We start from the raw sequence: 59688 nt of genomic DNA on the forward strand, positions 1-59688 counted from the left end.
TTTCGATGTGATCAGACCAGTTTAATTTGGAGTTAAGAATGACACCAAAATATTTAACTGGATTAGACACGGTGATTTCGGAACCATTAACCAGCAGAGGGTGCACCCCGCGGGTGTTACGTTTTTTAGTAGATAAAACAATATAAGTTTTTAGAGGATAAACTGAAACTTCTACATGAGAACACCATCGTTCAACAGAGCGCAGAGCTTGTTTCATTATATCAAATAATGTACAAACCTCTTTCCAGCAGAAGATACTAATCTGCGAATCCATAGGTTGGTATTCCACGGTCATTGAGTTTTCTCAACAAGCCGTCTGCAACTAGGTTCCACAAAAGAGGTGATAGTACACCTCCCTGTGGGCAACCACGTGTGCTAACTTTTGTTATTGAAGCCTGTCTTAAAGACGAATGAAGATTCCTGTTAATTAGCATTGCGCTAATCCAGTTAGTTATAACACTAGGCACTCCTTGTGCCGCATCCATTATTGATGTAAACGAGACATTATCAAATGCTCCTTCTATGTCTAGAGATGCTCCTAGGCATGATTCTTTCTGTGAAAAACTATTTTCAATATTATGTACTACGTTGTGCAGAAGAGTTAATGTTGATTTTCCTGTTTGGTATGCATGTTGTGTCGCATTAAGCGGATGTTGGACAAGGCATTCTTGCCTGATATGATGATGATTAAACGTTCAAGTGCTTTTAATAGAAATGAACTTAGACTAATAGGACGAAAGCTTTTGGCTTCGTCGTATGATGATCGTCCCCCTTTAGGGATGAATTTCACGGCTATCTGCCGCCAAAGTTTAGGAATATATCCATGAGCGAAACTGCTTATCATTATTTTTCTTAATATGTGTTTGAAATGATCGAAACCTTTTTGAAGCAAAACTGGAAATAAACCGTCACTTCCAGAAAAGAACTCAGGCTCTATCGATGAATCTTGATCAACACATCCTGGAAAGTTAGTATTGAATAGACAACCTAATGTTTCTTCGTCGTTTGATGTATAATCACCACTAGGGGTTTTAAGGTATGAAACCTGATAATCTTTTGATTTGGCTAAGACTTTATTTAACCTACTTGCTTCGTGCAAGCTTGAAATGTTTGTGCAGTAGCTCTGCCAACTTGAGCGTTCGGCAGCACTTGTTGCTTTCCGGTAAGCTCTGCGAGCCAACTTGAAAGCAAGATGGCGGCTTTCTGACAGCTTTCTGACGGCTTTTTTGACTGACAAATTTATGAAACCCACACAATATGGGTATTGGATGAAAGGGCTCAACGAGTAGAAATCTAATTTCGCCATGCAACGCCATTTTGAAATCCATCCTCTGCTTCTGTTGTACTTCTCGATCTATCGTTACCCTATCCGTTTTACTTTTAACACGATTTCCCTTATTTGTTGGCTAAATTTTAATTCAATTCTTGAGAGTGACATCTTCGCGCGCTTCCACATCCAAATCAAAACAAATAAACGAATTCACTCAAACCCCCATCAATGGCAAGAACAAAAATTAACCTTTGTTGGCATCAAGATAGCAATGTTATTGTATCTTTTTGAATTTGTATTGATGATATTGAAAAGCATTGAATTTTGAGGTTTGTTATAAATTTTGCCACCAAACCAAACAGCCATCACAGTTTTTAAAATTAATAAGTTTAGTTTTTCATGGTGGTTTATTTACTTTTGTATTTGTTTTTTGTAGTTAACTATTTGTTTAACTATTAACCATGAGTAATTCAAAACCCAATTAATGGTTTATTACGAACATTATAATCTCTCCACTGCAATGAAGCCGGATTAATTTCAAAATATAGAGTATCCCACAATAAATTGGTACCCAACTCACAAAAGGCACGATAGGGTTGTATATTTTTGTAAATCAAAATCAATCACCAGCCAATTGATTGTCCAACATTGATCTATAATACAGTAAATTAAAATAAACAATTTCACATTTTAGGCAAAGACCAAAGTGAAAATATTATAGATTGATTTTCCAATACCATTTGGTGGTTCAATCAAGACAGTTTTCATTTAGCTTGTTTATTATCATATGTATAATTTTCTTGATGAAGCACAATGGTTTCACGATGCCCCGACAGATGGCTTAAGATTCTGGGCGATTTGTAGTAACTACCTCTGATTCGTCCGGGTATCTGGAGTCTTCGGTCTTCGGAAGCCGCAATCTTGGATTTCAAGATGGCGTCGGATGACGAAATTCGACTTCTACTCGCTGAGCCTTTCACCTAATACCCATATTGTTGGTGGTTCATTCGATTTCAGTCATTTACAGCATTTTTAAGTTGACCGGAAGACGCCATCTTGGATTTCAAGATGGCGTCGGATGACGAAATTCGACTTCTGCACGCTGAGCCCTTTCACATGATACCCATATTGTGGGTGGTTCAATTGATTTTCAGAAATTTATTAAGTTGAGCGAAAGCCGCCATCTTGGATTTCAAGATGGCGTCGGATGACAAAATTCGGCTTCTACTCGCTGAGCCCTTTCACCTGATACCCATATTGTGGGTGGTTCATTCGATTTTCAGTCATTTACAGCATTTTTAAGTTGACCGGAAGACGCCATCTTGGATTTCAAGATGGCGTCGGATGACGAAATTCAACTTTTTCAACAATTCGATTTTCAACTCCTGCAAATGTGGCATGTGACGTTACATACAAACAATGTTTTTTTATGAAAGTTGTTGAGCACTCCTCACTTTTTAAGAGGGACAATCCATACTTTCATTATCAACTTTCACTAGCAAAAGGAATCATCTTTGATTAAAAATTATACCTACAACAAAAACATTAATAATTTTTACAAATTTCATTTATTTTAAGAATGTGGAGCAAAGCACACCGGGTCAGCTAGTGTGAAATGAAAATGTCACAAGCGTATTCATTAGACTGCCCCAAATGACCCGACTTTTGGAAAAGTTATACGCTGCAGGCTAAAATTGATCCTGGGCCTAGTACAAGATCTCATGCAAATTTGGGCCAGATCGGACCACGGGAAGGGGTCGCTCAACGAGCCTGAAGTTTTTTTTTACATCGAAAAACACATGGACCAACGCTTTATGAAGCCAATAAAATGATATTTTTTCGAAAAAAGGTCCTTTTACATTTTTCTCACGTTTTTATTATATTAGCTGTAGCCTTCTTTTGATAGAGAATGAAGGTGAATCTTTCATGTTCCTAAGCCCCTGTGGTTATGCAATTATTTTTTTAAATTGTCAAGAATTTTTCCGCCCTTACTTCTTTCCGAACTATCAAGTGAATATCATCCAAACTCAAATATAAGAAAAACATTAAAAGAGTGTCCTGGTCGGACAATTAGTCGCCTCATTAAAACAGTGATGAATGTCACCCTTAAAAAAGTTAGCCAATTTTTGAAGATTAATAACTTTTTTATCTTAACTTTAATTGAAATGCAACCTTCTGATGAAATATTTGTTATAGTTTAGGCTTCAAGAAAACTCGTTTTTGAAAGAAATCGGTCGAAGGAGACAAAAGTTATTGACGAAAAACTGGTTTTTCATGTTCCTCTCGAACAAAATGTCTCAAAATCCCATACAAACTTCAGGCTCGTTGAGCGACTCCTTCCTGTGATCCGATCTGGCCCAAATTTGGCATGAGATCTTGTACTAGGCCCAGGATCAATTTCAGCCTGCAGCGTATAACATTTCACAGGTTTTAAATTTCCCATACAAATTTGGGGCAGTCTAGTATTCATGCATAACAGAGGAAAACCGAATATATAGAAAGTTTTCCAATATTTACAATAATATATTTCAAAATTTACACGACGTCATCGAATTTCGTACATTGGTTTCGATCTAAACTTACATTCTGGAAAAAAAATAATCGTGGTAGAAATCGATGTTCCGTTTTCGTGCATAGTTTTCGATCTAAAATTACACGAATTCTTCTTGCTTTAATGAGTTATGTATTCATGGGTTTCAATTCTATCGAACTACGGGAGGATATCAGCAAAGGGATCTCGGAAAAAAAACAACCGTTATTATTGCCGGACTCTACCGAGATGGCTTTTCGCCAATCATCTATCCGTAGATACTGGAGTCATTTTCCGGAGAGCCTTAACCTGTCCAATAATTTATGTTTATCACCGAAAACGGACACATGTGTGGGCGTTTTTGTGTCCATCAATAAAAATAAAAGGAATTATTTATGATCTATTTCCAGTGAAAAAGGTCGCTCTCTCTCCCTCTTAGCTTCAAATTTCCTTTCACTTTCTTCGAGCTGCACACTTTCTCCACACCGTACACGTTTTATACCTACCGACTTTTTCTTTTCCAAAACTTCTATCGAAAGGATCGAATCAACTTTGTTCGGGTTTGAGCTGCCTTAATAGAATGCACCCTTCTTCTTTTCGGTTGATTTTTCTGTGCAAAAACTTCGGAACGAAGAGAAAAAAAACTTTTTCCAACGTGTGATGATATGATTTTCTATAGCTGTTGATTGTAATAGGATCAAAATTACCACATGTTCGATCGACCCCTTGTTTTGATAGTCGTTTTTTGTTCTTTCTTCTTCGTCAAATCTAGCCTTGTTTTGGAAAAGTGAACCATTTGAAGTAACTTTGGATTTGAAAGTATGAATCAATGTTTTGCAAAAAAGTAGATATGTAATTTTTATCCTGAGATAAACTCTAGGCCAGATATCCAATATCCAGAATTGTGAATACAATTTTCCCGATTTCAGAATCATTAAAAACCACAATCAGTGAGAAAACGACAACAGAAGGGTAACGTTTGCAAATTTAACTTCTTTGATTTTCACATAATTATTAATGATGAAGGGACACATTCGACAGGAAGTTCAATGGAAACATTCTTGATTACTATAAGATTTGGGAGTAAGGGGAATTCAATGGTTCAATCCCACGATATCGCATTAGAGGAGGGAACATGATGCGTAAAGGCTTTACTGTCTGATTGGTCCGAAAAAAAATTGCATGCTTTGATTTGTATTTAAAGAAAAAATATAGAAATAGCGTTAGCTTTAAGAATAAGATAAAAGTGCTGGTAAAAATTTATAAGGAAGCTAAATCTCATGGTCTTTTTAAATTTTTTTTTTTTTTAATAAAAAGGATATCCAAAAAATAGAAGTAGGTTCTAGGTTATTGACTCTTCAGAATTCAAATGATAAACCGTAATAAGTTCGTCATGTATGGAGGCGAATCCATCAGTTGCCAAAGGAGTAAAGGTCAGCAAGGCAACGAACATAAATCAGGAACGGTTTGCAGACATCGAGAAGCGAGTTCAATAGTCTGTCCACCAACTAGATCGATCATAGAGTAGCAAAACGTGAATTGTTCGATGAGTTTTTAAATTTAGAGAAAAAATATTTTCTACAAGTAATGGCGACTATATACTGAATGCCAAGTCGAATTCAATCGGATGAATCATTTGTGTGCAATGCAGCTTCCATCAACTAAGTCTAAGATGGCAGTCCCATCGCGGGATAGGAATCTTAGGCTTAAATTTGTTACGGAAACCGAGAGAAATTATGATCGAACTGGTCAAGTACGTATAAATTGTTGCAGGTTCCGGATTTAGTCTCTCCCAGAGTTCTGTTGACATCGATGTCCGTGTTCGACAAATGCCAATTTTTTAAATCCATGTTCAATCATGTACAGAAAATTGGACTTGAGAAGTGGCGCTGCATTTCTTGAAATAAACTCGGGAATCAAAATTTATCTTTGTTTGTTGCAATTCAACAAGGTTTAAGGATAAACTCGAATATTAGAAATAAACTCAGTCGTTTTTTTGGCTTACATATTTCTATTTAGTTGACAACCATTCAACTTCTCATGTTTTCTTTAAAAAAAATTTCTTTTGCTAATAAACGCTATAAAATATTTTTTTCAAGATTTCGATGTTATCAGCGCCGACTTCACTTCATCTTCCACAACATCTTCCAAGTGTCAAATCAGGTAACACAGGAAAGGTTGCCGATTGCCGGATTTTGGTTGACTTGACATGACATTTCATTATCGCTGATTGGTGAGGTTGCCGACCATCAGCGCAAAAACATCGGCTTTCAACTGCATTGACAATATGAAATATGCCTTTTTCGTCTCAGGGCTTTGAATTCCCTTTATCGAAAAAAAGAACGGTCTTTGCAAGTAAATGAACAATAAATTTAACATTTATTTTGGAGGACTTAAGCTTAAGAATCACTCCCCGATCAGAAAAGAAATACAAAATTACATCAAGATGAGATATTTTGATATACCGTAAACTGGGTGAACTTTGATCACTTTTTTCTTTCATTTTTTGAATATTCTGGAAGGGATTGCTTTTTCGTAATAGGGGAGGAGCGGGCTATATGCGCCTGTTAAGCAGAACACTGATTTAATCAAATATCACATCGAATATGTGTACAAAAACCATATACACATGAGCAGACATCTGTTTTCTACACATTGGAGTAATTTTTATGTTAAAATTTTCTTCTGTTTCCAAGAAAATGATTTTATCATAAGTGTTGTCTAAAATGCCGAACCTCAAACCGTGCGGGCTAAATGCGCCTATTTATGTTTTGAGCAAAATTTCTGTTTTTTGGGCAATATTTCCGTATAATTTCATTGAAACTGCTAGAAAGTAATAATTTCCGTACGACAAAGCTGAAGTTTTATAAAAATCTATGAGTATTATAATTTTATGAAATAAAACAAAAGTTAGGGTTGCCATACTATGGAGGCAGTTCATCCATGAGAAAAATTGATCAAATCTGTTTTTAGATCTTCAATTCTCTCTTAAGATGTTATTCAGAGCTTAGATTTGAAGGTTCAATGATAAAAATCATTTATTTATTCTATTTAACCTGTTATTTTAGGATGGAGGCATTTTACAAACATGATGGGGGCATACAAAAACACCCTATTATTCCAGTATATAATCATTATTAAACCTCCACAAAAGCTGAAATATGTTTAGTTTCTAAAGTTCATTTGAGTAAGAAACAAAAACCATCCTAGTTTTTGGTTTAGACTTCTTTACGTATAATTTTTAAAAGACGAAATATTACATCAAAATGTATCAAAACCTTGTATGATTTTTTAATTTTTTTTTTGAGTTTGTAAATTCATAAAATTCTTTCTTGCCTTATGTTCTAAGCGTATACCGTCAACTGGGGCAACATGCAACAATTTTCAACTTCAAAGGCTTCTAAAATCTTAATGCTTACAGATAATCATACCTCTTGTACATCAAAAGTTTTAAGGTTGATGGGACACCAAAATGACGTAGTCAGAAAAAATATTGGTTTAAACAGTTATTTTTAAATTTACATAGACATGCGATTTTCACCCTACTAAGAAAAAGGGGTAAGTTGCAACAAACTCTGTAATTAATGAAAAATCAAATGAAAACGTTTGAAAATTCATAGTTTTTGATACATTTGTGATGTCATGACGCATAAAGCACCAATTGCAGTAGTTTTTGGTTTTGTTCGAATTGAATTTTACATTTTTTCTGTCAAAAATGTTTTTAAGAAAAGAGTGCTAATCTGCTGCATACATTAAGGGGTAAAAATACTACAAAATATTCTATTATCTAAAATCATGTAAATAAATCTTAGGATGGATGAAATTTTAATGTTAACAAACGCATAATGTAAAACAATCATAGCCCAGCATATGGAAACGCGATTTATGAGATTTAGTTCTGATTTGCATTTTGTTGCATTTTGCCCCAGACGGCTTACTGAATTAAAAACTATTTATTTAAAAAAAAATGGAGATTGTCCGAAAAATATTTATACACCAACGGTGTTTGTATAGGATAATGAAAGCACTTTGTAGTTTGTAGGTGATATCATTAAGCCAATCCGTCATACGAGGTAAAGTTTTTTAAGGCATCGAAAAATGTAAAAATTCGTACATCTATTGCTAGATTTTTTTAATTTTTTATGAGAATCAAAAACTTTAAAAAAACTCTTTTACGATGTTTAAAATTATGTCATCATCAATTTGTAATCAATCCAAAATAACTTTATTACAGTTTCTTGAAATAAAAAATGAGTGAGTGTTGTGGTATACAAATGTTGCATCTAACCCTGCTTTTGCATGATGCCCCGTTTGACGGTACCCTCAAAATGCATTGGTCAGATAAGCTGTCTAGTTAGCCATTTCATCAAACAGCCGTAGGGTCATTTAACCCGATAGGCCCATTTAGGAAACCTTTCCCCTACCTCAAAAATTTAAAACACTTACTGCGGTGAGAAGTATAAAACATGATCATTGATTGCAGTAAATTCAAACGACAGTGGTGGTTATAATTAAATGTCTGTTACAAAACCAGATTCCGATTTTCAGGGTAACTATTAACACTATGGTTTTTGCGTACCTCAACATTTTCAAAATTATTGTTATGGTGTTATTTAGCAAAGAAGGCATAAACAAAAATAACAGTATTTTTTGTGATGACTAAACTGTTTTTTTCAACGTACATTTATAATCAAAAGATTCAGGGCTGGTAGCGAGTCACTTTTTAGTGACTTGGCCACTTTTTTTGGGTCAGTCACTTAAAAGTCACTTTTTTCATTATTTGGTCACTAAAGTCACTATTTTCCGAAAAATGGTCACTTTTATCACCGAAAATAAACCAATGAAAGAGTAATTTGAATTGTGCGCGTTAATATTGACGGTAGTAACGGTAAATTACTTGATCAGTCAGTCAGAAATTTTTTTCGCCTCCGGCGGAAATTCGGCATTAATCACCCTTGGCTTGAGACATTTCGATCTACGACATTATTTGACGTTCATGAATTGAAACTAACTTTGATTGTAGATTTTAATTTTTAGTTCTATCAACCTTTTGTATTGGAACTCAAAACTTGGTATACAAATACCCTATCTCGTCTTTAGAATAGGTTTTTATTAAGAAGTGTAACTAAGATTGAGATTGAAACGAACCATTTTTTTTTATTAAAAAAATCTTTTATGTCATAACAAATGTTATGTTGATATGAAATATAAAAAAAAAATGTCATACTCAATTTTATTTCGTGTTTTTTGCTCTTCTAAATACTTATAAAAGGGTTTAAAAAATTTACACAAGGCCACAAAATTTACATTTTTCTTAGGGGCAATGAATTTAAACGGTAATTTCAACTAATTTGGGATCCCCGAATCTAAATATGTATGCAATATTTCTATCAGCTTGTGTTGACTTTTTTTTTTTTTTTTACAATTCGTTTATTTGAAACGGCTCAAACCTTTTAGTTTCACGGAGCCGAGGAACCTTTTTTTTTTAAACACGAGTGCTTAAGTCTAATTCACAAAGTATTTTTTTTCACACTGTTTTTTCATTTTAAATGGTCCAGATCAGCAATGACAAAATGTTAAGTTTTTGTATTTTCAGTTCATTATTTAAAACTACGATAGACAAAAAAGAAGATAAACAAGGGAAAAGATAGTTAAAGACGGAGATCGATAGATTTAAGATAAAGGTATAATTCGAACATGTAGTCCAGGTCTACGGCAGCCAACACATCCCTCACTGGAACATTAGGTGGTTTACCTCGGGCCCGAAGGGAATCAATCAAATTCGCTCTGGCGATAAGATGGTCCTCACACGACCAAACAATATGCTCGATGTCATGGTAACCTTGGCCACATCTACATAAATTGCTGCTAGCGAGATTCACACGAAAGAGTAACGCGTCTAAGGAACAATGATTGGACATGAGACGGGAAAATGTTTTAATAAAATCTCGACTCAGGTCCAATCTATTGAACCAGGGTTTGAGGCTTACCTTTGGGATAATCGAGTGAAGCCACCGACCCAACTCATCTTTGTCCCATTTGCGCTGCCAGTTGACAAGAGAGTTCCTTCGGACCAAAAAGTAAAATTCGTTGAAGGCGATTTGCCGCTGATAAATGTCGCCTTCAGCCGCGCCCACCTTTGCAAGTGAGTCTGCCCTCTCATTACCCACTATTGAGCAATGTGATGGCACCCAAACAAAGGTGATACAAAAACAGCGTCTAGATAAAGCACTCAACATAACTCGTATCTTCTCAAGGAAGAACGGTGAGTGCTTCCCAGGTCTTATTGAACTAATAGCCTCAACAGAGCTGAGACTATCCGTAACAATATAGTAGTGTTCAATGGGTCGTGCGGATATACTTTCCAGTGCCCAATGTATAGCTGCCAATTCGGCAATATACACGGAACATGGAGATTGCAGACTGTAAGATGCACTTGTAATTTGGTTGAACACTCCGAACCCGGTACATTCGTCTATCAGGGAACCATCAGTAAAGTACATTTTATCAGTATCGACGTGTCTATATTTTGCATCAAACATCTTCGGAACAATAAGAGAACGATGTTGTTCCGGAATCCCACGGATTCCATGCTGCATGGACAAATCAAACTGGACAGAGGAAGTGGCATAATCAGGGTGAAAAACACGAATGGGAGAGAACGATGAAGGGTTAACCTGCATAGACATGAATTCATGATATATAGTCATATATTTTGTTTGAAGATTTTGCTCTAGTAGCTTTTCAAAATTAGCAATCACCAATGGGTTCATGACTTCACACCTGATGAGGAACCGGAGAGATAATGAATAAAACCTATCTCTCAGAGGAAGTACGCCTGCCAAAACCTCGAGACTCATAGTATGCGTTGAGGACATACAACCCAATGCTATTCGAAGACACCGATATTGAATACGCTCGAGTTTAATGATATGTGTTTTAGCAGCTGATTGGAAACAAAAACTGCCGTATTCCATCACTGAAAGAATAGTTGTTCGATATAACTTGATCAGATCTTCCGGATGGGCTCCCCACCAGGTGCCGGTAATTGAACGGAGAAAATTCATTCTTTGCTGGCATTTTCCTTTCAAATACTCAATATGAGCTCTCCAGGTGCATTTGGAATCAAACCAAACCCCAAGATACTTGAAACATCTCGATTGAGTGATCGTTCTGCCTAGGAGTTGGAGTTTTGGTTGAGCTGGTCTATGTTTCTTAGTGAAAATCACTAACTCTGTTTTCTCTGGGGAGAACTCGATCCCAAGTCTCAATGCCCAGGATGACAATCTGTCTAAAGTATCTTGTAAAGGTCTGTGCAGATGAGACTCAGAAGATCCTGTGACAGACACCACGCCATCATCTGCAAGTTGTCTTAAAGTGCATCCTTCAGAAAGGCAATTGTCGATGTCACTTACATAAAAGTTATACAAAAGAGGACTCAAGCATGAACCCTGAGGTAGGCCCATGTATGAAGTCCTTCTAATTGCAATATCTCCGTGAGCAAAGTTCAGATGTTTCTCACAAAGCAAGCTGTATAAGATGTTGTTCAATAGAGAAGGCAGATCTCGGGAATGCAATTTGTCTGACAACACCTCAATTGAAACTGCATCAAAAGCTCCCTTTATGTCAAGAAACACTGAAGCCATTTGCTCACGTTTTGCATATGCCATTTGTATCTCTGAAGACAGCAAACCAAGACAATCGTTTGTCCCTTTGCCCCTGCGAAACCCAAACTGAGTATCTGAAAGGAGGCCATTTGTTTCCACCCACTTATCTAAACGAAACAAGATCATTTTCTCCATCAACTTTCGTATACAAGACAACATCGATATAGGGCGATAGGAATTGAAATCGGATGCTGGTTTTCCCGGCTTTTGGATAGCAATAACTCTAACCTGTCTCCAGTCTTCGGGAACAATGTTTTGCTCCAAGAATTGATTAAATAAATTTAACAAGCGAAACTTTGCAGCATCCGGGAGATTTTTCAACAAGTTAAATTTGATTTGATCAACTCCCGGAGCTGAGTTGTTGCAAGAGAGGAGAGCAAGTGAGAATTCAACCATCGAAAAGTTTGAGTCCATTTCACTTCTACCTGCTGGCACATTGCGAATAATTTTTTGCACAGGTGCTGAATCAGGACAGACTTTTCTTGCAAAACTGAAGATCCAACTATGGCTATATTCCTCGCTTTCATTAGTTGAAGTACGATTCCGCATGCGTCGTGCCACATTCCACAAAGTACTTAAGGACGTTTCGCGTGACAAACCTCCCACGAAATTGCGCCAATACGCCTGTTTTTTTCCTTTTATCAACTTTTTGAATTGATTTTCAAGGGAACAATACAATTGGAAGTTGTCGAGTGTACCATGCTTTCGGAAGGCTTTAAATGCTTTAGATTTTTCGGCATGCAATTTGGAACACTGGCTGTCCCACCATGCATTGGGGGGTGTTCGACGAACCGATGGGTCTGGGATGGGTTTCGTTTGAGATTGAACCGCACTTTCATGAATCAAGCGAGCAAGAAAGTTATATTCCTCCATGGGTGGTAAGCCATTTACTAAACCTAGGGCTGTAGTAATTGCATCCGCATATTTCTTCCAGTCGATGTGTCTTGTGAGGTCATATGTTATATTTATGGTATTCGAAAAGTTGACCCCATTGGTGATTGTAATTTCGATAGGCAAATGATCACTACCATTGGGATCGAAGATTACCTTCCACTGGCAATCCAATGATAGTGAATTTGAACAGAGTGAGAGGTCAATTGCACTTTGTCTTGCAGGAGGTTTGGGTACCCGTGATTTTTCACCCGTGTTCAAAACTGTTAAATTGAAACTGTCGCAAATGTCATAGATAAGAGTAGAACGACTATCGTCAATTTGTTCTCCCCAGACAGTTCCATGCGAATTGAAATCACCCAGGATCAACCTTGGCTCAGGTAAAACTGAACACAGGTCCTCTAGATGACTCCGATCCACTGCAACCCTAAATTACTGCAATTGATGTTTTATGCGTTATGACATCACAAATAAATCAAAAACTATAAATTTTCAAACATTTCCATTTGATTTTTTTTTATTAAAAGTATATTTTGTTGCAACCTACTTCTTTTTTAGTAGGTAGTCGCATGATTTTGAAAATTTAAAACTAACTGGTGATACCTGTGGAGATTATTTCTGTTCGGTATGGCTGACCGAGAAGGCACCCACTTACCTGTACCGTCGCTGCCGAAGAACTGGGCGCTGTTTCGCGCGCACGCTTTCTGCTGACGGATGAGAGAGGGAAGACGAGTTCGGGTCGACTCGCGAAAACTGTCATACGCGAAAGAACCGTTTAACGGCAACCTGACAGCTGATGATTCTGAACGAGGGGTACGACACTAACAATCATCTGCTACACATCTCTGATGATTCTGAACGAGGAGTACGACACTAACAATCATCTGCTACACATCTCCCCCTTACACTAATAAAAGAAACAAAAGACTTTCCATAGTAGCCCCCAGTCTTCGGAGATTCGGATTTTTACAATTTATAACAGATGTTATGTGTTTTCAGATGCAATTAATTAACCACGTTACATTCAGAGCTATTTAGTGATCACTCCCTTCCTCTGACTGTTCATCCCAAAGGCGAAATTTTAGGTCTGCGAACGTCGCGCGTTCATCATCATATTGTTCAGCTAAATTGACAAACTCTTGGTCCCAAAAACGATCTTCATCCTCATCCCAAAGCAAATTTCTCGGTCTCTGCTCCACGACTAAAACGTATTCGCTTAGATAACCCGGCGTTTTTCTTTCTCTCGTAGCACGTGAGTTTCCCGGATCATTTGTTTCGAGTTCTTCCGAGCTTCTTGTTAGCTCCTCCGTAGAAGCGTCTTTCCGATAAGGTTGACGCCAATGTCCCACTCTTTTGACCTGTGAAACGTGTCGCGATAGATTATTACCATGGTCGTCTGTCAGTATGAGCTTGCCCTTCTCTTCACTAACAACCGTATATCGAGTCGTTGAAAATCTTGCGTCCCCTTCCTTTCTGGCCTGTGGCTGCGTTATGACAACATCGCCTTCTTTAATTCGGCATTCTCTCGCAGAGCGTTTGCTATCCTCTAGGCATTTTCCCCTCAGTTTCGCAGCCGTATCGCGTTTATCAATCGCGTCGTCGTCATGGTTGACCTTGGCGTATTGCAACAAGGGAAGACCTCTGCGTATTTTACGCCCTGACATCAACTCTTCGGGAGGGACGGCGGTGATTGAGTGTGCAGCTGAATTGTGAGCCTCAACTGCCAACTGGAGCTCCTCCACATAAGATGACTGGTTTCAAACCGCGACAATCATCGCTTTGTTGATAAGCTTCATACAGCTTTCAACCAGTCCGTTCTGCTGAGGAAAAAGCGGAGTAGAGAATATGTTCCGAATACCTCTTTGGGAGCAATATCTTTTGAACTCTTCACTACTAAACGGAGGACCGTTATCCGATTTGATCGACCGAGGGAAACCTTCTCTTTTAAATATTTCATCTAGCACCCATTTTACAGAATCACAATTCGTCGATTTTACTGGTTTAGCTATTACATAACGGGACCTGTAATCTACAATCACCAAAATATAGATACCCCCAAAGATTGCATACGGACCGTTAAAGTCGATCGCATTGGTTTCCCAAACGGCTTTCGGGATTAAGAATCTGGTCATCGGGGTAATTCTTTCTGGTAATCCTATAAGAAAAAAATAAAACTGTTTCATTCATATCAATTAGAAATGGTTCAATACTACCGTTTATGCAACACACTTGGCAAGATTTGACCCAGCGTTCTGCGTCGGTGGTCATCCCCAGCCACCATACTCGCTCCCTCAAAATGCTTTTCAGCTTTGCGACGTGAGGATGCCCTTGATGAGCTACTTCTAACGTTTTCGCTTGTAGCGACTTCGGGACTACCGCACGACCATCTTTTTTAAGGAAGCAATTTCCGAATTCTAGATTTTCTGCTACCGATTTAAAACGTCTCAGTTCTTTCGACCAAGAGTTGCTCTCTAGCGCCTCGATTACTTTAATAAGTATTCCATCTTTCTCAGTTTCTCTAGAGATTTCTTCTTCTGTCAAAAACTCAATAGCGTTCGCTTCTATGTTGGCGATCTCCCAAGGGCTATGATCATCATCGAATGGTTCATCTTGCCCTTGATATAAACGAGAGGCTGGATCGGCGATGTTTTTGTTACCCTGCACAAATTCTATGTCGTAATTGTATGGGCTCAAACGTAAAGCCCAACCGTCGGCCCTGGTTAGTGCTCTTTTCGAGTTCTCCCGATGTCGATTCAAGATGAATGCTACCCCAGCGGCATCCGTTTTCAACGTGAAATGTCGACCGAGTAAATAAAAGGAGAAATACTCCACAGCCCAAACTGCTCCTAAAGCCTCCCTTTGATTCTGAGCGTACTTCCTTTCTGTGGGGGTAAGTCCTTTTGAAGCAAAACTAATTATCCTCGGGGAACATGAATCACCTTCCTGCACCAAAACTGCTCCCAGGGATACTGGCGAATCGTCCGTGTAAAGGATGGTTTTGTCATGTTCAGAAAAGTATCCTAGCGTAAGGGTGCATTCGGTTATACTAGTTTTAATTTTCTCGAAGGCTTCCGATTGTTTTGGACCCCAAGACCAAGTCCTGGACCCTACTAAGGCCCAAAGCGGTTCCGACAGTTCTGCGTAATTCCTTATAAATGCGCTTACGAAGGAAGCTAAGCCCAAAAAACTTCGTAATTCAGAAACAGTCTCGGGTTGTCGAAACTGTTTAATATGTTTGACTTTTGCTTCGTCTATGTTAAAACCGTAAGCGTCGAGTTTGTGTCCCAAGAAGACTATGGACTCAGATTGCAGGTTCGTGTCCTGTCACGGTCGCCATTTTGTGGAGATTATTTCTGTTCGGTATGGCTGACCGAGAAGACACCCACTTACCTGTACCGTCGCTGCCGAAGAACTGGGCGCTGTTTCGCGCGAACGCTTTCTGCTGACGGATGAGAGAGGGAAGACGAGTTCGGGTTGACTCGCGAAAACTGTCATACGCGAAAGAACCGTTTAACGGCAACCTGACAGCTGATCAGCCTCGCCACATCTACGGATTTCTCCGTAGTACGGGATTACAGCATTTCCTACGGATTTTCTACGGATTATCGAAAAAATTCAAGGGATTCTGCGGAAAAATGAAAAATTTTACCTGACGCTCAAAAAATAAAAAAAAAGGTCATCAAGTTTTATTTTGCAAAATCACGTGTTTTCTTCAAATCTACGGACTTGAGCGGTTTTCAATCTGGCAACGCTGCAGCTGATGATTCTGAACGAGGGGTACGACACTAACAATCATCTGCTACACATCTCTGATGATTCTGAACGAGGAGTACGACACTAACAATCATCTGCTACACAATACCAATAACTTTTCTGACTATAGTTAAGTTGATGTCTCATCAACCTTAAAACTACAACGCTTCCCACCTGACTCGACAGAATCCACGGCTGCTGTTCACAATATTACAAATCTTAAAATTTGAAAACCACAAAGCAAACCCGCTCTGAAACTTGCCAATAACACTTCGCATTTGAAACGAAATTCAAAAGTAAACAAAGAAAGATACCTGCAATAAAGAAGAAGAAAATAACAGCTGAAATGTATCGAAGATAAAATGTATGCATTGGATGATTTCTCTTGAGAAATATTTTAAATCGGTGGTGAATTTTTAAAAGGGCGAATGCTTGTAGCTTATGGAGCTGTCATACTTTGAACACGTTTTTCCTCGAAACAATGATGTTGGCGCATTCGCCGTTTTCAAAATTCGATACCGAAATGCCTTAAAAATGACTATAACGGTTAATATTTGTTAATTACAAGAGTAAATAATCACCTAGAGATTACTGGATGGTCAAATAAAAATAATTTTTGTATTTTATTCATTTCTGACTGTACCTTCCTATTTTTGGAGGTTGATGTTTTTATTTCCAAAATGATGTGATGCAAACACTAAAATGAGATCAAGTATCCCTATTCTCCCCTATATAAGGACTCGAATGCATTTTAGAGGGTTAAGTTAACAGTCAATCAGCAAATTTACACTTCATTTGCGATCGAAAATTATTAAATTTCGATAGAAATTGAAAACAAATCGACGTTTGGCGACCAAATTTATCATAATAGTTTTTTACCTTTTCTTATAAAACTGTATTGCGCTTGAATTTATACTACAAAATATTGCACAAATTACAATTCTACTTTCCATTTTTATTCTGTTATATTCACACAAAAATTATTATGGGATTAAGGAATCTTAATTTATCATTGGGGTTATTCGAAAGATTTCTTCTCAAACCGAACATAAACCGAGATCAACCAGGTGATCAGCAGCATGCGGTTTCTTGAGTTTTATATCTGGAATAGCTTGGAGTACATCCTTCGTCCCATTTGTGTATAATTAATTTATGCCAGCAAACAGCCTTCCGGTCAGTGCCTCCAGGGATCATTTTCCATGCCCATGTCCGTATTTACCGTACCTCCGAGAGCCAAAGGGGAATTTTCTTCCAACTACACCGCCTAACTGACCACTACCGGCAATCTACCGTCATCAAGTCCGTCCGATTGATTGACGTTTAGCACAAACATTAACTTTATTGCTTCCAAATATCCGGCGGCTGATTATGGCTGGCTGGCTTGTACGGGTTTGATGAAAATCTTCCTCTCTTCTCCTAATCTCTGGCGCACTTCAACAATGAAAAACCCATCAACTCGAGGAACCGAGGAGGAAAACATAAGCCGGTAAAGTACCAACAAGGCGCGCGATAGCAATCACCATTTTTTCCCAACCTTTTGTAGAACCCTGCCAATGAAAATTGAATTCATTGAGAAGGATTTTTTTCTTCCTTGCTCTCTTGCTCAGCTGATTGGGATCTAACGAGTGGAAAGTTGATGAGATTTTGTGTTGTTCCATAAAAATCGACGAATCAGCGGAAACGGATTTTCCTCATTCCAGAATCGAGTCCCCAAACCGTGCAATCAAGGCTTCAATTTCTTTCTTAGCTGGATGTTGGATCGAGTTCTAGAAAAGGAACTGTGTACAGCAAACAAACAGTGGCTAATCAGGTATGCGCATAATTATTCCCACATAATGTTATCTATCACAATTATCTCACTTTATTTGCTGTATTGTTTGGCCTGAGGACAAACCGAGAATGGTTAACTATGCCATCTCCTGCATCTAGTCTTGTAGAGGGTAGGAAGAAATAGACCGATGGTCAACTTTTATTGGAGAGCTGGAGATAATTTGGTTGTGTGGAACCGTAAATGGGGATAAATAAGCAGTTGAAATATTTCCGTTCACGAAGTTGTTGGATTTGAATGGGTTTCTGGAATGAGACCAACTGTATTTTTAGCCAAGTAGATGTAAGGTAAATTCAAATGCATTTTATATGAGAAAACTGAAGAGCATAACATGAAATGTACCTACGAGTGAAGAGTGAACAACAAACAACAAACGTCAACTGCACATACAACACTTTTCAACTTCAATGGCTTCAAAAAAACGCAATCAAGTTAATTATTGGTTTCTTCAATTATTTTGAATTTTCTAAAACATGCGATTTTCACCCTACTCAGAAAATGGGGTAACTTGTAACAAACTTGGCTATTATTGAAAAATCTTATGGAAACGTATGCAAATATACAGCTTTTGACTTATTTGTGGTGCCATATTTCAGCATATGGAAACGATATTTACAAGACACCGCCACCGCCAGAATTCCTGCTCATCTCAATTTCCGATCAATTTAAAATCATACCAATAACAGGTACTGCTAGTCTTCATCGAGCTCCATCGGAAAGTACAAAATTATTCTCATTACCGGTCCAAGAAATTAACTTTACGTGACCTTGATGAAATTCTATTTTTTTTTTATTTTGTGATCTTAGAAATTCCAAGGCGGTCACACGGTACCAAGTACTTTATTCTTGACCAAAATCATCAAGAACACCTTAATTAATCCCAGATACTCGAAAATGGGCATCAATTCGGATTAATTGCAAGATAGTGCTGCCATCTATGACTTGAAACTAGAGAAATAGTATTTGACTAATCAAAAACATTAGTATTTTTGGCTTCAAGTTTTCTTTTTTATTCAAATTCAGTCTAAAATCTATGTTTTCCCGAGCAGACTTTGATGCCTGAATCGATAGCAAACTGAGACCAAAATATGCTGTGAACAGCAAACAGTGAGCATAATTTGCTGTGGATTTTTCCGCGACAGCAAAATTAGGCATAAATAAGGTATCAAAACTTTTGATTTGAGAGCAACCTGCTAGCAAAATTTGGTATGAAATTTAGTTGATAGCAAAACTAGGCATAATTCAGGCGTCCATTTTTTTTTTTTATAAAAACCAAATCACAAGACCAAAATTATAACATTTTTGCTGTACAGTTAACTCAACTGCAAAGTTAAGCATCATTGCATTGGGGTGAATAAAAAAAAAACTAGTCTGAAAACAAAATTTTGAGATTAACGGTTTAAGAAATAATATAAAATAATATGCTTAAATAAATTAATAGCAAAACCTCATATAAAATTTAAGAGGTCTTCGATTTAAATTCTTGCTTTTATTTGATTTGATATTCAAATAAAACTGTTCATACATTTCTGAGTTCTTTAAAATTCGTTCTGAAGCGTGAATTGAAAATCACTTTAAGATGATTCCTAGGAATTTTTAAAAATTGACTTTGTTGAGGATATTAGCGAAAAATGTATACCAAAATGAGGTTTGCCGAGCCAAATGATAGCGTCATTTGTTGCACAGTTTAAACGATATAAAAAAATATTCACATAGAGTAACGAATACAGTCAAGTTAAACGAATTAAAAACACCCAGGACAACATAACAAGTTGAAAGTCTTCTATCAGGTACCAGCCAAATATATTGTATGATCATAGTTTTCATAGTATCGGATGATCAACAATTATATCAATATACCTACGAAAATAAACAATTAAGAAATAGGCTTCAGTTCCAATTTTAATAATAACTAAATATTTTTTGCTCAGTAAATGCTTATTTTGCTTTTTATTTTAAACTGTTTATTAAAACGTTTTTGAGATTAAATAGAACTAATTAAAGAATCTATTATTCATTTTTTTCCCGAACGTAGGTGTTTAAAATAAGTAATCTAGTTTTGAAAAAAAATAATCATTTAATTAATTTTAGAATTATTAGATTATTTATGTTATATTAAATCTAAATCAGATGTAGTTTTTAAAAGCACGTTGTAATGCGTTTGCCCAGCCAATAACTTTAAATTATACTGTTCAAACATAAATTACCTACATAAACAAATACAAAATTCTCTCGGACGATAAAAACTATATCAATATTTTATATCAATACAATATCGTTCAAATACTGCCAATCTCACATTTTTCTTGAAGGAGACTTCAGTATATACAGCTCGATAATGTTCGTTTCGCTGACACTCGGTACCCCACTTTGGCATCATTAAAGAGACTATAGTAAATAAAGAGGCGGCATTTGATCCCTTTCAAAACAATCAGCTTGCAATCCTGCTGTAAGGCTGTCTTTAAGACTGATTGGTTCTGTTCGGTTGGAATGACACTGACTAAAAATCGAAAATTCCAATCGTGACATTTCGTCTCTTTGTTTACTGCAGGCTCGTTAGGCATTACATTTTTTCTTCTAATATCGTTTGATTGTTCACATTCACGCTATAAAAATTATTCCTGAATTTGTGATCGCTCGCATAAGCAAACAAATTTAGCTGTCGGGATCTCAACATATTTTAATGTTTGCATATCGGATTATAAATGTTTAATATCATACCGACCTCGTTACAGAAAAAAGTATCTGAAAGTGGACTAAACTACACCCGTTAATCGTATCGTCATATTCTAAAGAAATGTCTCTTATATTCACAACGAACATAAAAGTGTATGCATAATTTATGTGTTTTTAAAATAATTCGGGACATGAAATTATTTTCCACATTTTTGTAAAACAATCAATTATATAAATGCATCTGGCATCCCTGTTCTCGATCACAAAACATCAACAATCAAAACACAACAAAAACCAGCACTGATAGTAAAAAGTGGAGGAAGGAGCAAGTTAGCTGTTCGTGTTTAAAGCGTTTACGGTTTACCTGTTTGCATGTTTAATTTATTTCGTGTTTAATGATTGGTGGAACTATTATCCGATACGGCTTCAGGTAAGCTGTAGTCAAATTTATTTAAAACTAGTAACAGCTATGATCGGTTATTTTTTAGGAATTTCCGCAAGCTTCTCAAGCCTTACGCAAGGGAAAACGCGGGTTATTGCTATCTCCAGCCTTGGATTTTCATTGAATGTGAAAAGCTATTACCCGGAGGAAAAGAAAACCGAAATTCCTTTCAGATGGTCAACGTCCAAAATTATTTCGTTTCCGGAGGTCACCGCGGGTAACCGGATAAAACAAACACGAAGGCCTTTAGGAATCCGAAAACAGCTCACTACAAGCGAAAGGAAACACACATCTGTTAATTTGGCCATACCAATGACTGCAAGTGAGTTCCTGGTCAACAGACTTGTAAGTATTACCTCAAATATTCTCAGTTTAACTTCCACTTGATACTTATTTAAATTTGTTATTCGCTACAAGTGTTTTCGATTGTATTTATATTGAATTGTGGTCAAAACTGTTTTCATTCGCTCAATAATCAGTGTAGTTGTTTAAATATATTATCTCATATTTAAAGGTACATAATATCTAAGCCCCTATCTTTTTTTGGTACACTTACGTTTATTCTACTTCATTCAAAGAAGCATTTTATTGAATATCAAGCTTGAGTTGTTTATTCATAATAACTTAATTTTTTGACTGAAATTTAAAGTAAGCTTTTCATGCTAGATGAATTTATATTTTGTGTTATTTCATGCTGCTTAAGTAGCATTACGAAACAATATGTAGCAGAAAAGTTCATGTTATGAAAAATGAAATTGATAATGTTTTAAACCCTAAAATGAAAAACAAGTTTAAATTTCTTTCACTAATAAAATCCCGCAGTTTTTTTTATAAATACTCAATTCGATCAACTCTTCCCTCCCATAAGTACTTTTGCATTGTAATGTTTGAACAGTTTATTTAAAAACACCGATGGTGTTAGCGAGTTTTAAATGATTTTGATTTGAAATTCGTTTATTCGGAAAGGTGTCGTGCGCTATTCCGATTAAGCACCCTTGAGTTTGTAATGAAATAATTAAAAAAAACATGAAAAGTCTTATGAAAAGTACATGAAGGCTCCGTTATGGTGTATATAAAAATCGCCTTCACTTATGCAACTACTGATGAAGGCGAAATACATTCAACACAATGTCATATACCCCTTGTTAAAACGCCCTCATGTATGCAACTGCTGTTGCACTTTTGCTGAGGTTAATCATTCGAAGTTCGCATATCAATACTTTTTAATGGTTTGGAATTTTTTTATAGTTTCTGGCAAACTTTTAATCTTGAAATCATTATATTAATATTAAAACATATAAAAAATCCACATAAGATCAAACGTATATAAAATGAAATTTAAATTTTATGCTTGCTTAGAATAACATCATTATTAACTTTATCGGTTGTACATAGAATATATTCGTCAATCAATTTATTATGAACTACAGCTAATACTTGCAACACTTCATAAAGACCGAGTTTGTAAATAGAGGCATAGTTATAACAGCTTTTGATTTGGTTCGTGTCATAAAACGTTCACTGAAATTTAAATCGGTTCATTAAATGTCACGCTATAGATTAATTTATGGTTCAAAATCAATAATACTTTTTTTTTATTGTAAAAAGTTAAAAACAAACCCATTTGTTATTTGGTGAATATTAAGAAAACTAACAAACAAAAATCTGAAATATAGAAGATAGAAACATATTTTAAACTATGAGGGGTTTCAACTAATGTATTTCTTAAAATAATTTATTTTAGAGGCATTTTTTGGGGATTTTCAACCAGCTGGTTTATTCATCCCAAGATTTAGACGCATATTCTCCTGAATCACCCTATGTAAGAGTTTTAACGTAATTCCAATATAGAAAAATTTCTTGTGGGGAAGTTTTGATTCAGACAAATTGTATTTTATAGTTCCAATTATTTTGCGATATGAATGTCCTTGTGGACATGTTTTCATTAAAAAAAATCTCTCCGAAATATGTTAGTGTTTTCTTTAATTCTTCGGTCACAATTTGTTATTCTAAGTATGTATTGCTAACACATTGCGTAACTAAAGGCGGCTCTGGTTTCTCGAGGAAACTTTTGTTGCATAAAAACAACCAATTTTGCTATCACGCTTTGATAGTCAAATTTGATTTTATTTTGGTTGACTTAAGTTAATACACATAAGAAAATGAAAAGAAAAATATCCACGGAGAGCAAAGTAATGCAAAAATTTGGTTAAATTGACTACATAATTATACCTCGTTTTGCTCTCGATTTTTTAATTTTAGAAAGCATAACTATACCAAATTTTGCCATCATTCAAAATTTTGTGATGCCTTGAATAAGCATCATTTTGCTATCCAGGCTGTCAAAAAACGAGGTGAAATTTGGGTCTCAGTTTTAGCAAAATAAGGTATCACTTTGCTAACCAAGTATGAACTTTTTTGCTCTCATTTTTGCTGTGTACCACCTTATGTCAAGCAAAATGAGAGCAAGTTCGGCTCTCAGGGTGTGATAGCAAAATTTGATTTAATTTTGCCATAAAAGTCTGCTCGGGTTGTCATTTTTCATCATACTAATGAATGTGAATGAAGAAATTAAGCAGTTTGTTAAATATTGTAGCTCAAATATCAAATTCCCTAACGCAAGAGGAGCATCTCTTTAAACCTTTTAAAACCTTTGAAAAACTTTGAAATTAAAAAAAACTCCTTAAAATGCAGTTATCTATTCGAATAATTCGTAGATGCATTATTATTCACCCTTACACAGTAAATTTCTAGAAATAATCTTGATTTTGTTGAAAAACACAAGTGGTACCATTCTTATTTCGCACCCTTTTTTATATTTTTGGTCCTCAAAGCCAATTGAAACGTCCAAAAAAAGTAAACTTTTGCTAAATTTATCCGTTAAACAATTCAAGGAAAATTGTAGAAGAACATTTTGATGATTTTCAATTATTCATATTTTAACAACCAAAACACATAGCGATACTATTCTTATTTCGCTCACTGTATGACCGAAAACAATAACGTACATAATGGTTAATCATATGAAAAATGCTAGACTACCTAAAAATAGATTAATAAAACTTAACTTTTTTTAAATCAATTTTTTTTTTTCAAAACACAAATCTAAATCCTGTAGTTTTTTTTGCTGAAGATAAGAAAAAAAATGTTGGAATTTAAACATCGCTTTTTTCTTCGAATTTCCACTGTTTCCAATCCCGGTTCTACACTTTCCATCATGAAAGCCTATATTAGAAGAAATGCAATGATGGGGCAGAAGTCCAGGTGCTAAGTTGATCAAATTGGAAGTTTTCTTCTGCAATCGTCCTGAAAAAATATTTTATCTGGTGCAAAATCTTTACTACGACTGAACACTGTTTTCAATATTTCTTGATTCACCCCAAAATGAGTGCAAATGAAAATATTTTTAAAATTTTTCACCGTTTGTAACAGATTTGTAAATTTGCCTCCGTTTTGAACACTTTAATAAACTTTCCGAAGTTTGTTATCACTGTTTTTAATTTTTCAAGGTCACACAAATGCATCAAATTATAATTTTCCAATAAAATAATGATATTTCAATTGCTCTAACAAATTTTGTTTTTTTTTACGATAAGGTTATGTTATGTATGTAAGTATGTTATGTTACGTTATGTAATGTTATGTAAGTTATTTATGGATCACTCAGAAAATAAAGTCATTAAGATAAATAGCACTGGAGAAGCTTTATTCCGAGATCTGTTGAACAACATGTATTTGACCTTAACTATTTTAAATTAGTTTTTTATAACATTAATTTTCGTGGAACTCAGCCTGACAAGATTCATACATACATTAACACAAATGTACAAGATCCTTAAAAAAGTTTTCATGGTTTATCAAAAAAAAAAACAAAAAACTTTTCATAATCTAAACGAGCTTCAGGCTCCAAATGTTTTTATTTTTTTTTTGAAGTGGTCTTTAGATTTTTTTTAAAGATTGAATTAAAAAGACATGCCTAGAAAAAATAATGATAAAATCACACTAAAAATTTTCAATTCAAAAATTTATTTAAGAAATACCTTTTCTGACGCGTAAAATTGAAATATGCAATTGCAAAGCAATTGCTATTGCAATATTGCAATTTTTAAAAGAGTCTGTTTTTCAAGATTCAGGGTTGACTAAAAACTAATTTTTTAGACTTCGTCATATATTCTGGTGATATTTTTTGGCACACTCAGACGAGAAAAGTAGAGAAGTATAAAAAAATTTCCGATGCCTTACCTACTATGATAATTTTTTTACTTAAGTACAATCAACTGCAACACTTTTCAAGTTTAATGGCTTCTAAAAACTTAAAGTCCACGGATAATCATACCGCTTGTGGATCAAAAGTTTTAAGGTTGATGGAATATCAAATTGACGTAGTAAGATAATTATTGATTTCACCAGTTATTTTTAATTATACAAAAACATGCGATTTTCACTTTACTAAAAAAAGAGGAAAGTTGCAACAAACTTTGTTTTTCAATGCAAAATCCAATGAAAACGTTTGAAAGTTTATAGTTTTTGTTACCTATATTTGTGATGTCATAACGCATAAAGCACGAATTGCAGTAATTGTAGTGCTGCATACATTTAGGGGTAAAAAAATTACAAAAATTCTACTAGGTAGCTGAAAGCATAAAAATTAATGTTTGGATGAATGAAATTTGGAAATCAATGAACGCGTGATGCAAAACAATCATATTCAAGCATATGGAAACGAGATGTAAAAGGTGAATCTTTTTTTTGCATATTTATGCATTTTAGCCCAGACTGGTAACTAAATTATAAATATATTTATTTTAAAAATTTGGTGATTATCTGAAAAATATTTTTTCATCATTATTGTTGGTATAGTATAATAAAAGCAGTATAAAGTTAGCATAGAATTGATCTAATGCGTCATTTTGGGTAAAGTTTTTTACTTACTTACTTACTTAATGATCCCGCGCCGATCCTCCGGTGCATAGGGCCGTGGTAAAAGACCTCCACTGTTGACGATCCGGAGCCAGCGTCTTCACCTGGTCCCAGTCAAGATTCTCGTCGACAGTTCGGATTTCAGCGGCTTCGCCGCCACGAATTTCTGGGTCTGCCTCTTCTTCGATGACCTTCTGGATTCCAATCTAGCGCCTCTCTGCAAATCTCGTTTTCATCTCTTCGCAGCGTGTGCCCAATCCATCTCCACTTACGTTCCCGAATCTCGATTTCTAGCGCCTTTTGATGACACCGGCGATGTAGTTCCTCATTCGAGATCCAGTTGCCAGGCCACCAAGCGCGGATGATATTCCGCAGGCAGCGATTTACAAATACTTGCAGTTTTCGCGTCGTTACCGCATATGTGCACCAAGTTTCGCACCCGTACAGCAATACGGATTTGACGTTTGAGTTGAAAATTCGGATTTTTGTTCGTAGAGAGATCTGGCGTGACCGCCAGATGTTTCGGAGACTCGCAAACGCAAATCGGGCCTTTCTGATCCGTGTTTCGATGTCTTTTCTGGTACCACCATCAGGCGTAATCTGGCTACCAAGATACTGGAAGCACTCCACTTTCTCAACTTGTTGCCCAGCTACCATGAAACTGGAGGGATTTCCTGTGTTGATCTCCATCGACTTGGTCTTTCCGACATTGACTTTGAGACCTGCTGCCTTGGAACTTTCGGTGAGGTCGTCGAGTTTGCTCTGCATATCTGGTTGTGTTTGGGCGAGCAAAACAATATCGTCAGCCAGGTCAAGGTCGTTCAGTTGCTCCATTGTTGAAGGATTCCACGGCAATCCTCGGTTCGGTGCACAGTCAATCGATCCAATCAGAATCTCATCCATTACGATTAGAAAAAGTAGCGGTGATAGAATACATCCTTGTCTCACTCCAGCAGTTACCGGGATTGGTTCGGACAAGACACCGTCGTGCAAGACCTTGCACGAAAATGCCTCATACGTGCTTCGATGAGATGGACTAGTTTCTCTGGGACCCCTCGTCGCCTTAGAGCCGCCCAGATGTTTTCATGGTTAAGTCGGTCGAATGCTTTTTCGAAATCAACGAACACCAGCAGAAGAGAGTCCTGGAATTCGTTGATTTGTTCCAGTATGATTCGTAGCGTTGTGATGTGGTCCACACATGATCGTCGAGATCGGAATCCAGCTTGTTGCCGTCGGAGTGTAGCGTCTATTTTCTCCTGGATCCTGTTCAGAATCACTTTGCAGAGTACTTTGAGGGTTGTACAGATCAACGTTATGCCTCGCCAGTTACCGCACTCTGTCAGGTCTCCTTTCTTCGGGACCTTTACGAGGATACCCTGCATCCAGTCGGCCGGGAATGTTGCAGTATCCCAGATGTCAGCGAAAAGACGGTGCAACATTTGTGCTGATAGGGCAGGGTCGGCTTTCAGCATTTCAGCAGGGATGCAATCGATCCCAGGTGCTTTGTTGGATTTCATGTTTTTGATTGCCGCTTCTATTTCAGCCAGCGAAGGCGCTTCCGAGTTTTTTACGGCATCGAAAAATGTAAAAAATTGTACATCTATTGCTAGATTTTTCAATTTCGACGAAAATCAAAACTTTTACAAACTATTTCAAAATGTGAGAAACTATCTTCATACGAACATGAAGATTTTACTCAACCGACGTTTCGGTGCTTGTTGGCAGCATCCTCAGGGAAATTGGGATTTAAATATAAATTTGTAAGAATTTGATATTATAATTTATAGTGTCTAGTGTGAAATAAGTGGCGAGGTCGACAATAGGCTTACCTAAAAAAACACACCAAAGAACAGATGCATTATTGTAAGTAGAACCTCGCCACTTATTTCACACTAGACACTATTAATTATAACATCAAATTCTTACAAATTTATATTCAAATCCCAGTTTCCCTGAGGATGGTTCCAACAAGCACCGAAACGTCGGTTGAGTAAAATCTTCATGTTCGGATTAGATAGACTGATTGGCTATTTATTAAACAAACAAAATACAGTCGTTTTTACAAAGTTTCAAGAACAATATGTCATCATCATTTTGTTATCATTAAATGATAACTTTATTACATTTGAAATCGAATGAGTGTTGTGGTCTACACATGTTGCATCTAATTCTACCGTTGTAAGATGCCCCGTTTGACAGTATATTCCTGATAAGTTCCAATTGAATTCCAAAATCTAAAAAAAAATATCGGTTTCGGAGTATCTTAAGTCAACTGATTTTAAGTTTAAATGTTTGCCGTAATATTGTATGATACAAATTAATATTATAGTATACATTTAGGGTAAAAAATATGAATAAAAAAAAATAACTACCAAAAATAAACACAATTCGATTTGTTTAAAACACCCATCCAGTATTTTTGTTATCTTTTTGATCCAAACTTCATCGATTGGATGGGTTCCTGATCATGTTTCTGCAGGTTTCGCTTTGGAAGAACTAAGTGAATATACCCTTTTTGGAACACAAACAATATAGTCAAATAATGCTGAAAAGTTTAACTTTCACGTAAAGTCATCATTTTATTCCAAGTGCTTCAGAAAAAAAAATCAGGAATAAACATTTAATTTCAGGTATTTGAAATTTAAAATTTAATGATTTTGAAATATGATGAATATTAACCAAATATCACTCACTGACGTACAGCTGTTTAGTGTAGAAAACAATTTTTGGATACACAAACTTTTAACACCCTTAACACCTGACCCTCTGAAAATTTTGCTTCTTGATCAATGTTGGTCCGGTGACCAGAGTAACTTCAGATTACGTATATTGATCACCGGGGTAAATTTGATCAACATGAAATTTTTCCACATAATCATCAATAACTAAGCCTAAAGTTAAAATATCTCAAAACTCAAAACGATCAAAAATGGATTTTTTAATTTAAAAAATAAGATTGTTATCTTTTTCCAATATTGAACATAATCTGACTTGTTTTTCAAACAAAAAGAAGGGAGATGACTTTCAGCAACGTACCTGACAAAATGATCCTCCAAATCTCTAGAGCGGAGCAGAACATTGTAATAAATTGTTAAAACGAAGATTATTAAGTGCGACACAGATAAAGCGCACCTATTTAGAGCTGGCAGTCCTGGATAAAGGATTTTATTGCCGCCCCTACCTTCTCATCCACCCATCGGAATAAATCTAACAACAACTAACTAAACAGTATCACTCCCACGCGCATAATTCAAACAGACTGGCGTAACTTAGCCGGTGTCTCGGGCGCCTAATCTGATGCTGATATTTTTATTTATTCACCAAACTTGGCCGTAATTAATCATCTGAAAATGTATAACAATTATTAGGTGGCTTGGCGTTATTCTGCCGGAAGAGGGATGAAGATGACATCGTAAGAAAAATAAGAAGAAGGAAGAGTGACAGAAATTTGTACTTTTTCATGCCCTTTTTGGTTGTCGTCGGGGGAAATGAAAAAGAATCTCAATATTTCCGGTCCGGAGTCCCGAAAATGGTGAGGGGAAGACAAGACAGCTTCCTCGAGAGAACGATGAGGATGCTGCAACATTTAATCGCGCGACGAAAATAGCTTGTCGGCAGGTTGTTGACGTGGAAATGTTTGTTCTTCGTTTCAAACTTTCGGTATCATAGCTGTGGTGGAGAAGATATTTGCTACTGAGGGCAGTGAGCGCTCTAATGAAGTCGTCTGTTGTTTGAGAAAATCAAATTAACTACGAATTCAATGCATATCAATTTTGGTTTTTGTTGGGGTAGATTTAGTTGCTTAATAAAAAGATAGCCATCTCCGGGAGCGTGTTTGAGTTTCCATTTTGTTCTGGTTACGTTGGAGGAGGGTTCAACTCACAATGTTTTGTTCTGTGAATGAAAGTTTAAAAGACAATTTATTATCCAACAAAATGAACTGCTACGTACGTATAAAAGCTTCGCTTTAAACAGATTATGGATCTAAATCTATGAGAAATATAATTCAGGATTTAGAATACCGAGTTCAGAATATAGTTCAGAGTATAATTTAACAATTTTTTTTAGTTTTTTTTTTTGACCACAAGCTAGTACTAAAGACATACACCGTCTTAGCCAATTTAGGCTTTACAGACTGAATAAATGACGCGGACAACTTAAGATTAACATTTAACACCCAGTACCGAGATAGGAAACGAACCATGTCATCAGTGGACCAGCGATTACCGTCTTACCAGGCTAGAGCTAGCTAGTATTTTCAATTAGGAATGAGTAGAACAATCTGGGAAGAGGATAGTCAAAATTCAGAATGCAAAACCTTGCATATCCGAGGTAGTTAGACGGAGAAATTTGGATTACACGAAATACATAGAATTTTTTTCCCCCAGTTTTGCATATCATTTGAGCGCAGTTAAATAAGGTGATTTTGCCTGAATAAACAGGGTTCTACTGTAATACTTTAATAATATTACATTTAATATAACAAACCTTTCAAATATCCATTGTTTCTCTAGTTTTTCATTCCGCCGAGCATGCCACCAAAAATTGAAATTTAAAACACATTTTATGATTACCACGCAAAATCTGGATTATGCTGTCTTCCAAAAAAAAATCTGTTTTTATAACAAATAAAATATTATTAGTGATTAGCCCATAATGTCCACGACAGTTTTATTTGCAATTTGGTTTAAGACTTTATCATATTTTCAATTTTTGTTTCACTGCCGAGCACCCTTAAAGATACGACACAAACCTCCAAAACTAATCGAAGCATCCAACTGAGTGCGATAATGTTGCTCACTTCACGTGCTTAAGTAATTCAGCTCATTGTTCTATGGACCTTATGCATGACCTATATGTTAACGAATCGATATAATGAATTTGAAACTCTGAAATTGAAACTCATCAGAAAAAGTTTGACTGTAAAGAGAATATTTAAAAAATAAAATAAAATTTTGATTACGCGCTGAGGAATATCATTCTACGGACATTAGATACACAACCAGATTCTCTAAAACGGGGGAACATTCTGGATCGATAGATGTATTCAAGAGCAAGTAATCAAAAAAAAGTTATGAACTGCCTGAGAAACGTACAAGAAAAAATTAAGTTGTCTCGGCATTTATGTATGGTAACGGACTCAATAGTTAAGACAGCAGATGGTTTGCGCCGAATATTTCCTGATTCAAGTAACAAGATATTAGGCTTTGGTGATGTTCAGGATTAGCCCCTGACGGCTTTTGCGATAGCATCAGCTTTTCTCGAATGGGAAATTAGGAACACACTCATTCAAACCAACGATACAAATAGTGGACTGTATTTTTACTTAATTAATTACAGAAAAGCGGACTTCGACACAATCTGACTATGGCATACATGGCCTCTAGCTTGCCCATTCTGGCATCTCTTACACTCGCCTCAAGGTCCTCTCACACAGGCCACTCGGGCAGTTTACTTATGATCCTTACTCAAGGATGGCTGGTCGGGACAAGAGGTCGAACCAAGGACCAACTCTGGCTCGACTCTGTGTTAACCGTCTTCGGAACCGATGATACCCGATGCATTTTGGCGCGCATAGCTGCCGTTAAAGCTAGCAGCATGGCAATGTACTACTGGGCCCTTTTGGTTCAATAGGATGGTTCAATTTCACCTGCTCGTTCCAGAACAGGTGACATTATGGTACAGAATAAAAAAACCCCGGAGAAATTTCTTTCATAATTTCGCAGTTTTAAATTGCACGATGATTGATTTTTCCAGTTAAACCTGGGGACCAATCAAGAGCCCGGAGGACCAAACTTTTTTTCTCACTTAAAAAGGCTTCTAACTTACCCAGTTTTTTCGTTTATAAAGTTTCTGGAACAATCGTTTTTCTGTCTCTAATAAAAGTAAAAAAAAAATCGTTTTTCCTTAAAGAGGTTTTCTTAAATGCAGTCGAAATACCTTTTAAGGAATAATTGAAAATATTTTGTCTGAACGAAGCATGTAAGAGCATAGCAATGCCTTAAATAATAACTCAGTCATATTAAGACCCGAACGAATGCAATAGTTTTGTCTGATTATGATTAAAAATCGCCTTCAAATATGCAAGATACATAACGTTTTATTTAATCTCAGCGAGTGTATAGCAAGGAAGAGCTTATTGACTTGACTTTTCCATACTTGTTCATTTGAACTACACATCTCAAACCAGTTTTTCTAGATAATTGTTTAAAAAAAATTAATTTATGAAACAATGAAAAATAGGGGAGAGTGGGGATACTTGATCCCCTTTTCTTATTTTCACCATATCTTTTTGGAAAAATTAAGCAACTCGTCGTCTTTTACATTTTCTGACAGCTTGTAACTTCAAGTTTCTATGCTCCGAAAATTAGAACGATACTTGAACCCGTTTAAGAACTAGAAGCATTTTCGTGGGAGTAAAAAAATTGCGATTTTTCTGAAGTTAGGGGAGACTTGATCCCCAATTGAAGGAGACTTGATCTTTTATTCAGGAAGCCCTAATCCTTGTATAAAAAACAAACAAAACCTCAAGATAGAATGTTAATTGACTATTTTGGTCATGTTTGTTCTCATTTCACAATTTATAGCAGACATAAGAAGAAAATTCCATAACTTTGTCTGAACGCTAACAACATTGCATACTTAAAGGCGCTATTTTTTATAGTTATGAAAAAATTAATTATTTTTGCTCTTTTCTTAAGACAATTGTTTGATAAATATTAGTTTTTTGGATAAATATTAGTAATTTCGTAATCAGCAATCATAACGATCAATTCAGAAGAAGAATATGCCGTTTGGAAGGGGGATCAATTGTACCCAACTCTAGGGGATCAATTGTACCCATAATCAACATTTTAGAAAACCTTTTCTGAAAAAAGTTGAGAGTTTTCAATTGTTTTGAAAAAATGACATTATGAAGTTCATTTTACGCTCGAACGATTGATACATTGGAACAAATATTTTTTTCATGACTTTCCCATGTAAGGAACATTTTAAAGTGATGAAAAAAGATCTTCAAGTTACATTTAGTGAAATTTTTCAAACAAAGTTCAATTACTCAAACAATTATTTTGTTAAAAAAATTTAAACTGCAAGCATTGTTATTTTGCTCATTTTGGCACATTTTTCTAGAACATTCGATCTTTGTAAGACATTCCAGCTTCGAGATATAGCTAAGGAATCAAGTATCCCCAGGGATCAAGTATCCTCATTCTCCCCTACATATCTGCTTGTAGAATTGTAAAAGGGGAACTGTCTGGAACCATGATTCCTGAGTAAATATACAACACTAAAGTTTTGGCACCACTACGTCAGTTTCACTCAATATGACGTTGTCAGTTTGGTATCAGAAATCAGATTGATTCCAAAATTATCTGATAAAAAGAACGCAAAATAGTGTATTTATATAAATATTAGACAATTGCGCCTTAAAGTATGCAAAAACTTTAGGCTGACTCGTAGAGTAGAGTAGATTTTAGAATTCTCTTGTGTGATACTAACAAACTGTGAAATGAGAACTAATATTACAAAATATAGTCAACGAACCTTTTATCTTTGGATTTTACGAGATTTTTTCCTAGGTTCATGGCACCCTGAATTAAGGATCACATATCCTTCAGTAAAGGATCAAGTCTCCTTGAACCTAAAAAAATCACATTTTTTTTTCGTCTGACGAAAGTGCTTCTATTTCATCTACTGGTTCACTTACCGTTTTAAACGATTTAACGATTGATTGTAATAACTTTTAGATGTTTAAATTTTACCAGACAATCATATCTCCAAGTTTGCTCAAGTGAACCTTTAATTTGCAAAAAATAAATGTTTTGCAGTAGGTTTACAAGATAAATCCTTTTTGCTCCGTTACATCACATCAGGTTTTCAGCGTTTTCAAAATTCTATACAGTATGCGAGATTTCTGCTTTGTTTATACACGGAATTTTGCGAAATTTTGTGAAAATTTTTGTTATAAAAAAAAAACTAATTTGGCTTTCAATTTAAGTGCGTTGTATTGCATTGTAGTACGTTTCGTCACATAATTTTTGGCAACAGGGTTTTGCTCTTGATGTGATGCAACGAAAAATATATAGTACTATAGTTTTGGTTTCTCGTCAATAACTTATTCCTATAGTGATCGACTTGTTTTGAATGTTAGTTTTGTTTAAGCTATATCATGACAATTGTTTCACCCAAAACTGCTCATCGATAAGAGTTAGAATAAAAATATTTATTATGGTTGGAAAATTACCTAAAACTCTAATTGTTAACTCTTCAAAAGTATGCAATGTGTGTAACACGAAAATGAAAACGAACTTTCATTTACTCCGTTGTAACTTTTTAATTTCTTTAGCGATTGTAATTCTGTTATAAAATATTCAACGTGGCTTCAAAAGTTCGAAGAATATCCGAATTTTCGTTACAATATAGCCCCAGAGTGCGTTGTAAACCTTTAAACCTCTAATTTTCGTTGCGTCACATAATTAAAAATATCCCTTTCATCACCCTCTATAAATCCAAAATTACAAAAAGTTTGCTCCAAACGCCGACATCCTTAAAGCACTTTGCATTCGTCCTGTTTTTCGGTAAAAAACGCAATTTTTTTTCAATTATTTTCTGTGTAGTGAGAAAATTTATAAGCATTCATAAAAAAGCTCATTTTTGTATTAAAATTTGAATTGTATGTATCTCGTTTTTCATGAGTCGGATTTGAGTTTATTTAATGCAAAACAAAGTTGAAAGATTCACCTTACAAATGCTCTATAATAATTTGAAATAATAATATTAATTAAAAAATAACTTCGTGGTGGAGAGACGCGAAATGGGTCGGAACTAGTTTCCACGCGCTGAATAGCGATTGTTTTGCAATATTAAATTTTCATCTATCCAAAAATTGTTTTGTGATGATTTGACGTGATTTATTTATTTGTAATAATTTTTACCCCTGAATGTATGTAGCAAAATTGTGGTTTTCCTTATTATCTTCAGCAGGGTTACCATACGTAGTCTTTTAAGAGTACATGTACTCTTTTTCGATCGATAAATGGGTGTACTCTTCTTTTTGTGAAATTTTACCAAACGTACTCTTTTTTTGTTGAAAGACATTTGATCAGAAAAACCCACGTATTTCATCCATTTTATGAAGGTGATTTACATGTTATGCAAAAACTACGAAAGGAATACAGCTTACAGCAAATTACTTTAACATTTTGTTCTAAAATCATGAATTTTAAGTCGTTATAAACAGTGAGCACAATAAGCGCCTTTGAGTATGCAAGAAGTAATCAATATGCACAAAATTTAGGTTAGTACAAGCATATTTTAAAAGAAAATTAATAATTGTTATGTAAGTCACATAACCTCCAAGACATTAACAGTTTTTGGTTGAATTGAAATGTCTCGGTACCTCAGATAGCACGAAATATATACAGTAGAACACTGCTTATCCGAGCCACTATTTTCATTCAAAATCCATGTATAAAATGTGTTGTATCATTGCGATATATTGTTAAAGTATTAAATCTTGAGGAAAAATGTCCTTAATGGGTTAAGTTCCTAAAAAGAAACGGTATTCAATTGACATTTTTGGCAAATTCAAAATCTAAACTTGCCAGAAACGCCAGGTAAATAGAAAAATTCCATTCATTAATCCATGCATTTATGAACCGAGCGTCTGAATGATATGCAAAACCAGAGCAAAAGGACTGGGTTTGTCAATGTATTTAGTTTAATCCGAGGTTTCACTTATCCGAGGGGGTCCCTCCCTCCATTACCTCGGGTAAGCGGGATTCTTCTGTACATCCTTTTGCATACCATCCGGGTGCAAAGCTCGGTAAATATTAGGATCTTGGGTCAACCTAATGGCTGGGATAACGCGGGAGCTCAGAAAACTGGAGTTCGGCTGAACGGGGCTCTACTGTTCCACGTTTCCCCTGACTTTTAGATAAATAATCTCAATGTACTCTTTTTGTTGTCGCGGGATATGGTAACCCTGATCTTCAGTGACATAAAAGATGGAGAACTTAGTTCGACCAACCCCAAAAATTACAGCAATGTGTATGTATGGCCTTTATGGTATCACAAACAAAAACAAACACAAACAAAAGTAAGGTGAAGAATACATGTTTTGGGTAGTAAATAACTAATGAAGAAACTGATATTTATTTCCGTTACTATTACAATAGTTGGTTTTTCATCCAATGAAGCGTATAAATTTCAATAAAAAGTGAATCTTTTACCGGACATTCTTACACTTCTAAAAGTGAGCTGTTGTCTTTGTTCAATAATTAAGAAAAATTCCTTCACACATCTTCACAGTTTTTGCGGCTCTCATTCCGTGTGTAGAAGTTTATTTTGTTTTTACAACAAGACAACAAAACAGTTAAAGCTCTGAACAATCTTGTTGTTTTAAGAAGACCAATAATGGCAGACAAAAAAAAACAATATTATGAGTACCTATCTGCTGCTGTTTATCATTCCAGCAGCAAATAAGACATTCTTAGTTAACGGATTCCACTGCTAAGTTGTTTATAAATGACTGGATATCTTTTTCACTGCTTCAGTAGCAAGTTAGTGGCTCATTGATAATAATAGGAATTTTTAATGATAAATTTTATTCTCATGTAAAATCACTAACATGAATCTTGTTTTGGCGTTAATACTTGTGTGCTCCGTTTCTTATTGCAATGGATATGTGAGATTGCAGATGAACGCCACATGTCCAAGTGAGATACATATGTTCTGGGTTATCTATTCAATTTTATTTAATTTTTTATAATTTTCAGAGTATCCGGGCGAATGTTATGATCGTGAATCTAAAATTCACCTACCGATCGGAGCAAAAGCGTACAACAACAAATGCGAGCAAATCAACTGCGAGGAAGGTTTTGCACTGGCATTCTTTGGGTAGAGATTTCGATTTGCTATTTGAATTATGATTGGTTGGTTCAATAATTTTTTTAAAAAATTATTTTACAGATGTGGAGTCATCGGACCTCCAGAGGGATGTAACGTGACGGAAGTGGATTTCAGCAAACGATATCCAGAATGTTGTCCACAGCTTGTTTGTTGAGAGTTGTTCAACAAATGAAAATCTTTCTAACTGTTTTGAACGATACATCTTGGCCAACCAGCAAATCAAATTCGGTTATCTACTTGGCGTTTTGAATTTCGAAATGTTTTCCTTAACCTGAATAAATAGTTCATTGTAACTGATAGGCTACGTTCAAGTTAATATATAACAAATCACAAATAACAAATTACACATAAGAATTAATCTATTGAGTGAATGGGTAAAGAATGGAAAATAATAGGGATAGTAGATGATTCTAAAAATTTAATTTCTATTCTTGTTATTTAACTCGTGAAAATTATCACATTTTTAAACTGGAGTTCATACACCACATATGTGCATGAGTTATTTATCCTTCTACTGCACACGAGCCTATATATGTCCTAAACGTTCTTTTTAATTTTTTATTGCTTAATTCAGTAGGTGTTAATACAAAAAAACCGGTCATTGCAAACCCTATCCATACAAAGTGCCATTCAGATTTCCCAATTATATAATTAGCCACTATGACTCTCGCTCTCTAGAAATAGCTGCCTTAATTTGGCGCCTCTTGCAGCATCCCATAGCGCATCTAGAAGGAATATAATAAAAACTGTCAAGCAGAACGCACGCATCTCATCCTTTGTTGTGTGTCTCGTACCATTTGTGGAAAATAAAATTTCTATTATCCGTCCGAACCGTCGCGTTGTTTTTGATTCGTTTGTTGAAATATACGTCTTGTCCAGTTAATTAGTGCCGTCAATCATTCCCTCCGAGAAATCCTGAAATCGTTAATTCCGGTCAAAACAGTAGGAGAGAATGCGGATACTTGATCCTTTTTTCTTATTTTCATCATATCTTTTTAGGAAAATTTTGCAACTTTTCTTTTGCGTTTTCTGACAGCGTGTAATTTCAAAATAATATGCCCCAAAAGTTAGAAGGATATATGAACCGGTAGATAAACTAGAAGCATTTTTGTGAGACTAAAAAAAATTTGATATTTTTTAAGTTACAGGAGACTTTATCCTTTACTAAAGGAGACTTGATGCTTAATACAGAGTGCCCTGACTCTAGGCAAAAATCCAGTAAAATCCGAAGATAAAAGGTCCGTTGTCTTGTTTTCTACAATATCAGTTCGCATTTCACAGTTATCAGACAAAGAGAATTCCAAAACTTTGTCTACTACCCTAGAGTCATTGCATACTTTGAGGCGCTATTTTCTGGTTTTTAGATAAATACAGTATTTTTAGTCCATTTTAACAGATAATTACTGGATAAATATTAGTTATTGAATAAATATTAGTTATTTAGTGATAACCAATGATTACGATCCATTCAAAAGAAAAATATATCATTTTGAACTCTAGGAATTATACCCATAACATACATTTAGGAAAACTTCTTCTTTAAACAAATTGAGAGTTTACTATTGCTTTGAAAAATGGCATTATGAAGATCAAATTATACTCTAACGATTGAGGTATTGGAATAAATATTTTTATAATTATTTTTTCATGTTTGTCACATGATAAAAAATATCTTTAAATCACATTCTTTTAAATTTTTCAAACAATGTCCAATAACTCGAGAAATAAACTTATTAAAATCAATTGAGCTAACAGCATTGTTGTTTTGTTCTATTTGGCACATTTTTCTAGAACATTTGATATTTGTAAGACATTCTTGTTTCGAGATATAGCGAAGGAATCAAGTATCCTCACTCTCCCCTACTGTTAAAGATTTTAAAATAATCTTAATTTTTCAAACAATTTATAAGTAAACATAGAACCTTTTAAAATTGGAAAAATACATCTCATTTCATACACTATTCAAACAATTCCAAGTAACGAATTCGAGGGTTGAAAACTAAGGACTAAGGCTTGCTTAAATCTTATTTAAAATTACGCTTATTCATGTTAAAACAAACTGCCAATTCTCTGAATTGAAATGTTGAATATTTTCTATCCATTCGTATTTTCCAAACGAAGAAGTTTTTCCTAAACACACTTCTTGCAGAGTACTTCAACTTTTATTTCCTAAGTGGTTGTCACAGTGTATTATTGCATCTGGTGATGCACCTTCAAAAGGATTGTCCCCATCAATATATCTTAAAATCATTCATTCAATCTAGGATCCTAGTAGAGTAAGGTGGGGTGAAAGTAGGAGTCAGGTAAAAGTACGTTTTGAGATTATCACTAACTGAGTACAGCAAAATGGAAAACTCAAGCGTGGATTGACAATGATTTAAAAATCCTACATCCAAACATGTTTTTTTTTTGTAGAAGTTGAAAATGCTCCGAAAAAGGAGGTAAAGTTGCTTTTTTGCATTCAAACATAGCAACAGAGCAAACAAAATTCTGGCTTTCTATGAAATTCTAAATGTGTCTGTTTAGTTGTTTTCAATCTCTATCAAATGCTGAAGAAAAAAAGTTTATTGATTTATCTCTGCTTTGCACAATAAACTGTGAATCATAAGAAACCTTGCAGGGGCCAAAGTACGAACTGCAAATGGGGTTAAAGTGCGAATGATAGGGGAGAATGAGGATACTTGATCCCTGGGGATACTTGATTCCTTAGCTATATCTCTAAACTGGAATGTCGTACAAAGATCAAATGTTCTGGAAAAATGTGCCAAATGGAACAAAACAGCAATGGTTGAAGCTCAAAAATTTTTATCAACATAAGTTTTTAAGTTATTGAACTTTGTTTGAAAAATTTCACAAAATGTGACTTGAAGATCTTTTTTCATAATTTTAAAATGTTCCTAACATGGAAATATTTTAACAAAAATATTTATTCCAATACATCAATCTTCCGAGTGTAAAATGAACTTCAATATATAATATTTTCAAAGCGATGAAAAACTCCCAACTTTTTTCAGAAAAAGTTTTCTAAAATGTTGATTATGGGTACAAATGATCCCGGTATATTCTTCTTCTCAATGGATCGTGGTCATTGCTGATTACAAGATAACTAATATTTATCCAATAGCTAATATTCATCCATCAATTATCTGAAGAAAAGGGCTAAAATAATTGATTTTCTCTTGTTTATAAAAAATTGCGCCCGTAAGTATGCAATATCTTAAGGGTTGAGAATAAGCTATAGAATTTTTTTTCTGACAATTATGGATTGTGAAATGAGAACAAACATGACCAAAATAGTCAATTAACATTCTATCTTGGGGTTTTGTTTGATTTTTTCCATGGATTAGGGTTTCCTGAATAAAGATTCAAGTCTCCCCTAACTTCAAAAATATCGCAATTTTTTTACTCCCACGAAAATGCTTCTAGTTCATCTACGGGTTCAAGTATCGTTCTAATTTTGGGAGCATAGAAACTTGAAGTTACACGCTATCAGAAAATGTAAAAGAGTGCGAGTTGCTACATTTTTCCAAAAAGATATGGTGAAAATAAGAAATGGGGATCAAGTATCCCCACTCTCCCCTGCATAGAGTCCACTAAAGTAAATCTGAACGGAAAATTTTTAACTTATTTTATAATGCACTGGAAACAACAGCGAGTAATTTTGTTTCTTCAAAAACCAGCTTGTGCAAAAAAATGCTCTAATACGATGAAAACTGGTTTTCGTAAACCTGATGAATATGGACAATAAGTGAAGAACTCTCAATTTTTTGAAAACTGAGGCTGTAACTCTGGCTATTCAGAATTTATTCCACCATTTATTTTGATTCTGGCCCCTTGTTAGTCGCTTTATTATGCGCAAGCCTTTAGAATTTCTCTGTTATAATAAAAACTCAGACTCAATTCTTGCAGTTTTTACTAGCTCTGGGTGAATTTTGCTTGTCAAACAAGTTACTAGAATCATTAGGGGAGAGTGGGGATACTTGATCCTCTTTTCTTATTTTCACCATATCTTTTTGGAAAAATTTAGCAACTCGCCGACTTTGAAATTTTCTGACAGCTTGTAACTTCAAGTTTCTATGCTCCAAAAATTAGAACGATAGTTGAACCCGTTGATGAACTAGAAGCATTTTCGTGGGAGTAAAAAAATTGCGATTTTTCTGAAGTTAGGGGAGACTTGATCCCCTATTGAAGGAGACTTGATCTTTTATTCAGGAAGCCCTAATCCTTGTATAAAAATCAAACAAAACCCCAAGATAGAATGTTAATTGACTATTTTGGTCATGTTTGTTCTTATTTCACAATTTATAGCAGACATAAGAAGAAAATTCTATAACTTTGTCTCAACGCTAATTACATTGCATACTTAAAGGCGCTATTTTTTATAATTAAGAGAAAATTAATTATTTTTGCTCTTTTCTTCAGATAATTGTTTGATAAATATTAGTTTTTGGATAAATACAAGTAATCTCGTAATCAGCAACCATAACGATCAATTCAGAAGAAGAATATGTCGTTTGGAAGGGGGATCAATTGTACATAACTCTAGGGGATCAATTGTACTCATAATCAACATTTTGGAAAACTTTTTCTGAAAAAAGTTGAGATTTCTCCATTACTTTGAAAATATGGCATTATGAAGTTGATTGATTGATTGATTGATTTATTTATAGAGGCTTTAAATATTGAGTTCATTCGCCTCTTAGCATTATGAAGTTCATTTTACGCTCGAACGATTGATACATGGGAACAAATATTTTTTCATAATTTTCCCATGTAAGGAACATTTTAAAGTGATGAAAAAAATCTTCAAGTTACATTTTGTTAAATTTTTCAAACAAAGTTCAATTACTCAAACAATTATTTTGTTAAAAAATTTTAAACTACAAGCATTGTTATTTTGCTCATTTTGGCACATTTTTCTAGAACATTTGATCTTTGTAAGACATTCCACTTTCGAGATATAGCTAAGGAATCAAGTATCCCCAGGGATCAAGTATCCTCATAATCCCCTACAGTTGTTCCAAATGAAATTGGTACTGTTGCAAATTGCAAAACTTGTAGTATTTTTTACCCCTAAATGTATGCAGCACATTATGCTTTTTCTTTAAAAATATAATTACCTTAATCTGGGGTAATATTGATCACTTTTTTCTAAATTTTTTGGCATTTTTAATATTTTTAAAATCAGTACTGGAATCCTACGAACGTAAAACATGGTTGCAGAAATTTATTAGACCACTTTAAATTTGATTAAAAAGTCGATTTCGTCAATGAATTTGATACTTTGGGGTATTATTGATCAGTCTTTATTATTATTATTATTTTTATTAAAGACATTTTACCATTCTTATGGCATTCGTGTCTGTGATCAGTCTTTAGCGGCTAAGTTTATCCTGACGGTTTTAACGAGTTTTCTTGATCATAAAGGATACAAAACACCTTCATAATGTTTCTAAATGCTAGTTTATCAATTATATCTTGCTTTTTAACGTTTTTATAAAAAAAAAAACATTTATAATCGAAAAAAGAACTGTTATAGTGCATTTAGGGGCAACAATAAAAAAAATTGCTCACTAGTTTGAGCTACAAAATACAAATGAAATTTTACCTTCAAACATTTTTCTAGGCCCTCTCATTATTTCTATTTTTAATTTTTCTTTAAAGTTAACCATTTGATAGGGTACGTATCCATTTGTCCTATACGGGCTTACTCTTGGAAAATGACCTTATTTTATAAATATCAAAAATGTATCACTAGATGACTATAAAAATAGCACTTTATCTATACATATACAACGAAAAAAAATAGTTCTTTCACATTCAACAACCCGTTTGCTTCTAAATGCTTTTTGGTTTCATCAGGAGAGCTGTTTGTTTGCAAGCCTTGGAAAAATTAGATATTTTAATAATTTGAAATTACATTTTACTAACAGAAAACCAAATTTCAAGTACAAACCAAATTTTGCAAATTTAACACTCATTAAATATGCTTTCAAACGTAGAAAACGGTTTTCAAAAATTCAAACTATAGACTGAGTTATTGATGATAATGTGTAAAAATTTATTTTTTATCAAATGTACCCCGGTGATCCAAGTTACCCCGTTTTACGGTACCTATATGAAGTTCTTTTTTTGACTGTATCGTTCAAATTTTATATTCTTTGACAAAGAATATTGACTAATTGAAAGATTATAGACGGATAGAAGATTAGAATAAGGTGAAAGATGTTGTAATCAGCGGAAGGGTAATTTTAATTTTAAAAACTTCTAATCAAAAAACTTTTTTTTAAATGAAAAACCAAATAAAAACCTTTGAAAATTTTCAGTTTTCGGCATATTCGTGATTTCATAACGCAAAAAGCACCGATTGCAGTAATACATATAGAGGTAAAAAATACTACAAAAAAGACCGGAATAAACACTCAGGGATTAAGAGGTCTTCAAGAAAATGAAAAAAAAAATTCTAGCTAAACTCATAAAAATTAATGTTTCCAGCATATGGATTTGAAAGGTGATTCTTAGATTTTTCATTTTGATGTATTTTAGCCCAGACAGGTAACTGAATTATAAAAAATATTTATTTAAAAAAAATTGCAAAACATTTTTACACCAACAGTGTTGGTATTGGATACTAAAAGCAATGTAAAGATTGTAGGTGATATCATTAAGCCAATCCGACACAGTGAGTAAAGTTTTTTCGAATCGAATCGAAAAACTGTAAAATTAGGACATCTTTTGTTCGATTTTTTTTAAATTTTTATGAGGATGAAAACCTACAAAAAAATTTAATATGAAACTCTCCATCGTCAAATGGAAAATAAAACACATCTTAAAGGGGAATTCCTCCTTCATGAACTAAACCTTTGACCGTTGCTATCAGTATGGAAAGTCGAATGCTAACAAATTCACCTGATAGAACTCATTTGCAATCAAACTGCTCGCGAATCTAGGACGAACATGAAGCTTCTGTTGGTAGCATTAATTTCTGTTCTTTCAATTTCTTCTAGTTATGGGTATACAAGGATACAGTCGAACGCTATCTCTTCAGGTAAGTTTGTGTAAAGTATGTAGTAAATAATCTTGAAGCCTTATCCTGATTTACTTTTAGAGTATCCGGGGGAGTGTTATGATTCTGAATCTGGAATTCATCTAGCAGTTGGTGCTTTTGGTTATAACAAAATATGTGAAAAACTTATATGCCACGAAGGATTCTCAATTTCATACCTTGGGTAATTATTTGTTTTCTTGAATCATCACTCGAAAGCATGTGTTGATCGATATCTTATTTTTACAGATGTGGAGTAATCGGACCTCCAGCGGGATGTCATGTGACTAAGATTGATTTTAACAAGCAGTATCCAGAATGTTGTCCACAGCTTGTATGTGAAGATCGACCCTGAGGAGCTGTGTGATCGAACTTCTCAATATGTAGCCATTTGAATCAGGACTAGAAGATACGAATGTATGCAAACCTTCTCAGAAATGAAATTATGATCGCAACAACAACAAAATGGTCTGGATCATTCGACACATACCTGCTCTGCATGAATTAGCACAGATAAAAAGAACCAGCTTCCTTTTCCTCCGTTATCAGGCAATTCAAAAGAATCCTTGCATTGAAACAAACAAACCAACAAGAGTCAAATAAATTACTCCCGGAACAATGAATAAATTATTTGAAGCATTTTTATTACCTATCTGGGGCCGAATAATTAACACAGCTGCCGAATAATTTCAAACTTGTAATGGGAAAACTTGCACAGGCAATAAAACCGAATCAATCCAAATCCAATAATGAAAAAACCCGCCCATCTCCCACCAGGAGCAAAACGTGAGAGAGGGTCGAGGAAAAAAAACATCCACCGCGAGATCGATCCGAGATGGACAGGATTCGTTGCGGCCACATCGTGACGAGGACATGCCCTGGTGTCTTCGTTTTTTACGACTTCTTCACCCACCCTAGCGTGACCTTTCTCGGTGTGGCGTAGGCGGGTGCAGATGATGATTCAAATGGACAACACCGGAATGTGACCACCAATCTACCGTAGCACTAAGAGCAAAAAAAAAAACAAAAGGAAAAAAAATACCGGCAAAAGGTGAAAAATAAAAGTTAAATGAATTTTCGCTTACGTCAAGCGCAATAAAAAGTCACACTCAAGCATTAAAGGAAAAGCCAAGTCAATGTTTTTTTTTTTATTTTATCTTTCTATTGCTTGAGAAAAGTATCAACACTTTGAAGGACATACAAATCTGTTTGTTATAACTTCAAAAAGCTCTTTCAAACATATGAAATATATGATCCTTAAAGTATTGAAGAAGACACTTACAAAATCTGTTAGAATTATTTTAAACTAGCTGTTTTTACCCGGCCTTGCTCGGGTTCACATAACATATAAATCAAAATGAGTCGTTTAAATTGTTGAATTTGAATTTTGGAAGCTTTATATTCATCATTCTGAGAAAAAAAATTGTAATTTCAAAGTTTTTATATGAGATTATTCACTGTGTTTATCGTTTTCACTGCGTTTATTCGTTTCATTTTGTCTTATGTTTTTTATTTTCAAATGATAATTTTTTTTATGATTTTTTCCTCCCTCCCATCTAATGAAAATCTCTTAATGTTCAAGATGGTTCCATGTACTATGGTATAGGTTCAAGTTTTATTTGAAAGAAAAACATTTTTTTTTGGCCCGCCACACTCCCCCATACCAGAAAACTCATCTGAGTCCCCTGTTAATGGACACTCCAGTTCTCAACATGTCTGGCAACAAAAAAAAAATACAATTGAACGTGAGCACAAATTTAGGTATGTTGAGAACACACATATATTTAATGCTAGGATATGTTTATGAAGATTAAAGTATTATTCTAAAGAAGGGGTCTCAGTTGTAAATATGTTTCCTTTTAAGAGATCCTGATAGCTTAAAAATAACAAATATGAAAAAAAATATTTAAAACAACATTACACAATTGCTTAACTATTTACGTTCAACTAATGACAAATTAAAAATATTACAAATTAAAAAAAACTGGCATGATGATTTCTCATTATAAGTTCAATGTTTCCTTAAGATGTTGTATTAGTTTCGTAATTGTACATGTAAAAATTTCAAAATAAACTTCCAAATCTTCTTGAACCATGTAGACACTCACTTTTCATGTTTTTAATTTTTTCGCTTTTTTTATTTCACAATGGTTTTTGAATACTTGTTCTTAAATGTTGAAAGTTCCACTAATAGTTTTTTGAAATTATCGAAAACGAATCATCTTAACCGAAGTTACCATTATAAAATTATGAAAAACGTTTATTTGAGTTTTATTTCAATGTTCCTATTCTTGGACACAATCATCCCATTAATTATTGTGAAGAGTTATCAATGTTGAAATTTGAAGATGTCATTTGTTTTAATTCGCAGTACCTAACGGTTCTACAATAAGTCTTCTCAAAATTGGATGGTAGAATTGAATAGGTTGATAACGGAATTTAACTATGAAATAATAAATTGACCAATGAATTTTGAATGTATAAAACTGAAAATCTCAGATTCAATTATCCTATCAATTTCCTAATCCCCCGTTTAAATTTCCCGACGGCTTTCAAAGCGTTGAAATTGAAGCTTTCAACTTTGAACTATGCATCTTATTATTATAAACTTTGAACTATGCATCTTATTATTATAATATAAAAAAAGTTCGTTCTCAAAACCTGGAATTTATGAAAATATGTTCAATAGTTTTTCAGCACTCAGTCCAAATAGTTATTCAGCTGAGAAGTCAATTCACTGTTCACTATTTAGTTCATTGTATTCATTGTATATTCTTGTAGACTCTCGAAGCCCCCCAGCACATTAAAAACCACAGCAATTTTAGTCAATAAATACTTAACAGGCTAGGCGTATTTTTCAATCCAATATGTAAGCTTCAGCAGTAGAATGTACAAAAAACACCCGCCAAAATTTTCCCTTTGAAATCTTTAATGCTCAGCAAGCTTTGATTTGCTTTCCAGTACATGTGAACTCTGGACGGTCGTTTCTAATGCCTGGCCCATGGTGATGGTGAAAACAATCCCGCCAAAGGAAACGAAAATCTGTCGACAAAACGGTGCCATGACTTTTGGTTCGTGGGAGAAAAAACGAAAGTTGTATGGGGGTCCCTTTTCTTAGATGGGAGGGGCTCAAAAGTATTACTAAAACCTTACCATGGTTCAAATACATAACTGTACCAAATTTCAGGCTGATCGGTTAAGCGGTGTGGACTTGTATAAGGTGCATACAAACAAACATATATAGTCCAACTCTTCTTTATATATTAGAAGAAAAAGATAGTATCGGAAATTTGTTTGATTTTTTACCCCCAAATTTATGCAAACTTTGATGGGTCTTAATACCGAGTACAAATAAGAAGCGCTAAGGAAAATTAAAATGCGGCATTGGTAGTTTGAACCGAAATTAACAACCGCCATTAATATTGCAGTTGTTTGTTTTTGTTTTAATAAAAAGTAATCGTAAAATGTAATGTAATAGAAAAAACCGTGCAATTGATTCATAAAACCATATATTTTTCGATGCCGTAAATTTCACCCAGTCTGACGAATTGGCTATGATATCACCTACAAACTTTATATTGTTTTTGTACCCTATACCAAAATTGTTGGTGTAAAATTATTTTTTGGACGGTTACCAATATTTTTTTTAATAATTTTTTAGATGATTCAAGATCTTGTCTGGGGAAAGATACAACAAAATACAAATCAAATTGACATTTCGTAAATCTTCTTCTGCAAAACGTGCGAATCCATGTAAAGCCTTATCTAACAATAGTGAAGCACAATAACAACTTAATAGTAACTTTTCAATACTTTAAAAAAGGTTTTAACTTTTAGCTTTGAACACCGATAAGTGTTGATGTTTTCAACAAAGTTTCATATTTTCTACCTTAAATTTTATTTTCATCAGAGTAGAGATTGGCTTATTTTGAATGCTTTCTTGTCATGAAGTATGTATGTTTAGGAGAAAATGTTCTGAAGACACATTAGTTAGAGCTTAAAAGCAAAACAAAGCCATAGCAAAGGATAGCACTTAAAAAACACGATTGATGCGCACTCTGGTATCAACATTGTGTACTGCAGGAAAGATTAGCCAACGAACGAAATCGAGTCAGTGTCAGTGCAATAAGCGTGCGTTCTTTTGCGGCAAACGCGAACGGAGCACAAATCTTTGTATACAATACAACACGAATACTTCAAAGTAACTGTCTTTGTTAAACCTGAACCATCTTTATTGAAACAAACTAATGATGTTTCAGTTGCCATGCTGATAGTAGGTTCCTTTTTTTATTTCACTTTTTAAAGGATTTTCATCCTAAAATAGTACACAGCAAAAAAAGTGTTGCAATATTACATCGAAACGTGCACATAACTGAGTTGCAAAGGCGACCTAATGGACCTTTTTTTTTGTACAATCTAGTGCCGTAATCCGGGGTAATATTGATCACTTTTTCAATATTTTTCGATTTTTTTCCCGTCAAGTGGAATCTGGCATTTTTCTTATTTTTAAAACCAGTACTAGACCCCTATGAACGTAAAACATGGTTGCAAAAAATTTATTGGACTTTTTGAATTTGATTTAAAAATCGATTTCGTCGCTGTTCAGGAATTGATGCTTTGGGGTTACATTGATCAGTCTCCATTTTGACGGTTTCAACGAGTTTTCTTGATCATGAAGGGTTTAAAACACCTTCGTAATTGTTAACAAAGTCTGATTTATCAATTTTACCTTAAGTTTATTTACAATAAAAAAAAAACATTTATGCTGCATACATCTAGGGGCAAAAATTATAATAATTGCTAAATAGTTTTAGCTTCAAAATACAAATGAAATTTTACCTTCACACATTTCCCTAGGCCTAGAGCCTCACACTATTTCCATTTTCATCTTTTCTTCAAAGTTAATCATTGGATAGGATTTCTATCCATTTGTCAAAGAAGGGCTTACTGTTAGAAAATGTACTTACTTTTTCACTATCAAAAATTTATCATTAAATAACTTTAAAAAATAGCACTTTAATTATATACATACAAAGAATAAAAGTTGTTCTTTCACATTCAACCAGCCTTTTGCTTCTAATTACTTTTTGTTATCATCAGGAGAGCTGTTTGTTTGCGAGCCTTAGAAAAAAAAAATGATATTCTAAGATTTTGAAATTACATTTTTACTAACAGAAAACAATTTCAAATACAATCCAAATTTTGTCTACTTGATATTCAATTACTAGGCTTTCAAACGTAGAAAACAGTTTTCAAAAATTCAAACTATAGACTAAGTTATTGATGATGATGTGGAAAATTTATTGATGGTCAAAGTTACCCCGTTTTACGGTACGTAAAACTGATGTGAAATATTACACTAAATGTATGTATCAAGTAAACAACGTCAACATTGAGAATGTGCAAAGCTTCTTACATAATTTTATATATCGTACAATTGGAATTAGCACGTGCAATCTAAACCCGATAGTGAAATATCCTATTACTTGCTCTGTGGCTCCATTTCGAAATACTTCTTTTCGGCTTTGAACCCTGATGCTGAATTTCTTTTTAAGTTCTGATTCAAGAATTTAAGTTTTGAATTGATTTTGAGTGTGAGCATTTGCCGCTAAATAATTTGAATAAATTATATATGTTTTATTTTTTATAAATTTTGGTTCAATATTTTGAGGAATTTGTTGTGATGCAAGTTGGATGTTATTTTATTGAGATAACGAAGAATTAAGCTTTGTTCATTTTTTTTATTCCAAGAGATTATTAAAAGCAATTTATGATTTGGACAAGATTTTCTCAAGTCAATTTACTTAAAATTTTGAACCGCAAGTGAACAAATTTGATAAGTTTAAAATTAAAATATAAAAAAAGCTGATTTTCCGAAAAATACAATTGATAAAGGATTCGTGATATGATGTTTTTCTTGATATTTAGATTTTAAAGAGATAATAAGGCTGAACAAATTTCAATTTCTTCTTCTGTCACCCCACCTTCAAAATTTCAAAAAAAAAACCCGAAGGTGGGGGGAGGGGGGGATAAATAAAGTTTGAAGAATTTTATGTAAATTACTAGCTGATCCCGTACGAACTTCGTTTCGCTTTAAATCATTGGTACGTCAAAATGAGTTTAGAAAATGAGTTCGAAACATTCTTTCGACAATTTTGGGGAAAAAATTCAACAGTGTTTAAAGTCGCTACTCTTACTATTACTTGAAATTCAAATTAAACGGTTGATTGGCTTTTTATTAAAATTTATGTGAGAGTGTTTTCTTCTCGATCGGTTGCAAAATCTAGACATTATGGCAGAAACATGTACTATTTGTTTGTGTGCACGACTCTTTTGCTTGACCTTCACACTTAAATTGGTATCAATTAACTGCCTCCAACAAAATTATTGCACAAAACACTGAACTTTCAATGAAACCCTCTTTTTCTGTCCCATGGCCCGAAATTCGATAATTGAAACCAATTTTACGTTCCTCAAAACTCCCTTGTGCCATTTTTTCTTTTCAAATTATATGTAAAATAACGTCAGGAACTTGAAAACAGTGATCAGTGAATATAGACGCCCTTTTCGCCGACCCTTGACACGGAACATGCTACCTGGAGTCAATTGCTCATAGTTTATAACCCTCATCTGAACATTTTCATCTCATTTCGATGCATGATCACGACAATATCGCGAAAACAGTGAGCAACTAACATGGACGGCCATTTTTTGACCACGATTCAAAACTTGACTTCTGAAATCAATTATCTTTTCTGTTAAACTCCCATGTGCCAATTTTCATTACAATTCTATGCTCAATCAAGAGAGTATCGTAAAAACAGTGAACAGATAATAACCCCTTTTGCCGACCCCTGAGTCAAGATTTGAAACCTGAAAGCAAAAGAGCGTCCCTCAAAACTCCTATGCGGAAATTTTCATCTCAATCCAATGTAGAATAACGTCAAATCGCAAAAACATTAAAGTTGGGTATGGACGACTCCTTCAGCCGACTTCTGATCCGCAATTCGAAACTTGAAATCGATTGCTCGTCTTTCAAAACACTCATGTGCAAATTTTCATCACAATCCGCTGTATAATAACACCAATATCGCAAAAACATTAATCAGTGAATATGGACGACCCCTTTGGCCGACCCCTGACCCTAAATTTGATAACTGTAATCGATTGCTCGTCTCTCAAAACACTCATGTGCAAATTTTCATCACAATCCAATGTAAAATAAAGCCAATATCGCAAAAACATTAATCAGTGAATATGGATAGTTTATAACCCTCATCTGAACATTTTCATCTCATTTCGATGCATGATCACGACAATATCGCGAAAACAGTGAGCAACTAACATGGACGGCCATTTTTTGACCACGATTCAAAACTTGACTCCTGAAATCAATTATCTTTTCTGTTAAACTCCCATGTGCTAATTTTCATTACAATTCTATGCTCAATCAAGAGAGTATCGTAAAAACAGTGAACAGATAATAACCCCTTTTGCCGACCCCTGAGTCAAGATTTGAAACCTGAAAGCAAAAGAGCGTCCCTCAAAACTCCTATGCGGAAATTTTCATCTCAATCCAATGTAGAATAACGTCAAATCGCAAAAACATTAAAGTTGGGTATGGACGACTCCTTCAGCCGACTTCTGATCCGCAATTCGAAACTTGAAATCGATTGCTCGTCTTTCAAAACACTCATGTGCAAATTTTCATCACAATCCGCTGTATAATAACACCAATATCGCAAAAACATTAATCAGTGAATATGGACGACCCCTTTGGCCAACCCCTGACCTTAAATTTGATAACTGTAATCGATTGCTCGTCACTCAAAACACTCATGTGCAAATTTTCATCACAATCCGACGGAAAATAACGTCAATAACGTGAATACAATATTTGTCTTGTATGGACGACCCCCTTCAGAAGAGGTCGTCCAAAAATCTAAAAACATTTTTCATCATTCCTGGTCCTAATGAGCATCCATGCCAAATTTCAGATCTCTAGCTCTTAAGACGGCTGAGTCTATAGAGGACAAACAAACAAACATACAGATAATTGCTTTTTATATATAGAGATTATTGTAAATAAAAAATCAAATATTCGAAAGGATTCAAGATCAAAAAACAAATATTGGAAGATTGGAGTTATTTCACCTTTTAAATTCTTGATTTAAATGATTTTCTCGCAAAAAAGCTACTTTGTTTATAGGTTTTGTACAAGACAAGGATATAGTATGCAATTTTGTGGCATACAAGCCTTCGTGCAATTTATTCCAATTTATTTGTTTTTCGCATAATTTTATTATCCCCGCCTCGCGATGTTCCAACTCCGGGTGACAAAAGAAGGATTTGAAATTCGTTCCGGACTAACGCATCTCCTACAGCAAACATTTATACAATTTAAAAGCGAACTTGATAAAAAAACATTCAAAGTTGGTTTACTTGTTAAAGTTTTTGAACTTGCTCTATAAATAGAACGTACAGCAGGAGGATCTATTTTTTTCCTTTTTTTATGTTTTGAGGGGCATGGTATGAAATTTTTGAATGAAGTTCATGATTAATAAGGAAAAATGAAAATTATGGTCTACCTACGTTTGTCGTATAAAAATCAGAAATGTATCTATGTTCGAATTGCAAAAAATAAAACGCTTTCAAAGAAGAACTCGATTCCAAAAGTTGAGCACCACCAACCTAGCTTGGTTTGAAGTAGTTGGTAAGGAGTCTCCTAAACTACCCTAAAGAGCTTCTTATATCTTTTCCCAACAGAGGGGATTTAGGTGATTTTTTAAATATTTATTAATAGGTACTATTTCTAAACATAAGACTTATTCTATGAAAAAAATCGATTATAAACTAATCCTTATAAGATGAGATCGTACTAGTTGCTGTGCTTCTGTTTCAAATTTCTTCAAGTCTTGAACTAAGGCACGAAAAACAATTTCGTTTTTAAATTCTTGTAAATCGTTTTCAAGGCAAAGGAGCACTAAACATTGATTTCGGTTTGACTTCGGAATGTTGGATGCATATTTTCTACGTTGTAGTAAACACCGACTATTTTATGCCTTATTTTTGCATCACCTAATGGATTAACTGTTCCAAAAGCATCTTGGTAAAGGAACATATGCAACATATTTATCGTTGCTCAGTTTTTTTTTGAGAGTACGATTTTCCATCTTTGTAACTTGACATAAATCCGGGAATCTTGCGATCCGATTCAGACATCGACGTCCATGTATCCAGTGATAAATCGTTAATCTTCGGGGAAAATCAGAATTTCATAAGGAAATAATGAAAATAACTTACCTGTAGCTCCGGACGAATTTCATTGCAGAGGAAATTTAAAATGAATTAATTTGATTCCCGGTTAGTTCCGTTAAAAACAGAAATAAACCTTTCAGTTGAAGATTTGCTCAGGGGTTCTGAGAATGATGCAACTTACTCACCAAACAAATCCTTCTGGGTCGCAAAATCCTTCCTTCTTGTTTTGAAGCGCGGAGGAAAACAAATGCTATTTTCGACAACCGCGGACTACTGTGTTGTAACATTTCAACGGTTGATGGTATATTAAACAGGACGACGTGTTCCTAATTTTTTTGTTTTATATGTAAATGCATTGATGCCGAAAGATATGTATTATTACATCGAAAAACAGAAATAATACGTTAGTTGGCCCACATCAACTAAAATTACTGTGTAGGTACCGTGATCACATGTTGATGGATCCAATAAGTAAAGTTGGTGAATTTAATGGAAAAGTTTCTGTTGATGGTACTTACATACATATTCGGTATATACGATGGTCCTGTGTCAACTGGAATAAAGAAAACAGCCGTATCACATATGCTTTCTCACTTTGTACCTTTTTTTTGCTTTTTAATAATATTGTAAAAAAAAATTGACTCATATAATGTAGAGTAGGCGTGTGCTGAAGCGTCAACACGCGTTTTTTTCGTGCTGCGGAAAATGTTCTCAAATAGAAAGAAATTGATTAGATTGTTTAATGTTTAAAAGAGGAGAATTGTTGTGGAGATTTTTTTTTATCATTAATTGCAGTTAACCGACCCGTGTGTTGTTAATACCTACATTTGGTCTTACAAGGACCGGTGTCAATTTCATGTCTGAACGAGATCTAGATTGTTGAAGGAGTTTTTCTCCGACTTTGCAATTTTCTCATTTGTTTTCGTGAAAATACAATTTTCGAAATATGTGTTAGGATAACAGTGACGATTGTGCTAAACAAAATATCAGCAGAAGAAAAGAAGCAATCAAATCCCGAAAAATGATTCATAAACACCTGCTGGATTATCAAGCAACAGTGACTGGAAGGTGCATGGATGATCACAATTAGTACAACAGGACCATCAAATATAAATCAACCCATGCTGCTTCCTTCCCTCATCGCCTATTAATGGACATTGGTGAGATTGTTTCATTTTATTTTATTTATATTTATACATATTTCGTCAATCCTATGTGCCATGTAGGATTTTCCACTTAAACATTCCTTCCATCCCTTTCTGAAACAGCTTTATGGGTGGTATGAGTTCTCTGCACCTAAAGAGTTATATTCGCTGTTTCAGATAATCCCTTTTATGATAAAATTGACTTGTCACGGTGTGCATCATGGTACCACACTGATCTTAAAGAGCAGCACTTGGAATGAATATTGAATCCAGATACTCATTTTGGCATTTTGCGTCACTCTTGATTATCAGTTGTACTTCGTGTATCAGCCAATGCAAGATGTGTTTAGTCACCCTATGCTATGCTATGCTAAAAATAAAATTTACTTATATAATGCTGATTAAGATAAGACCTGATATGGAAACAAATTCATATTTTTGATGATAAAAGAAGCGATCAGAATCAAAACAAAAATGATAGTTTTGATTGGTTTCGGAATAAAAAAGTTTAGATTGAAATCCCAAAATTATGTCACAAATACCTAACATTATTCTTCAACAGAAATTCTTAGTGTGCTCATAGAAGTAAAAAAACAGTTTGGGGTTCATGGATCCAACTTGCCACTTAAATGTATACTTTTAAACATATAAAACCTAAATGTATGCAATCGAATGTGTTCAATAATTGTATCCACGAAAAAAATCATTCAGTGATTTTTATTTTGCAACAATGTTACCAAGTTTTGCATTTTGAGAAGTTTTCTAGAATTCCAAAGGGTTTCAAAGGTTTTAAAATGGGATTTTAAGAGATGCTCTGTTAGAACTAAGGCATTTGATATTTCATCTGTAATTCTTTACCAAACTACTAACTTTCTTCATCCAAATGATGTGAAATGAAGAAACAAACATTCTGGGTTTATGTTGAATCATACAAAACAGGTTGGAATTCAAAAACTTAGATTTTTTTTCAGTAAATCACACTTTTTCCAGTTTCGAGTCGTAGATGGCAGCACTATCATGCAGTTAAAATGAAATTAAGTCTCAATTTTGGTTTTCCAGGTTTAATCAGGCCTATATTCATCATTTCGAGGTAGTTTTCCAACACAGTTTTGTTCGAGTTCACGCTGCAGAAAGCTTTTCCAGATTTGCAAAAAATCATCAGCACAAGAATATATTACCGCCAAATTTCCTTTTTCAATTGCAAATCATACCAATAATACTGCTAGCCGTCTGGTCCATCAATCTCCAATTAATCCCCGGTATTCGAAAAAGGGCATCAATTCGGTTTAATCGCAAGATAGTGCTGCCATCTATGACTGAAAACCGGAGAAATAGTGTTTGACTATTTAAAAACATTAGTACAGGCTTCAAGCCTGTTTCTTGGATTCAAATTCAGCTTCAAATAAATGTTTCATCATTTTGCTTCATAGTAATGAATGTTAATGAAGAAATCAAGCAGTTTGATAAAGTATTATGGCTCTAATATCAAATTCCTTAAAGCTAGAGGAGCATCTCTCAAAACCCCCTTTTAAATCCGTTGAAATCCTTTAGAATTATAGAAAACTCCTTAAAATGCAGTTATCTATTCAAATAATTCGTAGAAGCATCATTATTCACTTTTACATAGTAATTTTTTAGAAATAATCTTGTTTTCGTTGAAAAACACAAGTGGTACTATTCTTATTTCGCACCCTTTTTCATATTTTTGGTCCTCAACGCCAATTGCAACATCGGTTAAACAATTCAAAACAAATTGTAGTAGAAAATTTTGGTGATTTTCAGTCATTCATATTTTAACAAGCAAAACACATAGTGGTACTATTCTTATTTCGCTCACTGTAGTGTCAAAAATTTACATAGTGTTTTCGGTTATAAAATAATTTGTAAAAAATACAAAACCGACTTAAAACAGTACCAAATTTTTTTTGTAAGAATATTGCAATACAACTGATAGGACGATAGATGCAAGATTTTTGTTTTCCGTCAAGTTGATTACCGAAAACGTGCTACAATAGTAATAACAATAAAAACGGCAGGAGAGGATCTGCCAAGAATCAGCCAGCAACAATAATTCGGCATACGCTTGAATGGTAAACAAATAAATTGACCGTGCTCTAATTCGACCACTTTTGCTTCCTCCTCGAGGAGCACGGGGTAGAAAAACATCGCCGTCGACCCCTGTGTGTGTGCAATGGTGGCTTTTGGCTTCCGTCTTTCCCTTGGGGGTTTCGGCAACTGGTCCAGAAAACCGACGTTTGGTCATCCGGTTGGAATAACTTTGGGATTAATATGAGGCCAGACTGAATTCCCAGAGGTAAATAAAATGACCCATAAATGCTTATGCTTCTCGGGGATCCTTTTTCGGGCGTATGATGTATCGAAATGGTCCAGAAGTGGCGGACAGGAACTCGTAACTGCTATGTGAGGCGCTCGGGAAATTCTGCACGAGTCATCGGAACGAATGGAATCGATAATCTTTATGATGATATCGAGAAAAAATAGGAAGCGTGAAAGTGGAAAAGCAGATGAGCCTGAGTGGATGAAGAAATAAATACGGGAAAAGGTTCTCTGCATTACTGTATTCTACGTCTGTCACATGACCCAATGTTCTAACTGGTTGCATCAATTCCGTCCCCTCCTTTGTATATGAATTCATTCCAGATGGAAGTCCAGAGTTTAATGAAAGGATTAGCCCTAATTAAACACAGGCTTATGGTTAGTTAACTTGTTTGAATCTGCTCTTCCTCATATCGCATTTCTAATTTGAAGTTGATTGACTTTGGGACAAAAAATCTGCGCATCGCTTTGAAAAAGCAAAGAAGAAAATAAGATTCGAGAGACACAAATAAATTTAATTTGATTTGCTTTGAATAATTTAGCTTTCATCGATTCCAGTTTACAAAAGGCAGCAATGTGAAAATATGCTTTATCGTTCGTCTTTCGTGTTGAAATTCCCCCTGTCAAATTTCATCACCGTGATGATGAACAATCTGGAATAATGAAACCCTTCCTGTGGCGTAATGAAGTAGCTTAATTTAAGAATAAATATATCATCAGCGAGTTAACGCCGTCGTGCATACTAATTCGATACAATTAGGCGAAAGGATAACATGAGGCAATCCCCATCGGTGATCAGTCTTTCGTTGAGCAAATAGGTGTCTAAAGAAATTATTTCACCTGCTTTGAATCAAGCGTACATTAAGAGAGTGAGCTCGGTTGTTGGGAGACGTGCAAAACTTTTCAATTTCAATTGCTGTTATCAAATATATGTGTTAAGATACCATATACTGCAACTTTAAAAAAAAGTTAAGTTTAGAAAAACATGCGATTTTCCCCTACTAAGAAATAGGGATAAGTTGCAACAAACTTAGTTTTCAATGAAAAATCAAATGAGAAGGTTTGAAGGTTTGTGGTTTTTGATATATGTATGCGTGATGTCATTATGCTTAAAACACCAATTGCAGTAATTTTGAGTTTTGTTCAAATTAAATTTCTGCATTTTTTCTGTCTAAAATGTTTTAAAAGACAAAGCCTAAGGGTGCTGCATACATTTAGGGGTTAAAAAATGACGGCTTGACGCTAAAATTTTACACATTTTACACTTGTGACCTCATACCCACAAACAACTGAAGTAAGTTTTGTCTGTTTTTTTAACGTTTCTCCTTATTACCCAAATACCCTAACGAGATCTAACCAAGTTGAACCAACAACAGTTCGTTTTCCAGATGAATCAAGCAATACTGTGGGAAGTGTTCGAAACAAAAGTCCAATTGGCGCCATGGGTCATTTCCCAGTGGACATCAACTTTTTTCACATTCTAAAGTTGAGAAGACGAAGCGATTCAAATCGATGGACTCCCTAGCCTTTAGTTTTCTCCCCTTGATCTCACCCACCCATGCAACAGGCTCATATTTCTTTTCACTTTGATTGAATTAAAAAATTATTACTATTTTATTACAAACGAATGCCGCAGGCAAAATTGTCCTGTTCCTCTTTTTCCGTTTCGAACAATTGCGAAGGCAGAAACCGGAGGGTAACTTTTCACACCTCCGGAAAATCCAAATGCACATTCCAGGGAACGGACCACTTCCGTTCCTTTTTTCGCTCATAGGTAGCCTGAGGGCATTTTGGAAGCATAATTTGGTACTGAATGGAAAAAAAGAAACCATCCCTGCGTTGGGGAACTTTTCTCCGCACTCGACGCACTTCATTAGGACTTGACGGATGAATGGCGAAGCTGGCATATTGTGTTCCCTCAATCTTCAATGTCATTCATTTCATTCGGTTCCGTTGGAGAATTTGCAATCTCGAGCATTAGCCGATGATAAATTGAGCGAGTAATGTATTCGGGTGAAATTGCACTGCAGGTTCTTTTTTTGCGAGGCGTATTTGGGCCTAACTCTCATAAACGGGACAATTTATTTTCGTTTGTAATGGGTTTAGCATACCAAACGAAATCAGATGGTATTTCTAGCTCCATGATCACCATCATCAGCCCACGTTACGCTACTCATTTTTTTTATTCGGATTGATGATGAGGAATTTATCACCCTTCGATATTGGAAATATTGTGTGTCTCGGTACTATGAATAATAAAACATGGAAGGTCAACTCAGCAACTGTACAAATTCTAACGAAAGTTAGCTAAATTGGATTTCATCTTATAAACGGACGCCAAAATACGACACAGCATCATCGTTCAATAATAACATTCCAATAAGCCTATTTATAGCGTTATCAATTGACACAAACGTCAAGCACAGATAACAATTCAAAATTATTTTAATCATAATGAATCAACAACTAGGAAGAAGTCAAAATATAAAACAGCTCACCCTTGCAAAGCTGTTCGTAAAATATCCATTCAAATTTATTCCAGATATATTCGCCTGTTCTACTAGGGGTCCAATGTGTAGTAATTTTATTCTAGTTTGTCAATATTTCAAATTTAAGCCTATATGTTCCATCAGGTTGTTTGAGTTGTTTTGGGGATTAAAAAAAAGTAAAAAAAAAGAGATTTTTTATAAACGCTTATAATTTCTGACAGCATTGCTAAATTGACCTGATTTTTTGCTGAATTGAATGATTTTCGTCGTTGTCAAGAATTCATCTATCCACTGAAGTATAAATATGCGGGAGTTCAGTGAAAGTTTTGACCACTGTTTTGGAACATCGGTAAAAAAAAACTTTAATATCATCAAGGACATAAATTTTGGTTAAGCTTCGCTGTATCTTATCGATGAACCAATTTTCGAAACACAAAGTATTTTTCTTCGACAATTGCATTAAGATTTTCACACCTATTTGGTTCCGTGAAAATCTCGACAGTTTTTTTTTTAGGATTTCCAAAGT

General features: G+C 34.8%; 1 long non-coding RNA gene across 1 annotated transcript; it reads left to right on the forward strand.

The window, feature by feature from the left end:
• The first annotated feature begins 43803 nt into the window (after positions 1 to 43803).
• Positions 43804 to 44563, forward strand: LOC129748558 (uncharacterized). Its single transcript, XR_008737768.1, has 3 exons — positions 43804 to 43936; positions 43997 to 44117; positions 44183 to 44563. It is a non-coding gene; the product is annotated as an uncharacterized LOC129748558 (long non-coding RNA).
• Positions 44564 to 59688: the final 15125 nt, after the last annotated feature.

The sequence above is a fragment of the Uranotaenia lowii genome, chromosome 2, assembly GCF_029784155.1.
Source record: "Uranotaenia lowii strain MFRU-FL chromosome 2, ASM2978415v1, whole genome shotgun sequence".
Taxonomy (NCBI): domain Eukaryota; kingdom Metazoa; phylum Arthropoda; class Insecta; order Diptera; family Culicidae; genus Uranotaenia; species Uranotaenia lowii.